Source organism: Nicotiana tomentosiformis, chromosome 2 (genome assembly GCF_000390325.3).
Source record: "Nicotiana tomentosiformis chromosome 2, ASM39032v3, whole genome shotgun sequence".
Classification (NCBI taxonomy): Eukaryota; Viridiplantae; Streptophyta; class Magnoliopsida; order Solanales; family Solanaceae; genus Nicotiana; species Nicotiana tomentosiformis.
The window spans coordinates 120,717,820-120,789,908 of NC_090813.1; the positions used below are offsets into that span (position 1 = coordinate 120,717,820).

The 72,089-nt window shown below is 39.7% G+C and overlaps 5 protein-coding genes across 7 annotated transcripts; 2 read left to right on the plus strand and 3 right to left on the minus strand.

The window, feature by feature from the left end:
* Positions 1 to 9,246: 9,246 nt before the first annotated feature.
* LOC138905503 (uncharacterized) lies at positions 9,247 to 12,493 on the minus strand. The gene is made up of 3 exons (XM_070194026.1): positions 11,933 to 12,493; positions 11,029 to 11,560; positions 9,247 to 9,287 (listed from the first exon to the last, which is right to left on the minus strand). Exons 1-3 carry the CDS (start codon positions 12,491 to 12,493, stop codon positions 9,247 to 9,249), a joined length of 1,134 nt encoding a protein of 377 aa, XP_070050127.1.
* An 823-nt stretch (positions 12,494 to 13,316) lies between these two features.
* Positions 13,317 to 18,135, minus strand: LOC138905504 (uncharacterized). Its single transcript, XM_070194027.1, has 6 exons — positions 17,309 to 18,135; positions 17,061 to 17,173; positions 15,689 to 16,301; positions 14,684 to 15,559; positions 14,222 to 14,366; positions 13,317 to 13,427 (listed from the first exon to the last, which is right to left on the minus strand). The coding sequence occupies exons 1-6, from the start codon at positions 18,133 to 18,135 to the stop codon at positions 13,317 to 13,319; spliced, it is 2,685 nt and encodes an 894-aa protein (XP_070050128.1).
* A 1,218-nt stretch (positions 18,136 to 19,353) lies between these two features.
* Positions 19,354 to 20,793, minus strand: LOC138905505 (uncharacterized). The gene has a single exon (XM_070194028.1). The coding sequence runs from the start codon at positions 20,791 to 20,793 to the stop codon at positions 19,354 to 19,356; it is 1,440 nt and encodes a 479-aa protein (XP_070050129.1).
* Positions 20,794 to 24,015: 3,222 nt separating this feature from the next.
* On the plus strand, positions 24,016 to 24,654 carry LOC138905507 (uncharacterized). Its single transcript, XM_070194029.1, has one exon. It carries the CDS (start codon positions 24,016 to 24,018, stop codon positions 24,652 to 24,654), a length of 639 nt encoding a protein of 212 aa, XP_070050130.1.
* Positions 24,655 to 48,133: 23,479 nt separating this feature from the next.
* On the plus strand, positions 48,134 to 53,785 carry LOC104098555 (ABC transporter I family member 11, chloroplastic). 3 transcript variants are annotated; one of them, XM_070196033.1, is made up of 10 exons: positions 48,134 to 48,307; positions 48,399 to 48,440; positions 49,131 to 49,210; positions 49,531 to 49,582; positions 49,697 to 49,830; positions 50,176 to 50,290; positions 50,407 to 50,493; positions 50,644 to 50,692; positions 51,875 to 51,959; positions 53,210 to 53,785. In XM_070196033.1, exons 1-10 carry the CDS (start codon positions 48,194 to 48,196, stop codon positions 53,286 to 53,288), a joined length of 837 nt encoding a protein of 278 aa, XP_070052134.1. In that variant the 5' UTR covers positions 48,134 to 48,193; the 3' UTR covers positions 53,289 to 53,785. The 3 variants fall into 3 exon arrangements, with proteins under 3 accessions (XP_070052134.1, XP_070052136.1, XP_033512624.2); XM_070196035.1 differs by having other exon boundaries at positions 49,137 to 49,210; XM_033656733.2 differs by having other exon boundaries at positions 48,229 to 48,307; positions 49,048 to 49,210.
* Positions 53,786 to 72,089: the final 18,304 nt, after the last annotated feature.

Here is a 72,089-nt window from a genome sequence, read left to right on the forward strand (position 1 = left end):
GTGACGGGCGTGTGGGCGTGCACCATAGAAATTGTGACATAATTATTTTTGTGGAATTTTATAGTTAAATGATTTTGGCATTTTCCATGCGGTTTTATGAGTTAAAGAAATTGAGCCGAAAAACATATTAAAAATCATGTTGAGGCTATGTGCAAGTATTACTGGGACCTACAGAGATCATATTGCTGTGAATTATTTGTTTAAATTGAAAATTCATACTCAGTCATATTCATTTCATTGTATATCATATCTCAGTCTCTGTTGTTATTTATTGATGCATCATACCATCATTTTTAAGCTATTCTCATGATATTGTGAGCCCATGAGAGAGAGACTGGAGAGATTGATGACTGAGGGAAGTCGATGGCCTGATTGTGAGGATATTTTGGGATCGGGCTGCACGCCGCAGCATGCCATGTTGGTTTTATATATATTATTACTATTATATGGATCGGGGCTGTCCGTGCAGATTCTGATATGATATTATAGCACGTGAGTTGTTCGTGCAGATTATAGCGCTTGGGCTGTAGGAGCCCCTCCGGAGTATGTACATATCCCCAGTGAGCGCAGGTACCTACTGAGTGCGAGTGCCGAGTGATGAGTGACTGGGAGGCATGGGTGATTGTAAGGTATGCCCGATGGGCTGTTTACGAGTGATTATGTGGTAAGCCCCAGGGGCTATATACGAGTGATTATGAGGTCTGTCCGAGGGGCTGTTTATGATTTTATTACTGAGTTGTATCGCATTGGCATGCACACATGACATACAAGCATAGAGATGTATTTTTCTCATACTGTATAACATCACATCATTCATGATTTCTCACACATTTTGACAGATGGGCATAGTGATGCATTTGTTTTACACGGGTTATATGGAAATAAAATGAAACATTTCATTTATTATTGAAAAGATTTTTGGGAGAAATTATTGTTTTCAAACTTATTCATATTTTTGGCTGACTTCTTACGACTCAGCTCTATGGTACGATCTGGAAACAAAAGAAAGGTAATATTTCCTAAATGCCCTATAGCCTCTCTATTATAAGTGTGGTGCGCAACACACCCATAAGTGAGATTCTACTAGGCACGACTTTGTAGACTTCCTAGGACACGACCTGCTCTGAAACCACTTTGTCACGCCCCAAACCTGGGGAGGCGTGGCTGGCACCGGTGTCATGCTGGCCCGAGCGAACCACTCTGTAACTCATGATCGTTCGGCCAAAACTAGAACATACATAGGTCGAGTAAACTGAACTCATTCCTTTTGTAACTATCATGGGCTCACATGGCCACCACTCATAATGTACAAGTGTAAGTGAAAAAACACTGTATCAATGAATAATCTTTCTTAAAACATGAATACATATGGGCCATCAAGGCCTCTGACATACTTTACAAAATGAACCTCTGTCTACAAAGCCTCTAAGATTATTTAACATCAAATGGAACAGGGTACCGGCCTACCCATAAGTCTGTAGCAAAACTCTGACACGATGACTCATAGACTCGGCTGCACTCCGAATGAGGTGGAGTTTTAAGGATTTCATCATTCCTTCCTCACTCAAGATCCGAGTTTGGATTGAATTTATGTTTTCTTATACTTTAGTTTCATTTGTGAAGAACTTCTCTATGTATATGGAGTAGATCCTTTTGGGTTTTGATGTATTTGGTGTATTGATGATTATTTGTTGATTATAACTCTATTTTTGTGTATTTGAATCATTTTTGGAATATTTAATTGTTGCATCTATACTCACTTGTTCTTGTAATCGAAAGAGGCATAACTTGTGATATCTTTGCACTATATTGTTGGTTGAGTCATAGATTCTTCTAAGTAATTGAAAGAGGCTAGTTGAATCATTGATTAAATCTAGTTAGGAGAATAATCGAAAGAGGTTTTTCCTAAAGACCGATCCACTACGCATTCTTGTATATCTTCATAGAGTTTAAATTGGTTCATATTGTGAGGTTGAAACTTAATTGAGACTGGAGTTTCTACTAAATATTTGTACTGATAATTAAGTAAATTCGAGATACTCACTTGAATATTAGAAGTGAATTATCTAGAGTTAAATTTCAGACAATTATCTTGCACTTGTTCCGTCAAAAACCCTATTTTCTTCCATTGATAACTCCCTTGCTTACTTTTGTTGCGATTGTCATTAGTCAATAGTTATAGATTTTAGATTACTAATTATATAAATCCCAACCGTTGATTCTCCTGGATAGCAATCTAGATACAAACTACGATAATACTGTTTAAATCCAATCCTTGTGGACACGATAATTATACTATACTATCTTTGACTAGCGAGCATAATTTAAGTGTGTGTTTTGCACTCGTTAAATTTTGGCATCGTTGTCGGGGATTGGATATCAATAGTGTTTGAAATAGTTTGTAGTGCTAATTCAGGAAGTAGATTTTTATTTTTTTATTTTTAGTTTTGTTATGTTAACTTCTCTTCAAGATTTTTTTTGTTGAAGAAATCTTGAAGAGCATATTCTTGATAGAGTCCAACCAGCCTAAGAAAACGGTTGAAGAGTTAGCAACTGAACATTATCAGCGGTCTGCTATGTGTTTTAAATGCGGTGGAAATCATCTATGGGTTGATTGTCAAGCAGGTAGGTATTCTTCTTATTGTTCATCTTTTGAACACTCTCACTTTGTCTCTAGTCTGTACAGGTATGTGGATTCATATGGGTATAATTCTGACTTTGGTTGGGATGAATACCCTTATTATGACTGGAATGAAAGCGAAGTGAGACAACCACCTCAAGAAGAGAATGGTAGTTTAGAAGAGCTTATGTATAAGTTCATAAATAAGGTGAAAAAGAGATTTACACAAGACGATGAAGCCATTAACAACATAACAGTGCAAGTGAGTCAAATAATAAATACACTTTCAGAAAGCTCATTGCATTGTGATGGTTAATATATTGACGAGATACCCGGTGAGAATGAGCCTACCCAAGATGATGAACATCTACATAGGAAGTTGTCCACTCTGCTAGAGGACTCTGTTTCAATCAAAATGATTGAAAATGAGGCTTTGGTTGATTATGAAGCAATACAAGAAGAGTTCAAACCCCCATTCACCTATCCACAATTGTAATTTTTAGTAGAAGAAAATGAGGAACAAATGGCCTTGGACTTACTAGAGGAGTACTCACATGACCTTTCTTCTTCAATTTCTTATTCTAACCTTGAACGTGTGGATTTTATATTTGGGGATTTATAGGAATATGCAGGGATTGATCTTTTGAATGAATGCATAAACAAGTTGAGGATAATCCTACAAGAACAATCCACCACTCAAAATAAAGCCAAGAAAGAAAGAAAAGAGCGGGTCTTTCAAATACTCCTAAAGGACTTTGGCCTGATGAGCTCCATAAAGAATCCCAAGGAGCGAAAACGAAAAATCAATTCAGAATTAGGGGTGGTGTAACGACCCGACTTGTCGTTTTAAGAATTAACGCCTCGTTCAATGACTTAAGGTCTCGAGCAGCTTCGTAATATGTATTATGGCCCGCGGGTGTGGTCGAGTTTGATTTTTAGAAGATTTGGAATTAAATTAAAAGAACAATTCTTATTTAGAAGCTTAAATGGAAAGAGTTGACTGAAGAGTTGACTTTCAGCAAACGACCCCGGAATGGAATTTCGATGATGGAAATAGCTTCGTATGATGATTTTGGGCTTAGGCGTATGTTCGGATTTGGATTTAGAAGTCCGTAGGACAATTCGACGCATTTTGGCGAAAGTTGGAAAATAGAAGATTTTTGGGAATAACTCCATTACGTCATTTATGACTTGTGTGCAAAATTTGAAGTCATTCTGGATTGATTTGATATGTTTCGGCATAAAATATAGAAGTTGGAAGATTTGAAAAATTATAATTTGATTCGATGTGCGATTCATAATTTCGGCGTTGTTTGACGTGGTTTGAAGCCTTGACTAAGTTCGTATTGTATTTTGGGACATGTTGGTATATTTGGTTAAAGTCCCGAGGGCCTCAGGTGGATTTCGAAAGGTTAACGGAGAAATGAGGACTTGAAGCAAACTGCTGGGAAATGGTAGCAGCTGGTGGAATCGTTTCTACGATGCCAGGGCCGCAAAAGCGACCTCGCAGAAGCTAGGCATTCACCGCAGAAGTAAAGATGGAAGGGCATGGCAGTGGCCGCAGGAAATTCCCGCACCTGCGGAAGCGCAAAAGCGGAGAGGAGTCCGCAGGTGCGATGGGGTTGTTGGCAGTGGTCTGTCGCAGAGGCGAGAAGGGTCTCACAAAAGCGGCTTCATAGAAGCGCAAATTGTGTCCGCAGAAGCGGTTCTGGACAGAATCATAAGGACCAAAAATGGTCATTTCGTCATTTTCGATTTTGGATTTTTGGAGCTCGGATTTGGGCAATTTTGGAGGGATTCTTCACAAGCTTGGTTGGGGTAAGTGTTCTATATCCTAAAGTGATTATATTTCATGAATCTATGGTTATATTCATCGTTTAATTCGAGTTTAATAGAGGAAATGAGAAATTTGGTAAAAAACTCTTCAAAAATAGAAATTTAAGATTTGGAGGACGATTTGTTATTGGAATTCGATAAAATTGGTATGGTTGAACTCTTATTGGAATGGGTGTTCGTATTTCATGAAAAATTGTGTCGAGTTCCGAGAGGCGGGCCCCGCGTTGACTTTTGTTGAACTTTTAGAATAAATTTATAAGTCGACGTATTATTATCCCGAATTATTTCCGATGAATTTTAATGAAGTTATACAATTAATTTGGATAGTGATGTGTGGCTATAATTCATGATTTAGCACATTATTAGTGTCACACCTCCTTTTTCCCGAACGGATGGGGGATAGGGGAGTTTTTCCAATTAAAGTGACATTAAACGAAATGGGATTATTTATTTATTTCAGAGTCGCCACTTGGAATAATTTATGGTGTCCCAAGTCACCGGTTTATTCTAAATCCCAAATCGAGGAAATTGACTCTTATTTATGGTCTGCGAACACAGAATACCGAGTAAGGAATTCTATTAACCCGAGAGAAGGTGTGAGGCACTCCCGGATTCCGTGGTTTTAGCAAGGTCGCTCAACTATTATTAATTGGCCTAATTATCTGATTTATTACATGTTTGAACCTATTGTGTATTTTAGCTTCTAACCGCTTTTAATTATTTATGGAGTTTATTTGAACAAGTCGCGATGTCGCGCACTCATTGATTTTTGTACACATTGCGAATCGCGCCACGTGAAACGCACTTGCGACCTACAATGTGTTGATTTTATTATTAACATTTGAAGTTATGGTCGAGTCACGTGAAACGCACACTCGAATTGGGGTTTATGTATCATGACTAAGCCACGGGAACCGTACCCATAGTCACAATGATTTATTTATGAATCGCGCCTAAAGCAAGCTACGATGTTCATAAGTTGTTTATTTAAACTACCATGAGATTATTGGTGAAGCTATTGAATTATGGGTAACAAATTCACATGGAAAATATACAAACCTGTATCCAACCCCAAATTATTTAACCATGTATAGTTAACTAACTAACAAAATCAAAGATCAGCTATATGAAACCATGGACAACTAACATTAACAGAACTATACTAACAGAATGTGGAAGATTTTCTGAAATAAGGCCACAATAACAAATTAAAATAAACTAAAGCTACTGCTCATGCTTTCTATCACAAGAACCAAACGAAATATCATACAAATTAGCAAAATAAAAGGTGTAATAACGAGAGAGTGGACCTTTAAGCCAAATAATTTTTCATGACTTGATCTAGTAGACAACTCCAAGTGAGATTTACAGTAGAGTAAAGCCGACAAAACTTGAGCGGCGAACAACAAAAATAGCTTGGACGCCTTTGATCGGAAACTCAAACGGCAACCTCGGGGGCAGCGGTTATGGTTGTTTGTTAGTGATTTCCATAGTGTTTTGTGGGAGTAAAGGTGCTGTATTTTTAAGGGCTATTTGCAGCAGGTTTTTTGCTGCCTTTTGGACTTATTTTCACTGGAGTTTGGGGAGGAATTTGTAGTTTTGTTTGATGAAATTGTGAGGAAGAAGAAGAAAGCTTCCTCTTTTGCCCGTCCCCTCTCGTGTTCCTCCTTTTTAGCAGGCTGCGGCTGTTTTTCTTGCTGAGCTCTTAATGTTAGGGCGGGGAGGGTCTCCTCTGATATGTGTGTCTGTTTGGTGGTATTGAAGAGTAGGTATTTATCTTTAGGTAGGGAGAAGGGGCTTAGGGTTAAGGGATTGGGCTTGGATTTAGGAAATTGGGTTGGGTCCATGTCTTGTTGGGTTTTAATTTTGGGCTAAGAAGACTAAAATAATATAATATATTTATAAAAATCACTCTTAATAAACTACTAAAATAAAATTAAATATTAAAAGTAAAACTATATTTTTGTATTTTTAAATATTATAATAAAGTAAAAAAATAGAGAAAATAGGCCAAAGTCATGGTAAAATTAAAATACTATAAACATAAATATACTAACTGACCTTAAACTAAAAATGAAAATATTTTTTGAGTTTTTAAATTGTAATTTGAAGTAAAAATTGATTGAAACTCTATAAAAATTAAAGTTAAGTTAAATAAATATTTTAAACACTAAAATAGCTCAAAAACGTGCCGGATCAAAAATTACGTGCTTACAGCTGCCCCTCTTTGCTTGGAAACACGAAGAGTTTTCGGAGCAAAGAACAATAAGCAACGTAATTGATTTATGACCCGATGCTTATTTAAAACGAAACAAAGACGGATAAAAAATTGTGACCGAGCCCTGGTATCTGAAATACCTACATATCCTTGGCTTTAAAGGAATCAGGTCACGTGTAGTTCAGAGGTGAATGCAGTGCTGGAGTATGTGGAGAGGATGACAGAGTCGAGTGAGGTGCCGTTCCGTCGAGGTTCCAGTCCGCGGCCTGTTATTACATCAAAATCAAAAAATGAAAAAGACTAACTAAGCATGTCAGCTATGAGTTACAAGATTCCTATCTATAAGTCTTCTGAAGCTTGATCTTGAGTCTTGAATGGTTCTTCATGCGGACTTTTGACTTAAACCTTGATGTTTGCTAGCTGCAGGTGCTAGGTCTCTCTTCTTCAGCTTTTCGGATCAAGACGGGACATGCAAAGCTTGTGACTTCAGCCATGTCTTGAGCAGTTCACATCTTTCATCGGCTTCTGTATTTTGGATTCACCCTTTTCCTTTTATTCTAGATTGAAACTTCTTCCTTTGGTTATCTCGGACTGTCAGCTCGCATTCTCGAGGCGAACTTTTGCTACTTCTAACTTGGATTGGATTCTTAAGTGACTTCCCTCGTTCTCCAGGTGGGCGCCTGATGACTTTAAACTGAAATGAATTCCCTCGTTCTCCAGGTGGGCGCCTAATGACCTAAAAACTTGAAATATATTCCCTCATTCTCCAGGTGGGCGCCTAATGACCTAAAAACTTGAAATATATTCCCTCATTCTCCAGGTGGGCGCCTAATGACTTAAAAAACTTTGAAATAAATTCCCTCATTCTCCAGGTGGGCGCCTGATGACCTAAAAACTTGAAATATATTCCCTCATTCTCCAGGTGGGCGCCTGATGACTTAAAAACTTGAAATAAATTCTCTCGTTCTCCAGGTGGGCACCTGATGACCTAAAAACTTGAAATATATTCCCTCATTCTCCAGGTGGGCGCCTGATGACTTAAAAAACTTTGAAATAAATTCCCTCATTCTCCAGGTGGGCACCTGATGACCTAAAAACTTGAAATATATTCCCTCATTCTCCAGGTGGGCGCCTGATGACTTAAAAACTTGAAATAAATTCCCTCGTTCTCCAGGTGGGCGCCTGATGACCTAAAAACTTGAAATATATTCCCTCATTCTCCAGGTGGGCGCCTGATGACTTAAAAAACTTTGAAATAAATTCCCTCATTCTCCAGGTGGGCACCTGATGACCTAAAAACTTGAAATATATTCCCTCATTCTCCAGGTGGGCGCCTGATGACTTAAAAACTTAAAATAAATTCCCTCGTTCTCCAGGTGGGCGCCTGATGACCTAAAAACTTGAAATATATTCCCTCATTCTCCAGGTGGGCGCCTGATGACTTAAAAAACTTTGAAATAAATTCCCTCATTCTCCAGGTGGGCGCCTGATGACCTAAAAACTTGAAATATATTCCCTCATTCTCCAGGTGGGTGCCTGATGACTTAAAAACTTGAAATAAATTCCCTCGTTCTCCAGGTGGGCGCCTGATGACCTAAAAACTTGAAATATATTCCCTCATTCTCCAGGTGGGCGCCTGATGACTTAAAAAACTTTGAAATAAATTCCCTCATTCTCCAGGTGGGCACCTGATGACTTAAAAACTTGAAATATATTCCCTCATTCTCCAGGTGGGCGCCTGATGACTTAAAAACTTGAAATAAATTCCCTCGTTCTCCAGGTGGGCGCCTGATGACCTAAAAACTTGAAATATATTCCCTCATTCTCCAGGTGGGCGCCTGATGACTTAAAAAACTTTGAAATAAATTCCCTCATTCTCCAGGTGGGCGCCTGATGACCTAAAAACTTGAAATATATTCCCTCATTCTCCCGGTGGGCGCCTGATGATTTAAAAACTTGAAATAAATTCCCTCGTTCTCCAGGTGGGCGCCTGATGACCTAAAAACTTGAAATATATTCCCTCATTCTCCAGGTGGGCGCCTGATGACCTAAAAACTTTGAAATAAATTCCCTCATTCTCCAGGTGGGCGCCTGATGACCTAAAAACTTGAAATATATTCCCTCATTCTCCAGGTGGGCGCCTGATGACTTTAAACTGAAATGAATTCCCTCATTCTCCAGGTGGGCGCCTGATGACTTAGAAACTTGAAATAAATTTCCTCATTCTCCAGGTGGGCACCTGATGTTGACTTAAAGCTAAAATGAATTCCCTCATTCTCCAGGTGGGCGCCTGATGCTGACTTAAAACTTGAAATAAATTCCCTCATTTTCGAGGTGGGTGCCTGCTGACTTAGAAACTGAAATGAATTCCCTCATTCTCCAGGTGGGTGCCTGCAATTATGACAACACAGACAAAACAGAGAAAAGTTTTTGCCCCAGTTTGTACCAGGAACATTCATTGATTGTTAGTTGCATCCCATTATCCAGGAGGGTCCTGAAAAGTTGAAATTAACTCCCATTGTCCAGGAGGGTCCCGGAAACTTAAAACTGAACTTATCTGGAACATGCTTTCTCATGGAGGATTCTTGGCAAAGCAAACAAGATTTCTTTCCCCTGCTTGAAACAAAGAAAATTTTGTCAGTTTGAAACTGTGGCGGTTAGTTTGTGGCATCCTTGCTGAAGGTGTCTGCTTCTGTCACTATCCCGCTTCACAAAGAATTGTTTGACCTTTCAATCGGACCTCGAACACAAAACCTCTGAATGACTTGAATCCCTTTCACTCAACTCGCCGTATGGTACTTTCATTCTGACAACTGTCGAACCTTTGCATTTCCTACAAATTCACGAATCACTTGACCACCTGAACTTCAGTTACCCCCGCACTGCTAATTCTACATCATGTCACTTGGGATGTGCCTGGCCGAATTTCGCTTAGTGCAAATAAAAAGTTGGTAGTGGGCTTTGAAGTCCTTTCTTGCTTGCTTAACAACAGACTAATTTGACTGAGACTTAGAAGAATAGACCCAAAAGAAACGAAGCGAAGTGACTTCGAGAATTAGGAATAAAACAAAAGAAAGAAAAAAAAAAGCGATGACTATTTGAAGAAAAATGGAAAAGAGACTTATCTGAATGAAGCAACTGGCTCCAATGATCATGACATGCATTTCGGACTGATCAGCCTAATCCATCCAACTAATCACATTTCAGTTCATGCCATGTCTTCATACTTCAAAACCGGGTTTTCCATAATTCAATTTCTTTGTAAAGTCATGAACCTGATTCAGCTTGTAATGCCCCGAGGGGTTTTCACCAGCAAACCTCTCTCATTTGCTCCTCTCTCAACTCATTGTCGCCTTACAGTGCCCGTAAGGGTTTTCACCAATAAGACTCTCTCATTTGAATTTTCTCTCGACTCACCATCTCCCTATGGTGCCCGTGAGGGTTTTCACCAATAAGACTCTCTCATTTGAATTTTCTCTTGACTCACCATCGCCCTATGGTGCCCGTGAGGGTTTTCACCAATAAGACTCTCTCATTTATTCATTTTTCCTTGTGCCCATGAACCAAGGTGTTACCCGTGATGTAAATCGCACCTCCATCTCATTTGGCTTGGCATCCTCAAAGTTGATCAGAAGGTCTTTCTTTGGACTGTAGTGTAGTTTGGACAGGGTTAGAAAGAAAGGGTAGCATGCGGGCTCAAAATAATTCAAGATGAAGGGGTTCAAAATTACAACTTTTGGAATTAGATCTTTTTACAAAACTAAAACTTCTGCCCCAGTTTCTTCGAATTTGGGGAATTTTGGACTTTTATTTTGAGGGGACCGAACCGTGTAAGGTTGCCTACGTATCCTTAAAAGGAATCAGGTCGAACGTAGTTCAAACATAAGAGTTTTGCTTTTGTTACTTTGCTCTTCTTTTTCTCCTCTCTTTTCTTTTTTTTCTTTCTTTGCTTTTCTCTTTTCTTTCTTTTTTTCTTCTTTTTTTCTTCTTTTTTTTTCTTGATTTTTTTTTTCTCTTCTTCTTCTTTTCTCTCTTTTTTCTTTTATATTTCTAACACTGCTTTTGATTCCAAAAGAGGGGTATGAAAGAAAATAAATAAGGCTCAAAAAGGGTAACAAATGATAAAAGTGTTTGGGATAGCAGAATAAAATGCCTTCGTCATTCCAACTTTGAACGTGTCTAGTACAAAATGCGATTGAAGATAAGCAAAGAAATCATACATAATATCTCTTGACTGCATCAGAATTAATAGCCATATCCACACATTTACCTTCTATGTCTGTTAAATACAAAGCACCATTGGGCAACACCTTTGTCACAATGAAAGGCCCCTTCCAGTTTGGGGCGAACTTGCCTTTAGCTTCAGCCTGATGTGGAAGGATGCGTTTCAATACCAGCTGACCCACTTCAAATTTTCGGGGCCGAACCTTCTTGTTGTATGCTCTTGCCATTCTTTTCTGATACAATTGACCATGACATACTGCTGCCAATCTTTTTTCATCAATCAAACTCAATTGCTCTAGCCGGGTTTTGACCCACTCATCATTATCAATTTCAGTTTCAACAACGACCCGCAGGGATGGAATCTCAACTTCCGCAGGTATCACTGCCTCGGTTCCATATACCAGCAAATAGGGGGTTGCACCTATTGAAGTGCGGACAGTAGTGCGATAACCTAGCAAAGCAAACGGTAACTTTTCATGCCATTGCCTCGAACCTTGTACCATTTTACGAAGTATCTTCTTTATGTTCTTGTTAGCAGCCTCAACAGCTCCGTTTGCCTTAGGACGATATGGAGTGGAGTTTCGATGCGTAACCTTGAACTGTTGGCATACCTCTTTCATCAAATGACTGTTGAGGTTAGCAGCATTATCTGTGATGATTACCTTGGGAATTCCGAACCGGCAAATGATGTTTGAATGAACAAAATCTACCACTGCCTTCTTGGTCACGGACTTAAAAGTTACAGCTTCGACCCACTTGGTAAAGTAATCAATGGCCACCAAAATAAACCTATGCCCGTTTGACGCTGCCGGCTCAATCGGTCCAATGACATCCATGCCCCAAGCAACAAAGGGCCAAGGTGCCGACATTGTGTGCAGCTCAGATGGCGGGGAATGAATCAAATCACCGTGCACCTGGCATTGATGACATTTGCGAACAAAGCTGATGCAATCACGTTCCATGGTGAGCCAATAATAACCTGCTCGAAGAATCTTCTTCGCCAAGACGTACCCATTCATGTGTGGGCCGCAAACCCCAGAATGCACTTCGGCCATGATAGTCGAGGCTTGTTTAGCATCTATACACCTTAGTAATCCTAGATCTGGAGTTCTCTTGTACAATATTCCCCCACTTAAGAAAAATCCACTAGCCAGACGTCGAATGGTTCTCTTTTGATCGCCTGTGGCATGTGCCGGATATACCCCTGATTTGATGTATTCCTTGACATCATGGAACCAAGGCTCACCATCAAGTTCCTCCTCAACCACATTGCAATAGGCATGCTGATCACGGATTTGGATTCGCAGAGGGTCAACATAAATCTCATCCGGATGGTGTAACATTGATGCCAGAGTAGCCAAGGCATCGGCAATCTCATTATGAATCCTGGGAATATGCCTGAATTCTACCGACCTGAATCGTTGACAAAGATCATGCAGACATTGTCGATACGGTATGAGCTTCAAATCACGGGTCTCCCATTCTCCCTGAATCTGGTGAAACAGCAAATCTGAGTCTCCCAAAACCAATATTTCTTGAACTCCCATATCTATAGCTAGCCTCAAACCCAGAATGCATGCCTCATATTCAGCCATGTTGTTAGTGCAATAAAATCGAAGTCGAGCTGTTACAGGGTAGTGATGCCTTGTTTCAGAAATGAGTACAGCACCTATTCCGACACCTTTCATGTTAGCAGCTCCATCAAAGAAGAGTTTCCAACCTGGCTTTTCATCATGATCAGCCCCGTCAACATACATCACTTCTTCATCAGGAAAATAAGTCTTCAGTGGCTCATATACTTCATCCACCGGATTCTCGGCCAAGTGATCGGCTAGGGCTTGGGCTTTCATCGCGGTTCGAGTCACATAGATGGTGTCAAATTCTGTGAGTAAAATCTGCCACTTTGCCAACCTCCCTGTGGGCATAGGCTTCTGAAAGATATACCTTAGAGGATCCATGCGAGAAATGAGGTAAGTAGTGTAGGATGACAGATAATGCTTCAACTTTTGCGCCACCCAAGTCAGGGCGCAACATGTCCTTTCAAGAAGAGTATACTTAACCTCATAAGGAGTGAACTTCTTGCTGAGGTAATAAATGGCTTGCTCTTTCTTGCCTGTGATGTCGTGTTGACCCAACACACAACCAAAAGAATTATCCGTGACTGTCAAATAGAGGATTAAAGGTCTCCCAGGTTCTGGCGGGACCAACACAGGGGGGTTCAGCAGGTAATTCTTGATCTTATCAAATGCTTCCTGACACTCATCGGTCCACTTAACCGCAGCATTTTTCTTTAGTAACTTAAATATGGGCTCACAAGTCATCGTGAGTTGAGCAATAAACCTGCTGATGTAGTTTAACCTCCCGAGCAGGCTCATCACCTCAGTTTTATTCTTTGGTGGTGGTAGTTCTTGGATGGCCTTAATCTTTGACGGATCCAACTCGATGCCACGTCGACTGACTATGAATCCCAACAGTTTCCCCGACGGAACACCAAATGCACATTTCGCCGGATTGAGCTTGAGGTTGTACCTGCGGAGCCTTTGGAAAAACTTTCTCAAATCCCCAACATGGTCGGACTGCTTCTTTGACTTTATGATCACATCATCTACATAAACCTCAATTTCCTTGTGTATCATGTCATGAAATATAGTAGTCATTGCCCTCATGTAAGTTGCCCCAGCATTCTTTAAACCGAATGGCATTACCCGGTAGCAATACGTCCCCCATGGCGTGATGAATGCTGTCTTTTCTGCGTCTTCCTCGTCCATCAGGATCTGATGATATCCCGCATAACAATCCACGAAAGACCCGATCTCGTGCTTGGCACAATTATCAATCAGAATGTGGATATTCGGCAATGGAAAGTTATCTTTTGGACTTGCCTTGTTGAGATCACGATAATCAACACACACCCTCGTCTTACCATCCTTCTTTGGTACTGGTACCACATTAGCTAACCAAGTGGGATACTGAGTGACCCGAATGACCTTTGCCTCCAGTTGCTTTGTGATTTCTTCTTTAATCTTCACACTCATATCAGTCTTGAACTTTCTTAACTTTTGCTTGACAGGAGGGAATGTAGGGTCGGTTGGCAATTTATGAGCTACCAAATCAGTACTCAAGCCCGGCATGTCGTCATACGACCATGCAAAGACATCTTTGTATGCAAATAGTGTTTTGATTATTTCTTCCTTGATTTGCGGTTCCAGATGCACACTTATCTTGGTTTCTCTGACATTATTTTGATCCCCTAAATTGATTGCTTCGGTTTCATTCAAATTAGGCTTGGGTTTTTCTTCGAAGTGTTTTAGTTCTCTACTGACTTCCTCAAATACCGCCTCTTCATCGTATTCTGTTTCATCATCACCCTCTACTTCTTGGATCGTTGTTTCAGAATTAGATTGGCTTTTAAGATTTGGCTGAAAATTCCTCATGCATGTCATGTCATTGAAACCAGCATAAAAGGAACTGTACAGAAAGCAAAAACAAAAATGAAACGCTGTCAGGATTAATGGAAAACGGGAAATTGTATTTCATTGAAAATAAAAGGATAGGAGGGTTTGTACATCAAAACAAGCAAAAAATAAAAATCTGGATTACAACCCTGGAATAACCCAGATAGCAGAAAGGAAAACAAAGCAAACTACCAAAACTCCTTCCGGGCGGGGAGAGGAGTAGCTTTCCAATTGCTAAGCTTCACATTTGGCCCAACGAGCTGCACATCGGCATTACTGGAACCTTCCCCGATTTCTACCATATTAACCTCATCAAACAAACTCTGGAACCTCTTGATCAACTCTTCATCAAAGTCGACCACAGGTTTTGGGACCGCTGATATTGGGCGTTTTGCGACCCTTGGCTTGACAAAAGACTTGGAGATATGTGGAACAGGCTTAGGAAGTGACCATGCCTTTCCTTTCAAACTTTTAGCCTTTTTAACATCCTTCCCTGTGAGTGTGAATCCCAAACCAAATGTACCAAAACTTTCACGTGGGCACACCGGATGCACAATACCCTGCAGAGATGAACCCAGACCTTTGCCTGGCAGAAAACCATTCTTCAACATTTCATTTGCTACCATGACAGACGCGGATGGTATCTTTGGACCTAGGATGCATTCTCCTTCGGGAATTTTCCCGACAGACACTGTTTCGAACATTTGGTAAACCCAAGGCCCTTTATCATCTTCAACTTCAATAAATGGAACGATTGTGTCATTGTAAGCAGATAAGTTCTCATCACTGTGCACAACTATTTCCTGTTTATCCCATTCGAACTTTACCATTTGATGCAGAGAAGACGGGATTGCCTTGGCAGCGTGGATCCAGGGCCTGCCCAATAACAAGTTATAAGAGGCAGTCACATCTAGCACTTGGAACTCCATAGTGAACTCAACCGGCCCTATTGACAAATTTAGCATTATATCACCGACAGAATCTTTCCCTCCTCCATCGAAGCCTCGAACGCATACATTATTAATGTGGATCCTTTCGGTGCCAATCTTCAACTTTTGCAAAGTGGACAGAGGGCAAATATTCGCACTAGAACCGTTATCCACCAGTACCCTTGAGACAGCAAAATCTTCGCACTTCACTGTGAGATAAAGAGCTCGATTGTGTTCTGTACCCTCTATAGGGAGTTCATCATCTGAGAAAGTGATCCTGTTCGCTTCGAAAATCTTGTTAGCAATCTTTTCCAAGTGGTTCACCGTGATCTTATCAGGAACATGGGCCTCGTTCAAAATCTTCATCAGGGCTTTGCGGTGTTCATCTGAATGTATCAACAAAGACAGAAGAGAGATCTGAGCTGGTGTTTTCCTCAACTGTTCTACAATGGAATAGTCTTGCATTTTCATCTTTTTCAGGAATTCCTCAGCCTCTTCTTCGGTGATCGGCTTTTTTACTGGGATGTGGCCGTCCTTGGATGGCTTGGTTTTCCTCAGTTCTTCTGGGGCAAAACATCTCCCAGAACGAGTTAGTCCTCCGGTTTCATTGATTTCTTCTTCTACTTCTTTCCCTTTGTATGTTATTACCACCTGTTTGTAATTCCATGGGACGGCCTTTGTGTCAACCATCGGTAACTGGGTTACTGGCTTAATGATAACGGGGGTAACACGAGCCCCTTCCACGATTATGACAGGCTTGCCCGGGACCCCTGGCACGACCACCTTTTGCCTCTCCTGGTTCGCTTCAACATCAACCGGAGGCCCTTTCACAACCAATACAGAAGGCTTCACGTTGAGCGCGCTTGGCTTCTCCGACACCCCTTTGATTGCCAAGGACATTGCTTTTGCAGAATCTAGAGCTTTGACTGGATTACTTTCGCTATCCCGGATCATCATGACAGACTTGGAAGAGTTTTTGGGCTCCCCATCCTTATGAACTATCTCGATCATATGTGTCTCTGCATGGGCCGGCAAAGGATTTTGGTTGATGTTTGGCGCCTCCGGGCTCTGGACCACAATTTGATTTGTATCAATAAGCTCTTGGATCGCCCTCTTCAAATGCCAGCACTTCTCCGTGTCGTGCCCCGGAGCATCAGAACAATATGCACATTTAAGGGAGTAATCAAGGTTCCTTGGAGGCGGATTTGGTATCTTGGGCTCAATCGGCCTCAAAACGTCCAACTGCCTCAACCTCTGAAACAAACTGGTATAGGACTCTCCAAGAGGGGTGAAGGTTTCTTTCCGTTGTTGCCTCTCTTTTCTGTAATCTGGCTTCGGTCGAAAACTTGGACCAGTAGGGTTTTGGTATGGTTGTGGGGGTGTATAAAGATTTTGTGGAGTTGGACCACGCCATTGCGGGTAAGGAGGGGGTTGAGCATATGACTGTGCGTGGTGAACATGGTATTGGGGTAGCTCGACAGAATATCGAGGGTCTTGTGGCGGGAGATAGTGCTGAGATGGATTATATGGAGCTTGGGTGTAGGCTTGAGGTTGGGGTCGAGTTTGGGTGTACTGGTGAGGCGGACCCCTTGGGCCACGCCATGATCCAGAGACAAACATAGCGACATCTTCTTTCTTCTTTTTGCCTAACAGGCTTCCGGTGCCACTTTGAATTGCCTGTGTGGTCGCTTTTATGGCAGAGTAGCTCATGATCTTGCTTGACTTGAGTCCCTCTTCCACCATTCCTCCCATCTTTACCACATCGTTGAAGGACTTACCTATGGCTGAGATCAAATGGCCAAAGTAAGTGGGCTCTAGGGCTTGAAGAAAGTACTCGACCATCTCATCTTCCTCCATTGGAGGGTAGACTCGTGCAGCTTGTTCTCTCCATCTGAAACCATATTCCCTAAAGCTTTCATTGGGCCTCTTCTCTACCTTGGTCAAAGATAGGCGATCCGGGACAATGTCTATATTGTACTGAAAGTGCCGAGCAAAGGCCTGAGCCAAGTCATCCCATGTGTACCACCTGCTAGTGTCTTGGCGGGTGTACCATTCTAAAGCTGCCCCACTCAGACTCTGACTGAAATATGCCATTAATAATTCATCTTTCCCACCGGCGCCTCTCATATTGCTGCAGAAGCCTCTCAAATGGGCCACGGGATCTCCATGTCCATCGTACGGGTCAAACTTGGGCATCTTGAACCCAGCGGGCAGTTGAACATCCGGAAATAAGCATAAATCCTTGTAAGCCACACTTACTTGGCTTCCTATCCCTTGCATGTTCTTCAAAGATTGCTCTAGGCTCTTCACTTTCCTGAACATCTCGTCCTGCTCCACATTCCGGGATGGTTTCTCAGTTTCGACAAGAGGTTCAAAGCGAGGGGCATGGGAATAAGGATCCGCGACTTTGAAAGTTGGTTCTGGAACATAATATTGGGTATCTGGAGCTTGGAACGCGGGTTCGCTAGAAGATCTGTGAAGGGTAGCTTGCGGAGGGGCTACGAAAACAGGAGCGGATGTCGGAGCAGGGTATGCAGTTGTTTTGGCTGGTGGAGCATGAAAGGTTTGGGACGAGGTGCCAGGGTAGTGGTGATAAGGGGTAAAGCCTGGTGCGTGCTGAGGGGAAAGGTCAATGGTAATGGGATCTTGGGCTTGTGATAGTGGTGGAATGAAAGCGGGATTTTCCGAGTAGTTAGCGGGGAATGAAGGTGGGGGATGCCCCCTGACCCAGGCTTGATACATTTCTGCCATTTGATGCTTCAACCTGTAGACCTCTTCTTTCAATTCAGACTCCGATTCTACAACCTCCCTTGGCGGGTCGACAACACCCGTGTCCAATTCTTTGCTAGTCATGACTGCCTTACACTTTGATCTGGTGTTATAAGGGTGACTTGCCAGGATGCCAACAAACTAACCACCTAAAACAAAACCTGTCTCTGTTCACACACAAAAACTTGGTCAGTTTTAAAAGCAATTTACAGATAGGTAATCGCACATTGGATATGCAATGCACCTGAGCAGTTAACGTTCCTAAATGCTTTGCGACGGTTCGTATGTTTCATCCCGGCTTTTCCAAATTCTCCAAATCCTGACTTTTCCCTCTCACCTCCTGCTATGTTTCGCTCTTTTAGTTCTTATTCTTTCCTCTCTCTTTTTTAGTTTGGCCCCTTTTTTCTTTTAAGAATATGATCGAATCCTATGGGGATTGCCTACGTATCATGACGCCGCATGAATCAGATCATTACGTAGTTCAGAGCAATAGACGCGAAATAATTTATTTCATTAATAAAAGACAATCTTTTTGGATTTTCTATTACAAGGACTAAAGTAGAGATGACTGCAAAAAAGGAAAATCTACAGACTCGGCATAAAGTAATAGACAACTTTGACAAAGGCGAACAAGACTCAATGAAAGTAAAACACAGACTACTAAAGGAAATCAAAAATACATAAGAGCATCCACTGGTACTCCGGAGGCTTGCGGGACATCAGCCGGTCTCCGCATAGGCCTGCAGGCAATATCCTCTTGGAGGCGGTCTAGGTCAACCATCACTTGTCGGACGAATGTCATTACAGAAGCAAAAAACATAGACTTGGTCATGTCTTCACATTCATGGCATTTCATTACAACATAATCAGCTATCTCTTTAATCCTCATTCTGATGACACCCTTTTCTTGCAGCAAACGTCCAATCTGCTGGGCCCGAGCCTCTAATACTTGTGTATCTGTGTTGCTTTGGTCTTGTAACTGCTTCAGGCTTTCTTGTAGTTGGTAAATCAGTGCATAGCAATGCTCTCTTTCTGTCCTGAAATCCTTTGTTTGCTTAATCATTTCATTTTCCAGAGCAACCAACTTTTCCTGCAAAATCGCTACTTCTTTGTCATATTTCTGCTTCAACTGGCGGGCTAATCTAGCGTGTTCTTCCGCACCTTTGGCCAGCTTTGCTTGAGCATTGAACAAATCCCCCTCGACCTTTGTCAAGTCAAAACCGTAATCATGCACTTTCCGCCTCAGGTTGGTTATAATTTTCTCATCTCTCTCACTTCTTGCTGGTGTCTCGGCGGCTATCTTCATTCTCTGAATTTGGGCTCGAAGGGCTTCATTTTCCTTGGCCAACCTCTTCTTTTCCCCTGATCTTCAGCTGCCTGCAAACTACCATCAAATTTGATTTTTTCAATTTGCCCTTCGAGCTTGCTTATGGTGGTCCGGTACTCCCTTTCTTTGGCTAACCAAGCCCACTGCTCCTGCGATGCGTCAACAAATTCTTGGATATGAGGTCTTTTAGTTGGTCGTTCGGGTTCACCACTCGTCGCGACTCTCTTTCCATACCAGGAAACATAACTAGGTAAGACCTCACCTTTAGACAAATCACGTACTCGGGTATTTGCCCCCAAATACTGGCATTCGCTCCAAATTTTACGAACCACTTCTTCGGGAAATTGGGCATCAGGACGGATTTCGACCACATAAGTGCTAAGATCTTCATCTCTAGGAACTGTCTGGCATCTTCCAAGCTGTCTCAAAACCCGGTACGAAGCATAGGGTTGGATGCTTCGGAGACCCATTAGCAAGAAGTAGGGACCAGTGGCGGGCATATAAACAATCTCATCAACGGGAAGCCAACCCAATATCCATTCTACCTGATCTGCGGTCGTAGATTGAAGGCGGGTAATCCAATCTTTGACCCCTTTCGGCATCTCGAATCCTGTTACTCGTGCACTAAACTCTTCAATGCAGTTTTTTCCCGTAGACCCATAGTTCATGTATCGAGGACGATGACAGAGGTGTTCGATCATCCATACTTGCAACAACAGGTTGCATCCCTCGAAAAAGCTGGCTCCGGCCTTACAGAACGTGAGGGCTCGGAATATATCTGATACGATCATGGGTGCGAGAGTACTCTTGACCTGAGTAGTCAGAACGTGGACAACCCCGTCTATCCGCAAATCAATGTGCCCGTCCTCCCTTGGAAACACCAAAAGTCCTAAAAATGCCACCATGAAGGCAAAACATCTATGGGTCTCCCATTTTGATCGGTTTCCTTTACTGCAGAGTCCATTTTCAGGGTCTTCGAATCCCCCTAGATGCCCGTATCGCTGATATAGAAAATGAAAGGTGGAAATTCCCCGTGCTAGACTTCCCGTCTTGATTTGTCTGCTTATCTTTAATAAGTCCAGAAACTTGTGGGGAGTAACAGTCCTTGGAGATACCAGGTACTTGTGTCTCAGTCCTTCCGTGCTCCCAGTATAACCCGCTATTTCTTCCAAAGTGGGCGTAAGCTCAAAATCTGAGAAGTGTAAAACATTATGAGCGGGGTCCCAGAATGCCACTAATGCCTCTATCAGGTCCCTTCTAGGTTGAATTTTCAATAGTCCAGTGAGCGCCCCTAGGTATTGGTTGACCATATCTCGTCCTTGTTTTCCCAAATCCTCCCACCACATGTGGAGTGCCAGTGGAATCTGATCCATAACCTTCACAGGTAAGTTCTGAACGGTGCTCATTCTGCACATTTTAAATTAGGGTGACTAGATTAAAATTTTGTACAAAACTGACCATGAAAAGATTACTATCATTATAATTTTTGAAAAATATAACCGAAAACAAATCACGGCCACTTTTGCAAATACGGCCTTTCAACGCTTCGGAGGAGAAGATTTTAGGGTTGTGTTTGCGAAGTGGTCAATTTTTATTCTTATTATTATTATTTTTTAAGAGAAAATATTTTTGGAATTTGATTATTCTGTTTTTTTTTTAATTTTTGAAAAAGCAAGACTTCTAAAGAAAAAAGAAAATATTTCTTTTTTTTTGAATTTTGATTTTATAATTATTTTTTCGGAATTTCGAAAGAAAAAACTTCTAAAAAAAAGGAAAAGGAAAATATTTTTGGATTTTAATTTCATTTGTCTTCTTTTTCTAATGAAAGACTCCTACAGATAAAATATATACTTGTTTTGGTTTAAAATTATTTTTTTTTTAAATCTTTTATTTGTTTGGGATTTTCTTTAAAAAAAAAGACTCCTAAAAGAAGGAATTAAAGGAAATATTTTTTGAATTTTTAAAAATGGGGTCTCAAAGAAAGACTTTCTAAATAAGGAAATAAAGGAAAATATTTTTAGATTTTTGAAAATTGGGGGCCGGAACCGATGAGGTTTGCCTACGTATCTCACATCCGGTGAGAATCAGGCCCGCGTAGTTCGGTCATTTTGACGCGCAGAAAAATATGATTTGTTTTGAAATGATTCTCTCTTTATTTTTGAAATTTCGACAGAGTAACGGGATTTTTGAATACTGAAATTATTAAAACCAGGTGTTTTTCTGTCTTACCTCACTCTTGGTTTTTCTCTTGTTTTTTTTTTTTTTTTTTTGGATTTTTTTTTCTTACTCGCGAAGCCGGTCAACATACAAGCCAAACAAATTAATGCACAAGTAGCACGTAAAGAATGCATCAGGATGGTCTTTTAATTTTGGGTACACCTGTCCTAGACGGACCCAACCCTTGTGATGAGTCCCCTAAGTCAAATGCACGTGATGCAAGCAAACGTACCTACTAGGGATCCGGCATGAGGCTGTGTTATTCTAAGTTTAAATCCTGGGTGTATTGTTCTAGACCTGGCTTACTCGAGCGGACAACTCGAGCCGGGGGGGGCAACGTACCGGTAACCAAAAGGCCATCCGCCTTTGTAACTGATCCGATCCTCGTTCTAAATTAGGATATGACACTAACAGAAAAGAAGTCACGCCAGCGTGCACTTCCCAGAAGATTTAGAAGACTTAGAGAGAGGAAAGGTTTCGTAGCAGTTTATATACAATTCATACAATATCAAAGCGGTAAAAAAAATGGCATTTAGCACATTAGGCTCAAGCACGTAAAAATAAGACAATCATGAAAGCCAATCATAACAGCTATTCTAAGCTCGAATTCTGAACCCTGAACCAGAGATTCTGGGTTCGATCCCCAGCAGAGTCGCCAGAGCTGTCACACCTCCTTTTTCCCGAACGGATGGGGGATAGGGGAGTTTTTCCAATTAAAGTGACATTAAACGAAATGGGATTATTTATTTATTTCAGAGTCGCCACTTGGAATAATTTATGATGTCCCAAGTCACCGGTTTATTCTAAATCCCAAATCGAGGAAATTGACTCTTATTTATGGTCTGCGAACACAGAAGACCGAGTAAGGAATTCTATTAACCCGAGAGAAGGTGTGAGGCACTCTCGGATTCCGTGGTTTTAGCAAGGTCGCTCAACTATTATTAATTGGCCTAATTATCTGATTTATTACATGTTTGAACCTATTGTGCATTTTAGCTTCTAACCGCTTTTAATTATTTATGGAGTTTATTTGAACAAGTCGCGATGTCGTGCACTCATTGGTTTTTGTACACATTGCGAATCGCGCCACGTGAAACGCACTTGCGACCTACAATGTGTTGATTTTATTATTAACATTTGAAGTTATGGTCGAGTCACGTGAAACGCACACTCGAATTGGGATTTATGTATCATGACTAAGCCACGGGAACCGTACCCATAGTCATAATGATTTATTTATGAATCGCGCCTAAAGCAAGCTACGATGTTCATAAGTTGTTTATTTAAACTACCATGAGATTATTGGTGAAGCTACTGAATTATGGGTAACAAATTCACATGGAAAATATACAAACCTGTATCCAACCCCAAATTATTTAACCATGTATAGTTAACTAACTAACAAAATCAAAGATCAGCTATATGAAACCATGGACAACTAACATTAACAGAACTATACTAACAGAATGTGGAAGCTTTTCTGAAATAAGGCCACAATAACAAATTAAAATAAACTAAAGCTACTGCTCATGCTTTCTATCACAAGAACCAAACGAAATATCATACAAATTAGCAAAATAAAAGGTGTAATAACGAGAGAGTGGACCTTTAAGCCAAATAATTTTCCATGACTTGATCTAGTAGACAACTCCAAGTGAGATTTACAGTAGAGTAAAGCCGACAAAACTTGAGCGGCGAACAACAAAAATAGCTTGGACGCCTTTGACCGGAAACTCAAACGGCAACCTCGGGGGCAGCGGTTATGGTTGTTTGTTAGTGATTTCCATAGTGTTTTGTGGGAGTAAAGGTGCTGTATTTTTAAGGGCTATTTGCAGCAGGTTTTTTGCTGCCTTTTGGACTTATTGTGAGACAAGATAATGGGTTTGCTGAACTTAAGGGAATGCTGGAGAACAACAACAGAATGTTGCAACAACTGATTGGGTCCACTGGAAAAATGCAAGAGTGAGTGGACTCACATGAATCAGCGATAAAGGGTATTGAGATTCAATTAGGACATATTTCTATGGCTCTAAATAATCGTCCCCAAGGGACGTTACCTGCGGACACACAAGTCAATCCAAAAGATCAGGGCCCAAAATAGCTTATGGCAGTGAGTATACGAAATGGTAGAGACCTAGATCCGGAGCAAGAGATTGCTCGCAAAAGCTGACCTACTGAAACACTTATGCCAGTACCCATTGAGATAGATGATTCAACAGGATTAACGGAAGTGATGGTACAACATGCACAAAAGAGCATAAGCAAAGAAAAAGAGGTTGCGAAGAAGACTGAGGTAGCACAAGAAACGATAGTAGAAGCAGGAAAAAACTCAAATCACAGGAAAAAAGCGACCTCCAGCACCATTACCGCAGAGATTGGCCAAATATCAGAAGGACGAGCAATATAAGAAATTCATGAAGATGTTGAAACAAATAAAGGTGAACATTTCACTGATTGATGCGTTGCGGGAAATTCCTGGGTATGCCAAAATGATGAAAGATTTAATGTCTCGCAAATTCGACCTCCAAGACCTGTCCACTGTTATATTGACACAGACCTGTAGTGCAGTCATGACGAGACCCATAGCTAAGAAGTTGTCAGACCCAGGGAGTTTCACAATCCCATGCACGATATGCAGTTATGCTTTTGCTAAAGCATTATGTGATTTGGGGGCAAACATAAACTTGATGCCCTTGTCTATCTACAATAGGTTAGGCATTGGAAGAGCTAGACCCACGTCCATGTTACTACAGCTAGCCGACCGGACAGTGAAGAGGCCCTCTGGTATCCTTGATGATGCATTAGTACAGGTTGGGAAGTTTGTGTTCCCAGCAAATTGTTTTATTCTAGACTGCCGGGTTGACGAAGAGATTCCCATAATTTTAGGAAGACCATTCTTGGCCACTGGGAGAGCTTTAATTGACTATGAAACTGGAGAGCTCAAAATGAGACTAAATGATGAAGAAATAACATTCAACGTGCAGAAATCTATGCGACGACCAAGTGAATTTGCTAACTGGTCTCTAATAGAAGCCGTGGATGTAATTTTGGAGGAGTAAGATGAGACATTGAACGCTAAAGACCCTCTAGCAGCCTGTCTCATGAACTTAAATGAAGTAAATGGAGAGGATTTGGCAGAGTGTGTGCTGGCTCTTGAAGGACAAGGGTTTTGGAAAAGAGATCTCGAATTTGAGCCTCTGCACTTAGAAGAAAGAAAAATTCCTCCAGCTAAGCCATCGATAGAAGAGCCACCAAAGTTGGAACTGAAGCCGTTACTACCTCACCTCAGGTATGATTTCTTGGGACCTAACTCAACTTTACCTGCTATTATATCATCTGGTTTTTTAGATGTGCAGAAAGAACAGTTTTTGCAGGTATTGAGGGAGTGCAAAACTGCAATTGGTTGGACCATTGCAGACATTAAGGGTATCAGCACAGCCTTCTGTATGCATAATATTCTACTGGAAGATGGACACAAACCTTCCAGAGAACATCAAAGAAGGCTGAACCCCAACATGAAGGAAGTTGTGAAAAAGGAGGTGATAAAGTGGTTAGATGCGGGGATCATTTTCCCCATCTCCGACAGCAACTGGATCAGCCCAGTCCAATGTGTGCCTAAGAAAGGTGGGATGACTGCAGTGCAAAATGAGAATAATGAGTTGATATCAACAAGAACAGTCACGTGATGGCGAATTTGTATGGACTACAGAAGATTGAACAAAGCCACCCGAAAAGACCACTTTCCATTACCGTTCATTGATCAAATGCTAGATAGATTGGCTAGGAAGTCCCACTTTTGCTTTCTGGATGGATAATCGGGGTATAATCAAATCTCCATTGCCCCGAAAGATAGAGAGAAAACTTCATTCACCTGTCCATATGGCATCTACGCCTTCCGGAGGATGTCATTCGGCCTATGCAATGCACCCGCCACATTTCAAAGGTGCATGATGGCCATCTTCACTGATATGGTAGAGGACATCATGGAGGTCTTTATGGATGATTTCTCGGTGGTGGGAGACTTATTCGATGATTGCCTAAAGAATTTGAAAAGAGTACTGAAAAGATGTGTGGAGACTAATCTGGTGCACAACTGGGAAAAGTGCCATTTCATGGTATAGGAAGGTATAGTCTTGGGGCACCTATTGTCGAGTAAGGGCATTGAGGTAGATCGTGCAAAGGTTAATGTGATAGAAAAGTTTCCACCACCCACTTCTGTCAAAGCAATAAGAAGTTTCCTTGGCCACGCCGGGTTCTATAAACGGTATATAAAAGATTTTTCCAAAATTGATTACCCCTTGTGTAAATTGCTTGAAAAGGATCACCCTTTTGTGTTTTCTAATGACTGCAGGGTAGCTTTTGAGGAATTGAAGAAGAGGTTAGTGACAACACCTATCATAGTTGCACCTGACTGGGAGCAACCATTTGAGCTGATGTGTGACGCAAGCGACTATGATGTGGGAGCAGTGCTCGGGCAGCACAAAGACAAAGTCATGCATCCAATATATTACGCAAGTAGAACTTTGAGTGGTGCCCAACTAAATTACACAGTGACCGAGAAGGAGATGCTAGCAGTGGTGTTCGCATTTGACAAATTCAGGTCATACCTAATAGGCTCGAAGGTAATTGTTTATACTGACCATGCTGCTCTCAGGTACCTAATTGATAAGAAGGAGTCAAAGCCGCACCTGATTTGATGGGTGCTACTGCTGTAAGAATTTGACTTGGAAATCTGTGACCAAAAGGGAACGGAGAACCAAGTGGCTGATAACTTGTCTAGGCTGGAAGGAGTCGAAAAGAAGGTTGAGGTGGAAGAGATTGTGGAGACTTTCCCGGATGAACAACTACTAGCCACGAGTCTTAAGGTAGAGCCATGGTATGTAGATATTGCAAACTACCTGGCAAGCGGTATTGTTCCCTATGGCCTTTCCTCTGTTCAAAAGAAAAAGTTCTTTCGTGACTGTCGCATGTATTATTAGGATTAGCCTTATCTGTTCAGGATTTGTGTTGATAACATGATCCAGAGATGTATCCCCGAGATAGACTAATCTTCTATTTTGTAGGCTTGTCACGTGTCACCATATGGTGGCCATTTCGGGGGAGTAAGGACAGCTGCGAAAGTGCTGGAGTCGGGCTTCTACTGGTCGACATTGTTCAAAGATACACACTTATGGGTGAAGGGTTGTGATGAATGCCAACGAACCGGGAATATTTCCCGCCGACGTGAGATGCCTATGAACCCAATTCAGGAGGTAGAAGTGTTTGATATATGGGGAATCGATTTCATGGGGCCTTTCGTCAGCTCATATGGAAACAAGTACATACTCGTAGCTGTGGACTACGTGTCAAAATGGGTGGAGGCTGCAGCGCTCCCTACAAATGATGCAAAGGGGGTAATTGGTTTTTTGAGAAAGAATATATTCACCCGATTTGGCACTCCAAGGGCAATAATCAGTGACGGAGGCACTCACTTCTATAATCGATCCTTCGCAAAGTTGTTAGAAAAGTATGATGTACGCCAAAAGGTTGCCACCCCATATCATCCACAAACGAGTGGGCAAGTTAAGTTTCGAACCAAGAGATAAAGAGCATTTTGACAAAGACTGAATGCTACAAGAACGGATTAGGCGAGAAAGTTAGATGATGCACTCTGGGCATATCGTACCGCTTTCAAAACTTCGATTGGCATGTCGCCGTATAAATTGGTGTTCGGGAAGGCATGTCACTTACTAGTGGAGTTGGAACATAGAGCTTTATGGGCATTGAGGCAGCTAAATCTCGATATAGAAGTTGCGGGTACAAGTAGAGTCACAGAGTTGCACGAGCTTGATGAGTTTCGCTACCACACTTTTGAGAGCACAAGACTATACAAGGAGAGAATGAAAATGATGCATGATAAAAATATTCTTGAGCGAATTTTTAAACCCGGAGATATGGTATTGCTATACAATTCAAGATTAAGGTTATTTCCGGGCAAATTAAAGTCAAGATGGTCAGGACCATTTCATGGGGTAGAGATTCACCCCACTGGTGCAATAGAGATTATTGCAGAAAATGACTCTCGAACGTTTAGAGTCAATGGGCACATGTTAAAACATTATTTGGGCATGGATGATGCGAAAGTAGTGTCGATGACTCATCTATTCGAGCCACCAAGGTTGAGCGAGCCTTAAGTACAATTACTTGCGTCATGGCGCGACATTCCACGACGTTAACTAAGGCGTTCGTTGGGAGACAACCCAATCCGTAGTTGATTTTTAGTATAGTTAGAATTTTCTTTTCGTTTTTAGGTACTAACAAGTTGCAGGTGATTTGGGGCAAGTCGATCAAGACATTAATCGTCGCCTGAAGGAAAACTGGCGGGGGAGCTCGCCTCGCGAGGGTTGAGGCGAGGTGAAGCTAGCGAAATAGCTCGCCTCGCATGGGTTTGGGCGAGCTGCAGCTAGCATTACATCTCACGTCACGAGGGCTAGGGCGAGGTAAGTTACACGCGTCGCCAGGTAAGGATTTTTCTGCTTATTTTAATTTTTCCCCCTAATTCCTATTACCACCTCCCTCACTTAAAATCCCAAAGCTAAACAAAATAAAAACCTAACCTAAACAAAACACACAACACTGCTCACAAAATTTCCTCAACCTCACACACTCACCAGCACACAAACGCACAACACCTGTTATTTCCTTCACTTGCACCAACAATTCACAGGCAGATCCTTCCTCTTAAAGCTTCTAAGGTATGATTCTTATATCTTTCCTTTGCAATTTTGAGTTGGGTAAAGGTATGCAATTAGACACGAAATTTAGGGGTTGTTCTTCATTGTAGTATTGTGTTTGTATGTCCCAACCCCATGAACCCCATAGGAATGGTGTTGCTATTGTGTGAACAAGTGGTAGTAAGAAAGTCCCAAGCTGATTTGGGAGGGTGAGGCAATCCCTCATTCCTACAAGCACTCCCATGGAACTAGTGCATGCTAAGTGTTTGCTATAATGCCTCAATAACATTCCTTGTCCCCATTGGAGCCCGAGTCTCCGGTATTAATAGACTAGTGTTATGTAGTCGTGCACCACGTTAAAATCTTAAGCGTGGGGTGGCTCACTGGTAGCCCGATGCTTCAAAATTGGAGGAAGCACCCATGTGTTGTTGTTTGATTCTCATGTTAAGAAAATACGAGGTGAAGTCTGAGTAATCTCGAAAATTTGGGTAAGACCATGTGTGTCATATCGTAATGCAGTTTTAACTGATTAATGATTACTTGTGTAGGAACGAATATGCCTTCGAGAAAAGACACCGGCAAAGGAAAGGCTACTTTCACTTCTCCGGCAAAAGCAAAGGCGACCTCCGCACCTCCCCCAAAGAAGAGAAAAGGGGGAGAAGCTACCTCCAGTCAAGGTAAAGGAGCACAAGCTATGGAAGCTATAGTAGCCATGCGTCCACAACCCCAAGGCCAATGAGATTTTGGCATCAAAAGCATACCCCCTCATACTAAGGATTGGTACAGGCGTTGTAGGCCTAAACATGTACATCCGGAAGCCGTTATCTATGAGCGCCGACTGCAAGCAAAGTACCAGGCTATTTGAAGGGGCATCCGTGATTTGGGGTTGAGCTATGTCTTCAAGAACACAGGGGATATTAATCTCAATCTAGTGCGGGAATTCTATGCAGGGTTTGATCCATAGGATACTGAACAGCTGGTGTCGATTCGTGGACGGTTGATAAACTTTTCAGCCACGGCCATAAGTAACTTTTTAGGTGCTCCGGATGTTCCTGTGGAGCCATTGGACTACTTCATTCTCCGTCCTACATATAGAGAGCTGAGACACACGTTATATGGTGTCAATTCTATGGCAACGTGGATCCGTGATAAGAAAACAAATCAGCACATGAAGTTCCCCAAAAAGAAGATGAGGGCGAATGCTCAAGTTTTGTTGAAACTGATTAATGCACAACTCCTACCTTGCAATCATGACACACTCATTAGCCGTGAGAGGACGTGTGTGCTATATTTCCTCATGACGGGTCAGAGCGTAAATGTGGGTCATTTGATCCGCTACCAGATGTCTCTAGTAAGAACGAGTAAGAAGATTGATCGAATGCCTTTTGCAAATATGTTGACTCAGTTCTTAATACATGAAGAGGTTGAGGAGGAGCCAGCATTGGACCACATCATTGAACAGCCCCTATGACAAACGGACATTACTAGCATCCGGGTGAAGGAAGAGACTGCCATGCCATCATTGACAGGTGCCAGGCACAATGCTCATGATGATAGTTTTATGGCCCATCTATATGGGATGATGGATTTGCAGCTGTGGATAGGGGGACGGCCGGCCACTATAGCGGAGAGGGACATAGTGGAGGAGCGGTTCCCGCTCAATGCTCATGCTCAGCAACAGGTTGGGCTAGGTGATGGATACAGACTCCCAGATGATGAGGATGTCAACACACTTGAGCAGTCCGAGGCTGAGCCAGAGCAGTCAGATGATGAGGATAATGAGGAGGAGGAAGCACAAGATGAAGATTGGGCGGCCTCAGAGATGAGGGCGACGATGCAGCATGACCAGGGAGTTTTTCCTTACACCCTACTCATTTTTCTTGTTTTGTTATTTTGTGCATGCACTGAGGACAATGCATGATCTAAGTGTGGGGTGGAGACTTGTAAATATTAGTTTTGCTTAGTTATTTGTTTTTTTTAGTAAATGTCGTCTTTGTTTTAGTTATTAGTTTAGTTAATTATTTTAGTTATTAGTTTAGTTAATTATTTTAGTTATTAGTTTAGTTAATTGTTTTAGTTATCTGTTTTTAGTTATTTGTTGTTAGTTAGAAAAAAAATAGAAAAATTGGACTCTTCCCGACGATGGATCTCCTAGACAGTTTTCTTGAGGAAATTAAGTCTAAAGAAAAAAAAACCAAAAAGATATATTTTGTAGGTAGTGTGGTAATTTCCCCTTGGTTTTTCTTTGGACCGCGGTTCTTTTCCAAGGGTTTTATTTGAACCGGGTGTAGTTAGTTTTAATTTTTAGGAGTAAAAAAATCACTGGGCTATGAATTGAATTGCAACGATATCTCGTAACTTTGTATGCCTTGAGAATAGTTAGTACTTTGGTTGTGACGCTTAGGCTCAGTTGTTGACTCTAGTACAAGTATCGTAAATCGTAGATTCTTAAATTTGCTTGACTGCTTTGACTGGAGTGTCGTGATAAAACCAATCCTGAGTGAGTTATGTGTCATGTCGGTGTGAGGTTTGTATGTATTCAGTGCGTTGCATTTGATGTTTAGAACTTGCCCCGTGTTTGTGCAAAGCGAAATGGTAGTCTTGTTCAGTCTGGAAAGTGATATAGATATTTCTTTGTTGACCTAGATATATAGAGTTTACCCGCCTGAATGTCATATAACGTAGTTAACCCCTTTGAGCCTATAATCATGTTTCGTACCCCTTTGTTTTAATAGACCATATAATTGAACCTTGTCACCTCTCATGAGCACTTGAATTGTGATGAATTATGAAAAAAGTTAAAGTGTGGGGTGGTGAGTTGGATTTTGAGTGGAACAATTGAAATAAAGAGAAAGGTGCACTGTTTTGAAAATAAAAGATGTCAATAAAAGCCACTTGAAGAGAAAGAAAAGGAAAAAAAAAGAGAGAAAAATGATAATAGTGTATTGTATGAAAAATAATTCTTGATGATGGTGGCTAGTGATATACTTGTGCTTAAAGAAATATGAGGTAATATAAGTTGAAGTGAAGGTGAAATGTTGGGTTTAACATAAGTATGAGTAGTTGTATTAAAGTATATGTATTAAAGTGCTTAAGGGAGGTGTAGTCACTCATATCCAAATATATCTTACCCGAACCGCAGCCTACATTACAACCAATGTAAGTCCTACTTGATCTTAGACTGAATGAACTCAATTAATAGAGTATTACACTACGGTCAAGCCTATGGTGCATCATTTGTGGCACATGAATGTTATTTCTGAGAGCGGGTGAATTTTTCCTATCTTGAGTTTCTACGTTCTTAAAATTCATTGTGTGTGGAACTAAGCTCTTTGTTGGGTGAGGGCACGTGATTCATAAAGGAAAGGTAATATCATTGACCTCCATGTTAGAGTAAGTAAGTGAATTGTGAATAAGGCATGGTATTTGTGAGTCAAATCTTGAGGTGAGGATGTTACACCTTTGTGCTTAGACTATTTTAAAGATTTTTGGTGTGATGAGTTAAAGGAATTACTTAAAAAGATTGCGTCTATAGGTGTAGTTTGATTGCTCGAGGACGAGCAATGTTTAAGTGTGGAGTATTGATATGTGTCTATAATTCCGTATTTTAGGACATTATTTGCCTTGCATTTTATATGCGTTAATGATAAACTACACTTTAATTGCGCGTAATGGAGTCTATTTTATTATTGACAAGAGTGGGTTGCTATAGTGGTAAGCACCCTCCACTTCTAACCAAGAGGTTGTGAGTTCGAGTCACCCCAAGAACAAGGTGGGGAGTTCTTGGAGGGAGGGAGCCGAGGGTCTATCGGAAACAACTCCTCTACCCCATGGTAGGGGTAAGGTCTGCGTACACACTACACTCCCCAGACCCTACTAGTGGGATTATACTGGGTTGTTGTTGTTGGAGTCTATTTTATGTGTAGGTGAATTGGAGATGAAACTAGAGCAAAAGGAATACTTAAAGTCTAAAGTGTGCTCGAAAAAAGTTGAAAAGAAGAAAGAAAGAAAGAAGTGAGCAGCCTACAAATGAGAAAGCTGGCGAAGCCAGGCCTAAAGTAGGAGTTAGAGCAGGCTGGACGAGCCTTTTAGCTCGCGTTGGAGCAGGCTAGATGAGGGGTAACGCGAGATTCACCAGGCATTGAAGCTGTCGATGCCACGTCTGGGGCGAGCTTCAGCTCGCGTGAAGCCTCGTGAGGCCAGGTCTGAAGCACGCACATTCCGAGCTTTGAAGACTTATTTCATCTCCTGGTTTGACTAGGGCTTGGCCTACGCATTTAGGTCTTTTCCTACACATTTAAATAGACCTAAAAATACCACTTTTGAGGAATCTTGGCAACCAGAGGCAAGGATAGCTCGTGGAACAACCGTTGGGAGCTAGACTCATCAATTTCTACATCCCATTTATCCTTACTTTGTAATTAAATTATGCAAAATATTTTGGATATTGTTACTATGAGTATGAGTAGCTAAACTCCTAATCTAAGATTTTGATGGAACCTATTGAATGATGATTTTCTTGTTACGTTAATATAGATTTGTTGTAGTATTTTCTCTATTTGTTCAACTATAATATTATTGTGGTTGATTGAAGGGCCCTCAATTGGCTGTGCCTATTTAGTATGTATTACTTGGGAGAGAGTGCATATTTAGGTAGTTGTTGAACAACATCACTCCTAACGTATATAAGGGATCAATACGAAGGGTTTAAAGGTGAGATTAGGGATAACGAAACCTTGGTACGATCCGAGTGAGCCGTACTTAATGCCAACTAGCGTAATTCGGGAGAATATGTCTAGTAAATTGTGGTAATTACTCGGGAGAGAGTTACGACAGTCATAGTGCTCATGATCGATAGAGAAGACTTAGGCAAATTTATAGAAAACGTAGCGGAAAAAATTCTGACAATAGGGAAAATCATAACCTTAGATCATTCCAATTCTTGTCTACAACACGTTAGTAGTTAGTTATTAATTGCTGCATTTTCATTACATAATATTTAGTTAGTAAACATCCAAATTGTTACTTAAATATTTTTGAAGATTGATTGCGTGAGTTCATACGAGTCTAGTAGCTGTGTTTGATAGGTTAATTCCCTGTGGGATTCGACTCCGGACTTATTAGCCAGAATATATTTGCAACGACCGCTTAGTCCTTTTTATAAGGCATAGTTGGGTGTGATCAGAACTCTACAGGGGAAAACCATGTATACTCCTTGAGCAGATTTCTAGTAGCAGGGTCCACCCCAGCTACAAATATACTAGACTTATCCAAGTTTACTATCAATCTTGTAGCAGATGAGAAGTGGTTTAAAGTTTCTAGCACTCTTCTAACAGAAGATAGATGACCCTTACAGAAAATTATCAAATCATCCGCAAAGATCAAATGAGTTAATCTCAATTTATTACACATAGGATGGAATCTAAAATCTGGCAATTCACTCATCTTACTCAAAGTTCTTGAGAGGTACTCCATAACCAATACAAATAGAAGAGGATACATAGGATCCCCTTATCTTAATCCTCTCTTTCCCTCAAAGTATCCATGCCCCCACAACATTCACTTTATAGAAAAGTTGGGTGTTAATATACAAGCCATAATTAGTTGCACAAATTTAGGTGGAAAGCCAAATCCCAGCAAAGCTTCCTCCACAAACTCCCATATGACCATATCATACGCCTTTCTTAGGTCAATTTTCATCACACATCTTGGTGAAGTTTTCCTGTTATAATGCCTCGGAATATCATGACAAATCAGCACATTTTGCATCATAGTCCTCCCTTGCACAAATGCCACTTGGTTTTCAGCCACTATATTTGGGATAATCTCCTTCAATCTATTACATATGATCTTAGTAATGCACTTATATACCACATTACAACAAGATATAGGCCTGTATTGACTCGCATTTAATGGGGTTTCAACATTAGGAATTAGAGCAATCATTGTGGCATTCACTTGTTGTAACAATTGCCCATTGGAAAAGAATTCCAGGATAGCTTCAGTTATATCATAACCTATTATCTCCCATGCAACTTTGAAGAATCCACTCCTATAACCATCTGGCCCCAGACTTTTGTTGATATCAATACTTAACATAACTTTCTTTACCTTTATTGATGTATATGGCTGCAACGATTTTATCTGGTGCCCCTCTGTTAATATCTGACCATGTTGCAAAATGCTTCTGACTGCTCTGGATCTTGGTCCTCCTCCATATGCCAGCAAGTCCTTATAGAACTTAACAAAGACATCAGCAATTACCTCCGGTTCATTCTTCACATTAGCATGATCATCCTGTATCTGAGTAATGACCTATTGTAACCTTTTTTGCTTGATGATTGAATGAAAGTATTTAGTATTATCATCTCCCAGTTTCAACCATGTTACTTTACTCCTTTACTTCAAGAAACACTCTGCCAAAAAAGATCTCTCTTTATACTGTGTGCTGGAGTATTAAATCTGAAGGATTTAGTTGTAGTTTCCTTTGGATTTCCAGTAATTCCTCTCTAGTTTCATCAGCTTCATCAACAATATTCTTGAAACCTTGTGCATTCAATTCTCTCAGTCTCCTCTTCAGTAATTTAAGTTTTCTAACAATTTGAAACATTTTGTGTCCCTCTACTTGAACACCCCAAACTGTCCCCACCAGCTCAAGGAAGTTTGAGTGAGTAGACCATACATTACATTACTGGAAAGGTTTTCTATGACTTCTTGGAGGCTGCCTCAAAGTAACTCTAAGTGGACAATGGTCACTCACTCCCTCAGGCAAAAACGTGGCCACACACTCTGGCATGTTGTCTATCCAGTCTCCGTTTATAAAAGCCCAATCAATCTTGGAATAAATTATATCTTCCCCTGCTTATCATTCCATGTACACCTATGTCCATGACTAGGTAATTCTAGCAATCCACACAATTTTATACACGTGTGAAAATCAACAATCTCAGCCATGGTTACTGGGTTACCTCCAATTTTGTCCCCTGGAGTTAATACAAAATGATAATCTCCTAGGATAATCCATGGAGTATTACTAACTGCATGAACTCTCCTTATATATTCCCATAGTTCTTTCCTGTCATCTCTAGTGTTAAAAGCATAGATGAAAGTAACTTGAAACTGCAATTGCATTGGTAGATATATAACTTGACAAGTGAGAGCTTGTGACGATCCCACTCCTACCAATACCTAGTATATATCTGGTTTCCATGCCACTAAAATCCTTCCATTATAATGGGAAGACAAATTTGTAGCATATTGCCAGCCTACAAACAAGTTCTTTACAACCTATTCCACTCGATGTGCTTTCACCTTTATTTCAAGCAGTCCTACCAATCCTACACGAGTCTCATTGCAGAGGAGCTTGACCTCCTTCTACTTACTAGAGCTTGACAGTAAGTTAACCATGACCCGAAGGGGGTTGTAAAGCCCCTCCCTCATTTTTAACTCCACTAGCTTGATTATGCCCGGACATACTTGATGAGGTACTTGCTTGCATCCCAATTCCATGATGCATGTTGCTATTTTCCTCCCCTCTTTCCTTGCCCAAAACCTGAAATGAATTTATAATAGATACATGTTTCTGTTGCACTTGTGTTGCTTTATTAACTCTATGTGGAGTAATCCATTCCTCAGCTTGATCCCTACTCCCCTTAACTATATGTTTGCATCCTTCTTTTTAGGAGATATTGTCACTTCCCCAACTTCTTTATTCATCCCCTTCTCCTTTGTTTGAATTCCAACCTTATCTCATTGCTTAACAAGTTGTGGTTAAGTTTTTTCCTCTTGTTTGTTCTTCTTGTTCCTTATACAGTCTTCACTCTTATGGCCATATTTCTTACAGACTTGACACAACGTAGGTTTCCAATCATATTCAACTCTCTATCATAACTCCCCATTCATTTCTAAACAAAATGTTATCAGGGAGGGTGGTTGTCACGACCCAAATTTCCTCTCCGTATAATATCGTGACGGTACCTAGTCTCTACGACTAGGTAAGCCTAACATTTGCGGAATAATAAAATGAAAACATAATTTTAACACTTAACCGTTCAAAAATACACAGCAAATCCCAAAACCCAGAACATCGTGAATCACAACCTATAGAAGGAAAAGTCTAGTGTCTCTATACATCAGAATTCTAACAAGGAAAAATACATAAGATAATGGACATGAGAAAGAGTAGAAGGGGACTCCGAGGTCTGCAGACGTGACAGATATACCATGAAGTCTCTAAAACTGTCCCGACTCACTGATAGTGCAGCTGATAAGGTGCACCTAGATCTGCACACGAAAAACATGTGTAGAGAGTAGCATGAGTACACCACAATCGGTACCCAGTAAGTGCCAAGCCTAACCTCGATCGAGTAGTGACACGGTCAGGTCAGGGCCCAACTGGTAAATATATAATAAAATAATATAGAGTGTAATACCGTAATAAAATAAAGGCTAAAATTTAACAACAATGAAATCATAGAAGATAACAACTCAGTACACAGAAACACAACAGGGGATCTCCCGAGATACCGTCTCGTAGTCCCAAACGTAAATGAGCAGGGGGATCTCCCGGAATACCGTTCCGTAGTCCCAAAGTAAATTTGCAAGGGGATCTCCCGGAATACCGTTCCGTAGTCCCAAAGTAATTGTGCAGGGGAATCTCCTGGAATACCGTTCTGTAGTCCCAAAGTAAATGTGCAGGGGAATCTCCCGGAATACCGTTCCGTATTCCCAAAGTAATTGTGCAGGGTAATCTCCCGGAATACCATTCTGTAGTCCCAAAGTAAATGTGCAGGGAAATCTCTCGGAATACCGTTCCATAGTCCCAAAGTAAATGTGCAGGGGGATCTCCCGAAATACCGTTCCGTAGTCCCAAAGTAAATATGCAGCGCAAATAATAGAAATACAACTACATCACAAAATTCTTACAATTTAGACTAAGTACCAGTCAGGGAAGAAGCAGGAAATTCACTAAGCATGCTGCACATAATTCGCATAAACGATTAAGACACGTAGACATGTTGTATTAGGCTAAACATGATAGCTGCACATATTGGAATAACTCAATTAAGAATGAAAATAGATTAGTGTTCATTAAAATGGTATAACTCAAAATAACAGGAAAACATGTTGCTGCTCGGCAAGAAAATCGAGTTTTACCACAACTAGCCCGTGTACGTACTCGTCACCTCACGTACACGGCGCTCACATAGCACAATAGTTCCAAATCTTAAGGGGATTTCCCCCACGCAAAGTTAGGCAAGCCACTTACCTCGAACCAAGCTCAATCAATCAGTCACAATGCCTTTCCCACGAATATCCGGCTCCGAATGGCCCAAATCTAGCCAAAAGCAATTACATATCATAAATACAACAATAATAGACTCATCTAATTAACGAAATCAACATTTTAACGAAAATTCTGAAATTAACTCAAAATCGCATGTGGGTCCCACATCTCGGAACCCGACAAAAGTTACAGAATATGAACGCCCATCCAACTACGAGTCCAACCATACAAATTTTACCAAAATACGATATCAACTTGAGCCTCAAATCTTCAATTAAAGTCTATGAAGATTTTTACCATATTCAACCCAATCTTTACCCATTTGAACCTAACAATCTTTCCACAACCTTATTGGTATGTATACATAATACTCTTACACCCAAGAATCATACTATTAATCACCCATCTTTACCCCAAACCCGAAATTGAAGAATTGAGGAAAGAAATTCTCACCTCTTTGAAGCCCTAGCAAGATCCTTGTGAAATCTTCAAACCTTGAACAAGAAATTGATGGATAAATGACTAAGTCTTCACTTTCTCTCTCTAAAATTCTCTCACCTCTCTCTAAAATATCAGATGAAACCCTTCAAAATGACCCCAATAGTGTTTTATAAGAATAAGGTTGGGTTTATAAAATCAGAAAAATAAAGCTCCGGAACAGGTTATGCAGTCGCATATGTGACCGTATAATGGTTATGCGGACCACATATCGGTCGCATAATCGGTATCCAAAACTGGCAAACATCTGTCTGTGTATGCGGTCACTATGCGGCCCGCATACCTGTTCTGCGGTCGCATAGTGACCGCATAACAGTTATGCTGTTGCATAGTCGACCGCAGATTTCATCCAAACTGGCCCTGTTCTGCCTCACTTCTGCGGCCATTATGCGGCTCGCAGAGTGATTATGCGGTCGCATAATGGACCGCAGAAACGCGTTTTTCTGCCAAAAAATTTCCTTTACTTCTCGGTACATTGTTCAACCCAAAAGGTCTGAGCCGCAACCTTTGTACTAATTGATCTACCTCGACGCCACAAAAACTTAATTTCCTTAGCAAAACTTTTCGGGTTACTACACACACGTCAACATCTGGTCAACCTTTTCAACTGAATTTCGAAACCTTGGAACTAGGTGTTCCAAATCATTCAAAAACCTCACCGGACCCGAACCAATTACCCTCGGCAAGTCACATAACAAATGTAAAGCATAAATTGAGCAGTAAATGGGAAAACGGGGTTATAATACTCAAAATGACCGGCCGGGTCATTATATTCTCCCCCTCTTAAACAAACGTTCATCCTCGAACGAGTTTAGAATAATACTTGGAGTCTAAAATAAGTGTGGGTATTTACTCCGCATATCCTGCTCATTCCCCCAAGTAGCTTCTCTGACTGGCTGGCCTTTCCACTGCACCTTCACTAATGTTATGTTCTTGGACCTCAGCTTTCGAACCTGCCGGTCTAAAATAGCCATCGGCTCCACATCATAAGTCAAATTACCGTCTAGTTGCACTGTACTGAAATACAGAATATGAGTCGGATCTCCGACATACTTTCGGAGCATGGATACATGGAACGCTGGATGAACACCTGATAGACTAGGTGGAAAAGCAAGTTCATAAGCCATCTCTCCAATTTTCTTAAGTATCTCAAAAGTCATAATATACCGAGGGCTCAACTTGCCCTTCCTCCCGAACCTCATAACGCCCTTCATAGGCGAAACCCGGAGCAAGACTCGCTCTCCAATCATGAATGCCACATCGCAAACCTTCCGATCTGCATAACTCTTTTTTCTGGACTGGGCTGTGTGAAGTCTATCCTGAATTACCTTCACCCTTTCCCAGGCATCTTGAACCAAGTCCGTACCCAATAATCTGACCTCGCCGGGCTCGAACCAACCCACTGGGAACCAAGAGCTAGCTGCTCGGAAGAATAGGTAGTAATCACAAGAATGAAATGAGCCGACTTGGTCAGCCTATCCACAATCACCCAAACTGCATCAAACTTTCGCTGAGTCCGTGGGAGTCCAACAACGAAATCCATGGTGATCCACTCCCATTTCCACTCCGGAATCTCTAGCTTCTGAAGCAATCCACCTGGTCGCTGATGCTCATATTTTACCTACTGGCAATTCAGACATCGCGCCACATACTCTACTATGTTCTTCTTCATTCTCCTCCACCAGTAATGTTGTTTCAAGTCCTGATACATCTTTGCGGCACCCCGGATGAATAGAATACCGCGAACTGTGAGCCTCCTGGAGAATCAACTCACGCAAACCATCTACATTAGGCACACATAGCCTGCCTTGCATCCTCAATACACCATCATCTCCAATAGTGACCTCCTTAGCATCACCGTGCTGGACCGTGTCCTTAAGGACAAGTAGATGAGGGTCATCATACTAACGCCCCCTGATACAATCATAAAGAGAAGACCGAGAGATCACACAAGCTAATACTCGACTCAACTCAGAAATATCCAATCTCACAAACTGGCTTGCTAAGGCTTGAACATCCAACGCCAATGGCCTCTCTGCTGCTGGTAGATATGCTAAACTTCCCAAACTCTCTGCCCGGTGACTCAAAGCATCAGCCACCACATTGGCCTTCCCAAGGTGGTACAAAATAGTGATATCATAATCCTTAAGTAGCTCCAACCACCTCCGCTGACATAAGTTAAGATCTTTCTACTTAAACAGATGTTGCAAACTCCGATGATCGGTGTAAATCTCACAAGGAACACCATACAAATAATGCCGCCATATCTTCAAGGCATGAACAATAGCTACTAACTCAAGGTCGTGGACAGGATAGTTCTTTTCATGCACCTCTAGCTGTCTGGACATGTAGGCAATCATCCTACCATCCTACATCAACACCGCGCCGAGACCAATCCACGATGTATCACAATATACAGTATAAGACCCCGAACCTGTAGGTAATACCAATACTGGGGATGTAGTCAAAGCTGTCTTGAGCTTCTGAAAGCTCTCCTCACATTCCTCTGTCCACCTGAACGGAGCACCCTTCTGGGTCAGCCTGGTCATATGTGCTGGAATAGATGAGAATCCCTCTACAAAGCAACGGTAATACCCTACCAAACCAAGAAAACTCCGGATCTCTGTAGCTGAGAACGGCCTAGGCCAACTCTGCACTGCTTCAATCTTCTTCAGATCCACCTGGATCCCCTCACTCGATACTATATGACCCAAGAATGCCACTGAGTCTAGCCAAAACTCACACTTTGAAAATTTTGCATATAACTTCTTTTCTCTCAAGGTTTGAAGTGCAGTCCTCAGGTGCTGCTCATGATCCTCCCGACTCCGGGAGTATACCAGAATTTCGTCAATAAACACAATGGCGAACGAGTCAAGATAAGGTCGGAACACAATGTGCATCAAGTGCATAAAAGTTGTTGGGGCATTGGTCAACCCAAAAGACATAACAAGAAACTCATAGTGACCATATCTGGTCCTGAAAGCAGTCTTCGGGATATCCGGCTCCCGAATCTTCAACTGATGATAACCTGAACGTAAGTCAATCTTGGAAAATACTCTGGCACTCTGTAACTGATCAAATAAGTCATCAATACGAGGCAATGGATACTTGTTCTTCACTGTGACTTTGTTCAACTAGCGGTAATCAATACACATACGCATAGAACCATCCTTCTTCTTCACAAATAAGACAGGAGCACCCTAAGGTGACACACTGGGCCGAATGAAGCCTTTATCAAGTAATTCTTGTAACTGCTCTTTCAACTTCTTCAATTCAGGAGGAGCCATACGATATGGAGGAATAGAGATGGGCTGAGTGCCCGGCAACAAATCAATGCTAAAATTAATATCTCTGTCAGGCGGCATGCCCGGAAGATCAGCTGGAAACACATCTGGAAAGTCCCTCACTACTGGAACTGACTCAACTATAGGGTTATCAATACTGACATCTCTCACATAAACTAGATACACGTCACACCCCTTCTCAACCATTCGTTGAGATTTAAGAAAAGAAATAACTCTACTGGGAGTATACTCTAAGGTACCTCGCCACTCTAATCGCGGTGAACCTGGCATAGCCAGCATCACGGTTTTAGTGTGACAATCAAGAATAGCATAATGGGGCGACAACCAGTCCATGCTCAAAATAATATCAAAGTCTAACATGCTGAGTAATAATAAATCGGCTCTGGTATCAAAACCACTAAGAGCAATCAAACACGACCGATACACGCGGTCCACAACAAGAAAATCTCCCAAAGGAGTAGATATATAAATAGGGAAACTCAAAGAATCCCGAAATACGCCCAAATACAGGGAAAAAATAAGAGGACAGATAAGAATATGTAGAGCTTGGGTCAAATAATACCGACGCATCTCTATGCCAGACCGGAACAATACCTGTAATGACAGAATCAGAAGCAACTGCCTCTGTACGAGTAGAAAGTGCATAATATCTGGCCTGGCCTCCCCCTCTAGGGCGACCTCTACCTCCTCGACCTCCACCTCGAGCTGGTTGAGCAGATGGGGTGGCAGCTGGTGCTGTAATTATAGACTGAGGACCCGGTGGAGCACGTTGTGGTTGAAAAGTCTGTGGAGGTGCACCCTTCTTAATCCTGGGGCAATCCCTCACCATGTGGCGAGTGTCGCCACACTCAAAATAAGCTCTGGGAGGGCGTGGCTGCTGTGACTGGCTCGGGCCAGGTCTGCTGGACTGGCTGCTAGGAACACCCCATGCATGAGGCACACTAGATACTGGCGGTGATAAGGCTCTTGTGGTCTAGAAGGAGCTGGAACACCGCTGGAGGCTGGAAGAGCTGAATGAACGGGGCGGCTCACATAACCCCCACCATGGCAAGCTGCTGGGGCACGAGCTCCCGAATAATAACCAGCCTCTCGAGACCTCTTGGCCTCCCTGTCCTCTCTATCCTGGGCAAACATGCCCTCGAATATCCTGGCAATACCCACAGCTTGCTGATAAGAAATATCCATCTCCAATTCTATGTCCATACTACTCCGGATGCTGGGATAAAGACCCTCAATAAACCGCCGAACCCTCTCTCTAACTGTGGAAACTAAGGCCGGTGCATGTCAGGCCAAATCATTGAAGCGAATTTCATACTCTGACACAGTCATAGCCCCCTGGCACAGCTGCTCAAACTCTGCGCGCATGAGTCCCTGAGGCTCTAAGGGACATACTCTCTCAAAAATATGTCCGAGAACTGAGTCCATGTAAGTGAAGCTGCCTCAGTCGGACTACTCAACTCATAAGCACGCCACCACTGATAGGCTGCTCCTCTAATCTGGAATATGGTAAAAGAAACCCCGTTCGTCTGCGCTATGCCTATAGTACGGAGAATACGATGGCACTCCTCTAGAAAACCCTTAGCATCATTTGTAGCCAATCCGTTGAAGGTAGGTGGGTGGTACTTCTTGTACCTCTCAAGTTTGAGCTGTTCCGCCTCAGAAGTTGCTGCCCTAACCTCGGGCTGAGCTTGAGCTACCGGCTGCATTGGTACAATCTCTGTAACCTGGTCGACCTGAGCCCGCTGCTCTGGAGTACCGGCGACGGGAGTCTGTGCTCCTCCCCCGGCCTGAGATGTGGTAGGAGCAAGTGGAATCAATCCAACCTGAGCTAAGGTGCTGAACATGCTCAGAAACTGGGCTAGAGTCTCCTGGAAGGCTGGTGCAGGAACAGGTATCTCAGGTATCTGCCCTCAAGCTTGAGCTACTGGGGGCTCCTCTGTAGCAGCTTGTGCGGGTGCTCTGGCTGCACCACGTGGACGTCCTCAGCCTCTACCCCGTCCCCAGCCTCTTGCGGCTCTAGCAGGGGGTGCGAGTGCCTGTTCATCAGATTCGCTTGTACGTGTCCTCACCATCTGTGAGAGAATAGAATACAGAAATTTAGAATCTCTGAAGTCAAAAATTTTAGCATGACAAGGAATCAAAGTAGTGAAATTTTCCTAACAGTTTCATAGCCTCCCGAAGATAAGTACAGACGTCTCCATACCGATCCGCGAGATTCTAATAAACCGTCTTGTGACTCACGATACCAATGAACCTAGAGCTCTGATACCAACTTGTCACGACCCAAATTTCCCCTTTGTATAATATCGTGATGGCACCTAGTCTCTATGACTAGGTAAGACTAACATTTGCGGAATAATGAAATGAAAACATAATTTTAACACTTAACCATTCAAAAATACACAGCAACTCCCAAAACCCGGAACATCGTGAATCACAACCTACAGAAGGAAAAGTCTAGTGTCTCTATACATCAGATTTCTAACAAGGAAAAATACAGAAGATAATGGACATGTGAAAGAGTAGAAGGGGACTCCGAGGTCTGCGGACGCGGCAAATATACCTTGAAGTCTCCAAAGCTGTCCCGGCTCACTGATAGTGCGGTTGATAAGGTGAACCTAGATCTGTACACGAAAAACATGTGCAGAGAGTAGCATGAGTACACCACAATCGGTACCCAGTAAGTGCCAAGCCTAACCTCGGTCGAGTAGTGACGCGGTCAGGTCAGGGCCCAACTGGTAAATATATAATAAAATAATATAGAGTGTAATACCGTAATAAAATAAAGGCTGAAATTTAACAACAATGAAATCATAGAAGGTAACAACTCAGTACACAGAAACACAACAGGGGATCTCTCGAGATACCGTCTCATAGTCCCAAACGTAAATGAGCAGGGGGATCTCCCGGAATACCGTTCCGTAGTCCCAAAGTAAATGTTCAGGGGGATCTCCCGGAATACCATTCCGTAGTCCCAAAGTAAATGTGCAGGGGAATCTCCCGGAATACCGTTCTGTAGTCCCAAAGTAAATGTGCAGGAGAATCTCCCGGAATACCGTTTTGTAGTCCCAAAGTAAATGTGCACGGAAATCTCCCGGAATACCGTTCTGTACTCCCAAAGTAAATGTGCAGGGGGATCTCCCGAAATATCTTTCCGTAGTCCCAAAGTAAATATGCAGCGCAAATAATAGAAATACAACTACATCACGAAATTCTTACAATTTAGACTAAGTACCAGTCAGGGAAGAAGCAGAAAATTCACTAAGCATGCTGCACATAATTCACATAAATGATTAAGACACGTAGACATGTTGTATTAGACTAAACATGATAGCTGCACATATTGGAATAACTCAATTAAGAATTAAAATAGATTAGTGTTCATTAAAATGGCATAACTCAAAATAACAGGAAAACATGTTGCTGCTCAACAAGAAAATTGGGTTTTACCATAACTAGCCCGTGTACGTACTCGTCACCTCACGTACACGGCGCTCACATAGCACAATAGTCCCAAATTTTAATGGGATTTCCCCCACGCAAAGTTAGGCAAGCCACTTACCTCGAACCAAGCTCAATCAATCGGTCACAATGCCTTTCCCATGAATATCCGGCTCCGAATGGCCCAAATCTAGCCAAAAGCAATTACATATCATAAATACAACAATAATAGACTCATCTAATTAACAAAATCAACATTTTAATGAAAATTCTGAAATTAACTCAAAATCGCTCGTGGGCCCCACATCTCGGAACCCGACAATAGTTACAAAATATGAACGCCCATCCAACTACGAGTCCAACTATTCAAATTTTATCAAAATCCGACATCAACTTGAGCCTCAAATCTTCAATTAAAGTCTATGAGGATTTCTACCATTTTCAACCCAATCTTTACCCATTTGAACCTAACAATCTTTCCACAACCTTATTGGTATGTATACATAATACTCTTACACCCAAGAATCATACTATTAATCACCCATCTTTAATCCAAACTCGAAATTGAAGAATTGAGGAATGAAATTCTCACCTCTTTGAAGCCTTGGCAAGATCCTTGTGAAATCTTCAAACCTTGAACAAGAAATTGATGGATAAATGACTAAGTCTTCACTTTCTTTCTCTAAAATTCTCTCACCTCTCTCTAAAATATCAGATGAAACCCTTCAAAATGACCCCCACTAGTGTTTTATACGAGTAGGGTCGGGTTTATAAAATCAGAAAAATAAAGCTCCGAAACAGGTTATGCGGTCGCATATGCGACCGCATAATGGTTATGCGGACCACATATCGGTCGCATAATTGGTATCCAAAACTGGCAAACATCTGTCTGTGTATGCGGTTACTATGCGGTCCGCATACCTGTTCTGCGGTCGCATAGTGACCGCATAACAGTTATGCGGTCGCATAGTCGACCGCAGATTTATCCAAACTGGCCCTCTTCTGCCTCACTTCTGCGGCCATTATGTAGCTCGCAGAGTGATTATGCGGTCGCATAATGGACCGCAGAAATACGTTTTTCTGTTAAAAATTTTTCTTTACTTCTCGGTGCATTGTTCAACCCAAAAAGTCCGAGCCGCAGCCTTTTTACTAATTGATCTACCTCGATGCCACAAAAACTTAATTTTCTTAGGAAAACCTTCCGGGTCACTACACATACGTCAACATCTGGTCAACCTTTTCAACTGAATTTCGAAACCTTGGAACTAGGTGTTCCAAATCATTCAAAAACCTCACCGGACCCGAACCAATTACCCTCGGCAAGTCACATAACAAATGTAAAATATAAATTAAGTAGTAAATGGGGAAATGAGATTATAATACTCAAAACGACCGGCCGGGTCGTTACAGTGGTATCGACTTCCACTTCCACCAATAACCTGGCAAAATTTAGACCAACCTTCTTCTCGGTGTTCTTATCCACCATTAGAGGTTTGCCTACCAGATTACCAAGCTTTCTTAGATCCTTTGGACTCCAATACTTAAAATTAAGCCCGGGTAGCTTGATCCAAATTGGAACCATGAATAATTCAGCTTGATCCAAATTGGAACCATGAATAATTCTTCTCTAGTGAACTCCATGTCCGACGATCAAGCTTTAACAATAAGCGGCTTGTTATCAAAATGATATATCCCACCTTGAATTACCTCATTCTTCCCTTCAGCACTGTCGAATCGAACTAAAATTATACCATTCTTAAGCATTACTATTTTGTTTATCCCATATTTTGCCCACAATCTCTGAATAAACCCATTTAAAACAACAAACGGTGTATGAGCTCCTAGAACATAATATACTACGACATTTTTCCAAAATTCTATCTCAGAGCTAATATCATCATAGTCGATTTCCCCAATGGGGTTCTTACCATGAGTATTAGGTTGACAATACTCCAATTAGAACCCAACATTTTCTATACTGCTTTCCCTTGATTGTTTTGCTCTGCTTCTCGGCTCGCTATCCCAATCGACTCCAATTGCTCAGTTTGTTCCACCTCATCTGCCCAGGACTGCTTGCGATTCTCCTTTGAATGTTGAATCACCTCCATCCATTCCTTTAGCTTTTCTGCATCCGACTGCTTCAGTGTAATTGCAGTCCGATTCACACTTTGAGTCAAATTAGGTCTTCTATCGTCTCATACTTTCCATAACACTCTGTTGTTTTCCTATACGTCCTCGTTGAGTAGCTATAGACTCCTCTGCCATTTTTGCTTTCCAAGAGGGTACCCGAGCTCTCTTACCCATGGCAGGCGCAAGTTAGATAAACGTGTGCCGAGAGCGAAGCGAATACCTCATCTTAGTATTATTTTCCAAATTATCCCTTACTGATTTAAGCATTTTCTTTTCTTTTTTGTTTCTTGCTTCTACCATTCTTTTAAAATCAGATGCATGAATCATATTGTAATTTTTCAAAATTTTTTTTTGACTTTTCTTGTTTTTGATTTTTTCTTTGTGTAATGTCTTGTGGCTTTCGAATTATCTTTTTCTTTTTTTACACTAAAGCAAATTATCTACATCCTTCTTTTGATTATCAATTATCTTCCTACAAACAATCATTTTTAATTTCTTATGTTATTCCTTTAAAAATGCAAGGCAAGTCTTCTACTATTATGAAGGCGTTGTACGATAGAATTAGAGAAGAAATTGTTGAGAAATGTTATCATGTGTGAGTGATTTTGCTTATTATTTCATGGTGGATTATCAATATATAGTAACTTTTGAAATAGACTTCTAATTCATACTGAATGCTATATTTTGATTATTCAAATCATCATGTAAACAATAAGTAATTATACTAGATAATATATTTTTTTTGTTATAACTATATATGTTATATTGATCTAAATCTTTAATATATATGTTTACTTTCTGTTTTATATTTTAATTATAAATAAAATAAAAAAATAATAAAAGTCTCTTACAATAAATATTTGAATTTATTTTTCTCTTTAAAATAAATATAAGACTTTGGTACTATCTTTTTTGGTAATTTGACACTAAAAAATATTTTTTAGAAAGATTAACCAAACACAATTTGCTTACCAAATATTATAAAAAGTACTTCTTAAATGAATTAGCGAAATATAAATTATTATTTTTTCAGAAATACTTTTAAAAAAAAGCACTTGTAAAAAAAATAATTTTTAAAATAAATTGTTTTTTACAAACTCTTCAAACATTATACTTGAGTACTTCAAATAATGGCTAAAATTTCGATTATATTTTAAATAGCGGCTATTTGAGCACTTCTCACTAGATTATATTTGGTTCCATAGCTCCAGAAATCAGAAGAAAGATGGGAAGCTTTCCACTTCCCTCGCCGTCGTCGTCTCTACTGATTTCCAGCTCCTCTTCCATTTCGGGAAGACCATCATCCACAATTTTTTATCCTCGCAGGCGCTTTAGGCAAGTCTTGTTCCTTCTTTTTTCGTTTTTCTCCGATTCTTGCCATATAATTTTACATTTGGGAAGTTTAACTTTCTCATTTCTATTTCAGAAAGGCGCAAGCACTCTCCGTTTCCTGCGATTACTCTTGTTTCGAAGTAAAGCTCTCTTCTTTTATTTCTTTTCCTGAATGATAAATTTTGTATTATTTGCTCCTATATCTTTTCATAATCTTAGGATAATTAATTCCTGCAGAGTTCTTTAACATTGTTTTGCTTCCCCATATTTGGGATTTAGATGTATAGCAGGCTTCCTTTTCTTTGTTGTGGTGGCGGCAAAAAATGTTATGTTACTTAGGTGGGTGGACCTTATTCTGTAGCATATACACGATTTAAACCAACAAGTCATTCAGCAACTTTTTATTGAATTCCCAATGATATTTCTTTTTTCTTTTAATGATATATCTTTTTAAGTATCCTATAATCCTAGTGGTGTACTTTTCACTTTTATTTTAATTTTGTATAATGTCAGCCTGAGATGATTTTAAACGGAGAAATATGGTTAGTGAGGATTGATATAACCAATCCGAACTTGTTTTGGATTGAGACGTAGTAGTAATTGTTGTTTGTAGACTCCTAGAGGTTTATAAGTATTAGAAACACGGTATTCCAAATAACTCTCCTGCCATCTTAATTAACAAGGGATGAAGCCTGCTGAACTTGAATTCATTTTTCTCTTTTTTATTGATCTTTTTTGGTTGTCCAGATATTAGTTAACATATTGCGGTTGTATTGTGGAGGTGCTAATAATAGATGTTCGACCCTTTTCCTTTTTATGGATTTTTGGAGATAAAGGACGTGTCTTATCGACCTCCAGGGACCAAGATCAACCTATTGAGTCAAGTCAATCTTTCAATTCCTGAGAAAAGGTACAGTCTGTGTTGCTATAATTCAAATGCAATACCTTCATTACTGTCATAAATTTCCTTTGTCATCTTGTCAGATCCTGGTTTAGAGCTAATGAGGGATTATTTCGTCTATTTCTTGATTGGATGGAAGCACGCATGAGATCCGAAATCCAGCATCTCATAAAATTTTCAAATGTTTTAGCTGTTCAATAAGATTTGTAAAAACATATGAAGCTGTCTATGGAACAATGTCGCTGCTAATCAACTAGGATCTCAAATACTGATATGCATTTTAAAGAGGCTCTGTGTGGAAGAGAGGATCTGACATGGGTTTTTTGTAGTTTTGGCTTGATATTTGGACGAAGTGGCAGTGGAAAAACTACTTTATTGCAGGTCTTCCTTTTGATTTTGTCTTTTCTATTCAAATTCATTTTAGCCTTTCTCTTGTCCAACCAATGAAAGGTACTTTGTTCAGGCTGCTTTTTATCTTTGACCTTCTCCATGCAGCTGCTTGCAGGGTTAAGCAAACCAACGTCAGGTTCCATATATGTGCAGCGATATAGTGATGATGGTGAAAAGATGAAGTCTCCTGAACCTTTACAACCCGAAAGAGTTGGCATTGTTTTCCAGTTTCCTGAGAGGTACTCATTTTTTGGTTGGTGGTGTTTCATGCTCTGTCAGGATGTTCTTTGTGATACAATGCGATTTTCATGAATAGGTTCATATTGAACATAATGCATTTTCATTTGCTGTTTTTATTGAGAAAACAACAAAACCGCTCCAGGTAGCAATGCAATTATTTAAACTCTATTTTGTTACTCTTCAATTCTGGTATTGGGTACTTAAGTATATAGATTTATCTATTTACATCCATATTGGTAAAGTGAGTATTGCATGGTTAGGTAGGTACATAAAGTTTAAGCAGTTCTTTTTGTTTCCAATAGCAGTTTATTCAACTTGATTTTGTTTGTTTCACTGTCTTACAGATACTTTGTTGCTGACACAGTTCTTGATGAAGTTACATTTGGGTGGCCAAGACAAAAGGGTGGCCTCCAATTAAGAGAGCTTCTTGCATCGAGACTTCAAAAGGCCATTACCTCGGTACATATTCCTTTAGTGCGATTTAAACTGTCTTTTAAATTTGTCTTCCAAAGGAGAAAAGCTCGTCCGCGTTTCAGCAAATTATGACAGGCTTTTTTGTGGTTGACAACTCCTAGGTTGGTCTAACAGGAATGTCTTTGGACAAGGATCCCCACTCATTAAGCGGTGGCTACAAACGTCGGCTTGCCCTTGCTATTCAGTTAGTAAGGATTTCTCATTATGAAAAACTGGAAGTACTTGTATTCCGTTTATGTGCATTTATGTGAACATGCATATGCCCATTTGTGTGACAAAATATTGTTGATATCTTGGGTGATCATCTGTCTATTAATATAATATTTCTCTTTACACAGGTTCAAACACCAAATTTATTAATATTGGATGAGCCTCTTGCTGGTCTCGGTATGAAGAAGCTCACCGCTGTGATCTATTTCATTTTGTTCTTTGGACTAGTATTTTTCTTCCCATTTGTATGTTTTTCCCTGATCGGGTATTATCCATTAGTTGGTGATTCTCCTACGTATGTATGCTTGGGTAACGAAAGTGCTGGTTTAACGGAACATGAATAGTTGAGATTTCTAGGTTAAATTTGAAAGGAAATAGTAGGAATTGAGATGCCTGCACAAGGATTTTACATTTGATATTTTCGAAGAACAGTCTTTCGTCCCACCATGGTTGTTAAAGTCTGGATCTTCGTATTCTGTAATCTCAGTAATCCGAACTCACAAAAGTTCTAACTTTTTATAAATTGTCTAAAGCACCAAGATTTTAAATTCTTACTAGTAAATAGTAATTAGCTTTAGTAATCTAAAGAAAAGAATCATGTATATGTTACTTACTTTTACTTTATGAAGAACGTAGAAATTATGTTAAATCTTTCTGTCATAGAACATTAAGGTTCTATTTTCATTTGCATTCTCTAATTCTCCAAAAACTAATGGCAACCAGGTGGTATCTCTACATCTGTTTTAGAGGAGCTCTTCTTTGGCTTCACTGAAAAGCATTTTTTTCTCTTAAGTAGAAGCTTAGAATTCCTTGTTGGGTTATGTGTTCTTATTCTCCAAATGGTAACATCGATGTAAAGAAAGATTGTTGTTTTAAAACACTCTTGCCACTATCTGCATACCAGCTCTCATATTTGCTTTTGCTAATATGATTGCCAGAGGTAATCTGGAAATTTATTGTATTAATTATTTGGTATGGGTGGTGCAAGTGGAGTTCAAGAGCTTGCCAGATTGGATCGTACCTCAGTACGGGTTGCATGTTGGATAAAATGGTATGAAGCTTGCTTGTGGTGCAGAGCAGGAGGATTGTTTTATGGAGTGATGCTATTTCCATAGAGATCGGAAAACTTAATTGTACTGGTCTCTTTTGTTTGATGTGATTTGCTAGCATCGTCATGTTCTTGCTTAATGAATTACTTGCTTTTAACTATAAATAACTTCTGTTTGGATTGCTGTAGACCTTGGAAGTTATTAAACGGATACCTTATTTTCGTATTTTGGACCCAACTTTAAATTATATTCCTATTTGAGTAGCTAACCCCAGTGTCTGAAAAAGTGTATATTTTATGAGGGATATCAGATTGGAAGGCTCGTGCAGATGTGGCGAAATTGTTAAAGAATCTAAAGAAGGAGCTAACTTTACTTGTTGTCAGCCATGACCTCAAGTAAGTTCTTGATTTGGTCCATTTGATGTTTTTGTTTACATACGTTATTTTATTGGAAATGTATCACCATGCTGGATGTCTAACATTGTTCACTCGAGGTTGGCATTGATATCAAGAAAATTAGTTGACATTTTCTGGTGAAGCCGTGGATGAAGTCATTTATCCATACATATTAACTCTGGAACTCCCTGTCCCTTTTTGCTCCTTGATAACCGAGAAATCCATTGTTTCGCTTCGAAATCTTTCTTCTACTCCTAATGATTGTCATATGAATTTTTTTTTTTTTGTCAGCTCTTTAGCTCTTGCTTAGCTCTTTTTTGTTCATAGCTGACTGTCTTTTATGTACTCTCTTTTATATTTCTTGCATCTTCTGGATGCCATAAATAAAATTCCACTCACTTCATCAAAAATCTTTCTTCTACACTTCTCCACTTAAAATATCAGACTTGTTTGCCAATCAACATTCGAACTCGTGATTTGCACCTACCACACATCCTGCATCTACTACCTTTGCCACTCTGTGTGCCACTTTTGGTTGTGCCATAATGATTATATCAAGTGTCATGATAAAGAAATTTTCACTTAACTTTTAGTCTCTTCATTTCAAATTGCGTATCTTGTTTCCTTGTAGCATTTTTATATATGAGCGATGACTTCATATTTTATTGATAATATATTTTAGAGTTCATATAAGAATTTGTTTGTATGACAAGCAGCCAAACAACAGATTAATTCGTCAGATGTTGAAAGCGGAAGAGTAGAGTATCAAATTTTTAAGTGTTTGCAATAAGAGGTGAAATCTTATCAAAGATAAAAAGGAAAACCGATACAATCAATTTGAAATAGAAGGGAAAGACAATATAAGGACACACTTTTACACTTAGCACAATCACCTATTTCCGAGTTAAAGATCAATCAATCTATTGTGCCTCAATCCGTAACTAGTTGGCCTGCTATAGTTTTCACTACTCTCCTTGAAGGATACCAAAAACTAGGGGTGGCCACTATTTTTCATAGGTGAGGTAGAATTGCATTCAACTCTCAACTCGAGCATATTCACACAAGGGTATTTAATTGGAAGACGATAAATCATCATTTTGTTTCTGGTACTCCTTTTCCCCCCCTAGCAATCCATCGTGGTTCTTGATTAATTGTTAACTACACATAGCTGGCGGTGAAATTCTGTATGTTCCTATTTTATTTGAAAATTTAGTTCCTTCTCTAATAGCTGCATTGATGGTGATCTACAGGGAGTTGGCATCTTTGGTCGATCAATCTTGGAGGATGGAAATGGGAGGAGTACTTAAAAGAGAGCCACTACCCATTTAATACTCGGGGATTTATTATGTTCCCAGCCATTAGTTTCTGATGCAATGGATTAGGTATTAGCACAGCTATTAGGCCTCTTTATTGTCGCGCTCTTTCAGTCAAGGCTGATCCTAGTTAGACTGGGAAAACAATAAGAATTGAGTAGTAGTAAATGAAGCTCAAAAGATAAAAACGGCATGGTGAGTTACCATTGAAACAAGAGTGAAACTTTGATCTTTCACTTTAATTAGAGGTGTCAAAGCAGGTTGGGTTAAAGTCCCAAGCCGCCCAAAGTTTGCTTGGGTCAAGATGGGTTGGTTTAGAAAGGGCTGAGAAGCGTGTCATAACCCAATCTGCCCAAGTAGACCAAATATATTTGTCATAGCTCACTATGCAACCAAAGTCCTGTTTTTAATTCAAACCATGCAGATCTTAAATATAATGTATGTGTATTTTAGATGAACAGAAGAAGACTTCGGATTATTCAAATCATATGCTCATATGCAACTTTCTGTGTTTCTATGTTATTAAGTGAGGTTGCTCTATTGGCAACAACTCTTAGTTTCAACGAAAGAGGTTGGGAGTAGGGGTGTCAATGGTTCGGTTCGGCCGGTTATTTTATAAAATTTATGTCATATTAATTTTTCGGTTATTCTATTATATATAACCAAAATTAGACCTTTTGAAACTGTTCCAATCATGTCGGTTTCTCTTCGGTATCAGTACGGTTTGGTTAATTTTTTGTATTTTTTTTAAATGTCATGTAAAAGTCATTAGTAGAAGTAGAATGCAATAACATACGTACTTTTATAAGACTTGGTAAAATTTTCTAGACATTTTTACAATTTAAAAGGTGATGAATTAAGAAAACATGAAAGATAGCTACAATATAGATTCATCAGCTATTCTACTACAACATAAAAGAAACTAAGTAAATACGAAAGATATTAACTAAGTTGAGACTCAAGAATAAAGTCTATAGAAGATTAAATATTCAAAAAGAAAATTTGAATCATACGAAACGAAACATATTCAATACATTATAATTTGCTATTCATAATTGCTATAATACCTTGTGTCTTGCTAGTGAATATGCTGGAAATAATTTAGTTTCAATAGAAGTAGCATAATTTGGGAATTATGATTTTGAGTTTAATTACTTGTTGGCTCGTAATTGTTTCATAATTCCAAGGCCCAAGAAAAAATTTAATACTTTTTTATTTTTAAACGTAATATATAAATATATTTTTCATATTATAAATTTATTCGATATGGTTCGGTATTTTTTCGGTTTATTTTCATAAAATAAAAAACCTACCCTAATTATCGGTACGGTTATAGATTTATATAAAAACTTACGGTTTTATTTAAAAACAAAACAAAAAACCGGTTCGGTACGGTTTAGTCAGTTTTTATATACGACAAAGGGCCAAATATACCCCTATACTTTCGAAAATGATCTAAGAATACCCCTCCTTATACTATTGGGTTATCTATACCCCTGCAGTCATACTTTGGGTATAAATATACCCTTCATTTAAACTGAGGGCCACGTGTCATCGTCATGTTGGCCAATTCAAAATACCTCCTAATTAATTAAAAAGACCCATTACCCATACCCGAAAAATAATTTTTTAAAGCAATTTTTTTTTTGTAAAAACTGGAAAAATACTGAATTTTTTTAACTAAAAACTGAAAAAACGAAAATATTATTTTTTTTAGTTTTTACAAAAAAACTGCTTTAATAGAAACTGAAAAATATTTTCTAAAACAATGTTTTTGTAAAAACTGAAAAGTAATTTTCTAAAGCAATATTTTTATAAAACCCGGAAAAAACTGAATGTTTATTTACTAAAAACTGAAAAAATCAAAAATATTTTTTTCCAGTTTTTAGAAAAATATTGCTTTAAAAAATAAACTGAAAAATAGTTTCTAAAGCAATTTTTTTTGTAAAAACTAAAAAACAAAAACTGAAAAGCAATTTTCTAAAGCAATATTTTTGTAAAAACTTAAAAAACAAATATTTTCTTTTTTTTCAGTTTTTAGTTAAAAAAAATTCAGTCTTTTCCAGTTTTTAATTGCTTTAGAAAATTATTTTTCAGTTTTTTTTTCCAGTTTTTACAAAACCATTATTTTAGAAAATATTTTTCAGTTTTTTTTTAAAGCAGTGTTTTTTGTAAAAACTAGAATTTATTTTTTGTTTTTTTTCAGTTTTTAGTAAAAAAAAAATATATATACAGTTTTTACAAAAAAAATTGCTTTAAAAATTATTTTTGGGGTATGGGTAATGTATTTTTTTAATTAATTAGGAGATATTTAGAATTGACCAACAGGACGATGACATGTGTCCCTCCGTTTAAATGAGGGGTATATTTGAACCCAAAGTATGACTGGAGGGGTATAGATAACCTAATAGTATAACGAGGGGTATTCTTAGACTATTTTCGAAAGTATAGGGGTATATTTGGACCTTATCCATTGACAGCCCTAGTTGGGAGTTCGAGTCACTCATGGGGTAAAGTGGAAAAGGACCATTGGTCGGTTCGGTTCGATTTTGTAGAAGTTCAGTTCGGTTTATTCGGTTTTCGGTTTGTAACGAGCGCAAAACACACACTTAAATTGTGCTCGCTAGTCAAAGATAGTATATTATAATTATCGTGTCCACAAGTATATGATTTAAACAACATTATCGTAGTTTGTAGTTAGATTGCTATCCAGGAGGATCAACAGTTGAGATTTATATAATTAATAATCTAAAATCTACAACTATTGACTAATGACAATCGCAACAAAAGTAAACAAGGGAGTTATCAATAGAAGAAAATAGGGTTTTTGACGGAATAAGTGCAAGATAATTGTCTAGGATTTAACTCTAGATAATTCACTTCTAATGTTCAAGTGAGTCTCTCGAATTCACTTAATTATCAGTACAAATGTTTAGTAAAAACTCCTCTCTCGATTAAGTTTCAACCTCACAATATGAACCAATTTAAGCTTTGTGAAGATATGCAAGAATGAGTAGTGGATCGGTCTTTAGGAAAATCTCTTTCGATTGTTTTCCTAACTAGATTTAATCAATGATTTAACTAGTCTCTTTCGATTACTTAGAAGAATCTATGACTCAACCAACAATATAGTGCAAAGATATCACAAGTTATGCCTCTTTCGATTACAAGAACAAGTGAATATAGATGTAACAATTAAATCTTTCAAAAACGATTCAAATACATAAAATTAGAGTTATAATCCATAAACAATCATCAATACACCAAATTCATTAAATCCCAAAAGGATCTACTCCATAGACATGGAGAAGTTCTTCACAAATGAAACTAAAGTATAAGAAAACATAAATTCAATCCAAACCCGAATCTTGAGTGAGGAAGGAATGATGAAATCCTTGTGCTTGTGTTATTTCAATTCCTCCTTAGCCTCTTTAGGTCAAAAATCTGTCAAAAGTCCCGAAAATGATGTTTTCCCGTGTATTTAAGTCATCCCCCAATAAACCCCGGACGAAAATACTCTTTTTAGCGGAAATGGGACGATACTCTAATATTTTTGCACTACCGCGCCGCATGTCGCGCCTCATTATGCGACGCGCTTGTGATAATTTCCAGAACACTTCGCAAAATGGATTATGGGCACAATTTGCATTGCCGTGCCGCCCTATGCGGCGCGGCAGTGAAGTTTTCGTAGAGTAATTATTTTTTTTCCAGTTTTTTGACATCCGGACTTGATACTCGACCCCCGAACGCGATCCCGATTTAATCCCTTGGGCTTCTACTCAGATTTCAAAGCTCCAAATAGCTTGAATTTGCTCCGTAAAATCTAAATAACTCGAAATTACTCCTACACGGCATAAAATACATAATTAGTGCAAAACACTACTAATTAAAGCTCAACATAAGTAAAGTGCAGTGAATTAGAGTGCAATAAGCGACTAAAATACGGGATTATAGCCAACCATCAACACCCCACACTTAAACCATTGCTCGTCCTCGAGCAATCAAACTACACTTTACATAAACACGGCCTTTTTAAGCAACTCTCCTAACTCATCACACCAAGAAATATAGAATAGATTAAGCACTAACATCCTCACCTCAAGATTTGACTCAAAAGCACCACGCATTTTTCACAACCCGCTCACTTACTCTAACACAGAGGTCAACGACATTACCTTTCCTTCGTGAATCAAGTGCCCTCACATAACAATATAGAGTAGTTCCACACACAATAAAATTTAAGAACACATAGGAACTCAAGATAGAAAGAATTAACTCACTCTTAGAAATGAAATTCATACACCACAAAGAATGTACCATAAGCTTGCTCGTAGTGTACTACTCTACTAATTGAGCTTATTCAGTCAAGGATCAAGTAGGACTTTATTTGGTTGTAATGTAGGCTGCAGGACGGGTAGGATACATTTGGATATATTGAGTACACCTCTCTAAGCACTTTAATACATATAATTCGCCGTTTAAAATCCCACACTTTTGTCAAACCATAACTCCACCCTTACATCAATATATGTTAACTCCCCACTTCTTTAAGCACACATACATCAAAAGTTACCACTATCAATGAATATTTGCACAACAATGCAACTATATTGTTTTTCAATTCACGTGGCTCTTATTTTTTTTAAAAATAGTGCACCTTTCTCCTTATTTCATTAGTTCCACTCAAAAGCCAACCAACACCCCACACTTTAACTTTTACAAAGTTTATAACAATTTCAAGTGCTCGCGAGAGGTAAAATGGGCAAGACTTGTAATGTGATTGCTAAAAAAACAGGATTACAGGCTCAAAGGGGTTAACTAAGATACATAACAATTAGGTGGGTACAACATATAACTAGCTCAACAAAGAAACACCTATATCACTTCTAAGACTGAATAAAACTACTATTTCGCTTTGCAAACACGCAGGACAAGTTCTAGACATGAAATACAATGCACAGAATACACGAAACCACACACACACATGGCACATAACTCACTCAGGATCAGATTCATCATGACACTCTAGTCAAAGTAGTTAAGCAAAATTAAGATCATACAATTTAAGGTACTTATACAAAAGTCAAAAACTAAGTCTAAGAATCACAACTAAAGCACTTACTATTCTCAAGGCATAATACAGTCAAGAGATATTGCTTCCATTTCAAATTACCACACAAGGTTTCCTACTCCTAAAAAAAACAAAAAAACTAACTACACCCGATTCAAACAAAACCTTTGGAAAAGAATCGCGGCACAAAGAAAAACCAAGGGGGAATTATTATACTACCTAAAGAAAATAATTTTTGTTTTCGACTTTAAAAATTTCAATCAAAAGAAACGAAAACACACACAAAAAATAAAAACAAACAGTTATTTACATATTTACATCCCCACCCCACACTTTAAATTGTGGCATGTCCCCATGACACACAAATAAAAAGTAAGAGGTAAAGAAAACTCCCCTGGACTTTTTTTCGTTTTTGAGAACTTCTTAACTCCACCTTCCACGACCCAAATCTCCTTCCATAGGATGTCGTGATGGCACCTAGTCTTAGGGAGTAGGTAAGCCTAACATTTACTGAAATAATAACAATATTAAATAACAACTGACAATTTCAAAATATGAATCGCTATACAATACTTACAATCCCAAAACCGGTAGTACAAGTCATAAGCTCTACTGGGTTACTAGAAAGCCTATAAATACAACTGTTTTGAAATAGAGATAAAACAATGCAAGTACAATATCAGAAGGTGACTCTGAAACCTGCGAACGCAACAACAGGTTTACCTTGAGTCTCCACGGCAAGATCCGTACTGCTAGCGATCGGTCAACCGACTCCACATTACCTGGCTATGCACAAAAATGTACAGAAGTGTAGTATGAGTACGCCACAGTCGGTACCCAGTAAGTATCAAGACTAACCTTAGTGGAGTAGTGACGAGGTGCAGTCAAGACACTCACTAGTCAATTAACCTGTGACATACTAAAATAATCAAAAACAAATAGCAATAATAGCAACAATAATCCACTAGTGCTATAAACAGTAAGGCAGCAAGAACACCATAATCATTACTCAGACGAATAAGAAACACAAGAACAACCCATTAAACAAGTTTTTCACATATAATCTCTTCAAATAAATACCCTCCAAATATATTTCTTCCAATAAGTATCCTTCAAATATAAAACTCTTCCAAATAAATATATCATATCATAATCATAAAATACGGTTCTCGACCCCCTTTCATATTCTCACAACAACTCGTGCCCATATTTCTAATCACAACCGCACGAATAACTCTCGTGCCAAATATTTCAATACATAAAATCCTCATGATTAATTTATTTTCAATAAAGTAAGGTTTCAATTTTTTAAACCAAGTAAGAATTCAACAAAGAAATGAGTTTATTTTAGAAATAGTTTGAGTAAAAAAAAATGATATTTTAATTTAAATAAAACATCAGATAATCTATTGCTTCAGATGTAAAACTTATTAATTTAAACCATAATAGCAATTTCTTTTATTTAAAACAACTCAATCATCAAAAATCGGTAACAATCATGAATATAAATCTTCAGAGTCTCGTACTAAAAAGGCCAAGCCAACACAATACAACAAGGAATACAAACACATAGTAAAATAAAATAATACATCACTGCAGATCACAAGGATTGACATAATACGGAAATACAAAATAACCAAAGACAAGTGCAACCATAGAGAGTTGTCAACAAAGGGAACTACCGAGATACCGTCTCGTAGTCCCAAAAGTAAATGCTCAACAGGGGATCTCCCGAGGTACCGCCTCGTAGTACCAAAAGTAAATATGCAAGATAGGGGGATCTCCCGAGGTACCGCCTCGTAGTCCCAAAGTAAATATACAAGACAGGGGGATTTCCCGAGGTACCGCCTCGTAGTTCCAAAGTAAATATGCAACAAACAACAATGCCCCCAGGCTATCACAAATCGTCACAATTCACTTATCGACATAGCCGACCTAGTCTCGCCACGTGCACAATAATAAGGTAAATGGCCGCCTTGTGTCGCCGCACGTACATAATAATATTCCCACCTTGTCACGCTTCATGTGCATAAATCAATAGTAATAATAGCACGGTAGAAACCTCGTGCAAACACCCGAACAAAACATCCCAACAATATAACGTGCCAATATCACATTTCATAAATTGTACCTCAAGTGCTCAAATATTACAACATATAACAGATTTGCACATCAAGTGCTCAAATATTACAATTTATCACAGATTTCACATCAAGTGCTCAAATATTACAATTTATCACAGATTGCACATCAAGTGCTCAAATATTACAACTCGCCACAAAATTCAACAATACATTATTTTCCAGAATAAGGAGCCCATGGTTTGACCATAATGTGCACAAAATCTTAACAAATATATCCGGAAGTGAACAACTCAACACAATAATATTTCACATAAAAATCAAGGTGACAATCACACCAAATCATTATATAAAAATAATTCCAACAAAACAAGGATTTAGGCAAGACAATTAAAGGATTTAATAAGTGCCAATAATTTTCAATTTTATACATAAGGGCGTCTAAGAATTTTAACCAATGTAATTTGCACATATAAACCAAGTACGTACTCGTCACCTCGCGTACATGGTTTTTAATTACACAAATTGCACATAAGACTCAATGCCTAAGGGGTAATTCTCCCACTCAAGGTTAGGCAAGATACTTACCTTTTTGAAGTTATGCCGATATTCTAAAATCACCTTCTTGATTGAATTGACCTCCGGACCGCTCAAATCTAACCAAATTAATTGTATAACTTCATTAAAATTCATTGGAAACAATTCCGGATAATAATACGCCGACTTAAAATTTATTCCAAAAAGTCAACAAAAGTCAACTCGGGGCTCGCCTCTCGAAAACCGACATAATTTTTCACGAAATTCGAACACCCATTCCGATGCGAGTTCAACCATACTAATTTTATCGAATTCCAATAACAAATCGTCCTCCAAATCTTAAATTTCCATTTTTGAAGAGTTTTTTACGAAATTTCTCATTTCCTCCATTAAACTTGAATTAAACAATGAATATAACAATAGATTCATGAAATATAATCACTTTAGGATATAGAACACATACCCAACCAAGCTTGTGAAGAATCCCTCCAAAATCGCTCAAATCCGAGCTCCAAAAATCCAAAATCAAAAATGACGAAATGACCATTTTTGGTCTTTGTGATTCTGTCCAGAACCGCTTCGGTGGACACAATTTGCGCTTCTGCGAAGCCGCTTTTGCGAGGCCCTTCTCTCTTCTGCGCCAGACCACTGCCAACAACCCCATCGCACCTGCGGACTCCTCTCTGCTTTTATGCTTCGGCATGTGCGGGAATTTCTTCGCACCTGCGGCCACTTCCATGCCCTTCCATATTCGCTTCTGCGGTGAATGCCTCGCTTCTGCGAGGTCGCTTCTGCAGCCCTGACATCGCAGAAGCGATTCCACCAGCTGCTGCCATTTTCCAGCAGTTTCCTTCAAGTCCTCATTGCTCCGTTAACCTTTCGAAATCCACCCGAGGCCCTCGAGACTTTAACCAAATATACCAACATGTCCCAAAATATAATACGAACTTAGTCGAGGCTTCAAACACGTCAAACAATGCCGAAATTATGAATCGCGCATCAAATCGAATTATAAGTTTTCAAATCTTCCAACTTCTATATTTTGCGCCAAAATGTATCAAATCAATCCGGAATGACTTTAAATTTTGCACACAAGTCATAAATGACGTAATGGAGCTATTCCCATTTCCGGAATCGAAATCCGACCTCGTTATCAAAATTTCAACCTTCGGTCGGTCTTTCCAAAAATCTTCTATTTTCCAACTTTTGCCAAAATGCGTCGAATTGTCCTACGGACTTCCAAATCCATATCCAAACATACGCCTGAGTCCGAAATCATCATATAAAGCTATTGCCATCATCAAAATTCCATTCCGGGGTCGTTTGCTCAAAAGTCAACTCTCCGGTCAACTCTTTCTATTTAAGCTTCTAAATAAGAATTGTTCTTTTAATTTAATTCCAAATCTTCTGAAAATCAAACTCGACCATATCCGCGGGTCATAATACATATTACGAAACTGCTCGAGACCTTAAGTCACTGAACAAGATGTTAATTCTTAAAACGACAAGTCAAGTCGTTACATTCTCCACCTCTTAAACATATGTTCGTCCTCGAACGTGCCAAGAACCTTTCTGATGACATTAAATTACTGAGTGCATTGTTTCACACATAATCACGGGTGATTCTACGTCATCGTAAATTTAACAGGGGTCCGACAACATCATCTATGTGGATATTATTTCTTTTATTCACACTTATAAGCCTTTAAGCCAATTCCTTAACACTCCAAATAAATTTCGAATTTCTGACATCAACATACGGTACTAGTCTCAACCGGCTGTAGCAATTCGTGTCTACGCACACATCATATGTATGTCCATAACCACATCTCTGGTCGTAATAGTTGTTTATAATTAATTTCCAACATTTTCAATTATTCTCATATTCACCAAAATCTCATTTTAACTTTTTGTAACACTGACAACAATACGCGAGGCATGAATACTTCATAATTATTTACCCGAATTAATGAGTCACACTTAACGCCACCTGGGCACCCACCTTATAGGCTAAATATGCACAGAAAAATATACAAGAATTATCAAATAAGCCTAACAGGCATGACTCCCTATTTATACTATGATACAAATTTAATTTCACAAAGGGAGAATTTAAACTCATAAAAATTTTCACCACAAGGACCTCGTCCTTATATAACTTCCACCATGGCTTGTAGCCCAGTTTAAATATTTCACATCATATATAAAAAAATGCGAGAATCTCGTCCTCAATTCCGAATCACAAGTATTTTGCACATTGTGCCAACTAAAATTTTCAATTTCTTTTCTTTCTTCTTTTCAATATATTTCGTAAACAGTTTTCACAACACATAATGAACCCTCATCCCGGTAAGGCATATAATTCATAAAATTGAATTCAATTATCCCAAAATCACTTCAAAATCCAATGTAGGGAGTAAGAAAAGTCACTTTTGGACTCATAGCCCACAATAATGTGCAAAACAAAAATGATACATGCGGGCTAACACCATAAAATATCCCAACAGGGATAAACATATAAGTGGTTCACAAAATTATGAAGCTCACCCATAAGTGGAGCATAATAGGAGGACTCGCCTTGATATCCAGATTTGAATCGAATTAAGGAGAATTATCCTTTTATAACAAATCGGGATCTTACCTGTAACGATGCCATTTGGTGTAGCGGCCTCAACCAATTTGTAGCAATTATAGCAACGGGTCGGGCCTCCACCTCTTAGGTGCCCTCTACCCATCTGTCCTCCACCCCTAACTGGCTATGCACGTGGAGTATTAACTGGAATAAAGCTTGCAGCTTGAGTGTTCTGATGAAATCCACCCAAGTCTGGGATAATTTCTCTTGATGTGTCTAGTATCACCACTCTAATAACAACCCCTTTGCGGGCACGACTGCTCATACTGAGTCTCTGCCGGATAACTGAAATAACCACTGTAAGAATCCCATGCCGGTGGTGCACTAAAAGTATTAACTGAAGCACTACGAGTATTCTGAATTGCGGACTGGGCTGACCGACTGTCCGAGCCTCCGCCATGATGAGTCATAGTTGCAAAGTAGAATCCACTGAATTCTCCAAAATTCCGAGATCTCTTGGCCTCTTTAGACTTATTTTCTTCATTTCAAACACATTCCAACATCCTAGCAATCTCTACTACTTGTTGAAATGGAATGTCAGTCTGCAACTCTCGAGCCATACATATTTTCAAAAATCATAATCGAGCCCTTCAATAAATCTGCGGACTCACTCTCTAACTTTAGGAACCAAGATAGCAGCATGACGATCTAACTCACTGAACCTGATGACATATTCTGACACCTTCATGGTGCCTTGATACAACCGTTCAAACTCAGTGCGCCACGCATCCCGTAGAGTCTGGGAAACAAACTCTTTCAAAACATCTCCGAAAAATACAGTCCAAGTTAGTGGTGTTGCATAGACTGGTCTATCCTCTTCATAAACTTGCCACCATTGATACGCTACTCCTGACAGCTGAAATGTAGTAAAGGAAATTTCACTCACTTCTACAATAGCATTCTCGGTAGCTGTGCCACTAAAAGTAGGTGGACTATACTTCTTTAATCTCTTAAGTCTTTTTGTTCTTCTTCTGACGTCTCTGGCCTGACCTCAGGCTGAACTGGAATAACAGGTTGTACCGGTACTATACCCGGAACCTGACCAATATGCATGCTGCTCTGGAGTATGGGCGGTAGGAGTCTGAGCTCCTCCCCCAATCTGTGAAATATTTGGTGCAATGGAGATCAATCCTGCTCGAGTTAATATACCAAACATGTTCAGTAACTATGCTAAAGTCTCCTAAAGTCCGGGGGTAACAGCAGGCGCCTCCGGTACCTGTCCCCCAACCGAGGCTATTAATAGCTCCTCAACTGTTGCTCTAGTAGGTGACCTAGCTGCGGCACGTGCTCCCCTTCGGCCTCTGCCTCTGGCGTTACCTGCTCCGGGAGCAACGTCATTGGTAACTGCAGCTCGTGTCCTCACCATCTGTGAGAGAATAGAATGGTAAAACTCAAACTCCGAGATCAATAAACTCGAACGATAGGAATGAAGGAAATGAAATTGTCCTAATAGTCACGTAGCCTCTCGAAGATAAGTACAGACGTCTCCGTACTGATCTACAAGACTCTACTAAACTCGCTTATGACTCGTAGCACCTATGAACCTAGGGCTTTGATACCAACTTGTCACGACCCAAATCTCTCTCCATAGGATGTCGTGATGGCACCTAGTCTTAGGGACTAGGTAAGCCTAATATTTACTGAAATAATAACAATATTAAATAACAACTGACAATTTCAAAATATGAATCTCTATACAATACTTACAATCTCAAAATCGGTAGTACAAGTCATAAGCTCTACTGAGTTACTAGAAAGCCTATAAATACAATTGTTTTGAAATAGGGATAAAACAGTGCAAGTATAATATCAGAAGGTGACTCCGAAGCCTGCGAACGCAGCAACAGGTTTACCTTGAGTCTCCACGGCAAGATCCGTACTGCTAGCGATCGGTCAACCGACTCCACATTACCTGGCTATGCACAAAAATGTGCAGAAGTGTAGTATGAGTACACCACAGACGGTACCCAGTAAGTATCAAGACTAACCTCATTGGAGTAGTGACGAGATAAAGTCAAGATATTCACTAGTCAATTAACCTGTGCCATACTAAAATAATCAAAAAACAAATAACAGTGATAGCAACAATAATCCACTAGTGCTATAAACAGTAAGGCAACAAGAACACCATAATCATTACTCAAACGAATAAGAGAAACACAAGAACAACCAATTAAACAAGTCTTTCACATATAATCTCTTCAAATAAATACCCTCCAAATATATTTCTTCCAATAAGTATCCTTCGAATATAAAACTCTTCCAAATAAATATCTCATATCATAATCATAAAATACGGTTCTCGACCCCCTTTCATATTCTCACGGCAACTCGTGCCCATTTCTCTAATCAGAACCGCACAAACAACTCTCATGTCAAATATTTCAATGCATAAGATCTGGACGATTAATTTATTTTCAATAAAGTAAGGTTATAATTTTTTAAACTAAGTAAGAATTCAACAAAGAAATGAGTTTATTTTAGAAATAGTTTTAGTAAAGAAAAATGAAATTTTAATTTAAATAAAATATCAGATAATCTATTGCTTCACATGTAAAACTAATTAATTTAAAACATAATAGCAACTTCTTTTATTTAAAACAACTCAGTCATCAGAAATCGGTAAAAATCAGGAATATAAATTTTCAGAGTCTCGTACTAAAAAGCCCAAGCCAACACAATACAACAAGGAATACAAACACATAGTAAAATCAAATAACACATCACGGTAGATCACAAGGATTGACCTAACACGGAAATACAAAATAACCAAAGACAAGTGTAACCATAGAGAGATGTCAACAAAGGGCACTCCTGAGATACCGTCTCGTAGTCCCAAAAGTAAATGCTCAACAGGCGATCTCTCGAGGTACCGTCTCGTAGTCCCAATGTAAATATGCAATAAACAACAATGCCCCTAGTCTATCACAAATCATCACAATTCAATTCCCAATATAGCCCACCTTGTCTCGCCACATGCGCAATAATAATGTAAATGCCTGTCTTGTCTCGCCGCACGCGCATAATTATATTCCCACCTTGTCTCGCCACATATGAAACCCCCCCTATATATATATATATATATATATATATATATATATATATATATATATATATATATCCTGCCTTGTCACGCCGCATGTGCATAAATCAATAGTAATAATAGCACGGTAGAAACCTCGTGCAAACACCCGAACAAAACTTCCCAACAATATAACGTGCCAATATCACATCTCATAAATTGCACCTCAAGTGCTCAAATATTACAACATATCACAGATTTGCACATCAAGTGCTCAAATATTATAATTTATCACAGATTTCACATCAAGTGCTCAAATATTACAATTTATCCATGGCTCGACCATAATGTGCACAAAATCTTAACAAATATATATCTAGAAGTGAACAACTCAACAAAATAATATTTCACATAAAAATCAAGGTGACAATCATACCAAATTATCATATAAAAACAAATCCATCAAACCAAGGATTTAGGCAAGACAATTAAAGGATTTAATAAGTGCCAATAATTTCCAATTTAATACATAAGGGCGTCTAAGGATTTTAACAAATGTAATTTGCACATATAAACCAAGCACGTACTCGTCACCTCGTGTACATAGTTTTCAATTACACAAATTGCACATAAGACTCAATGCCTAGGGGGAATTCTCCCACTCAAGGTTAGGCAAAATACTAACCTTTTTGAAGTTATGCCGATATTTCAAAATCGCCTTCTTGCTTGAATTGACCTCTGGACCGCTCAAATCTATCTGATCATACCTAACTATGACTTATAAAAAGGACTTAGCGGTCGTTGTAAATATATTCCGACTAATAAGTCTGGAGTCGAATCCCACAAGGAATTAACCTATCAAACACAGCTACTAGACTCGCACAAATTCATGCAATCAAGCTTCAGAAATATTTAAGTAACAATTTGGGTTTTTATTAACTAAATGTTACGTAATGAAAATGCAATAATTAATAACTAACTACGAACGGTTTGTAAACAAGAATTGGAATGATCTAAGGTTGCGATTTCCCCTATTGTCGGAATCTTTTCCGCTACATTTTTTACAAATTTGCCTAAGTCTTATCTATCGACCATGAGCACTCTAACTGTCGTAACTCTCTCCCGAGTAATTATAACAATTTACTAGACATATTCCCGATTTACGCTAGCTGGCATTAAGTACAACTCACTCAGATCGCACCAAGGTTTTGTTATCCCTAATCCCACCTTTAAACCTCCGTATTGATCCCTCATATACGTTTAGGAGTGATGTTGTTCAACAACTACCTAAATATGCACTCTCTCCCGAGTAATACATACTAAATAAGCACAGCTAATTGAGGGCCCTTCAATCAACCACAAGACTTATATAGTTGAACAAATAGAGAAAATACTACGACAAATTTATATTAACGTAACAAGAAAATCATCCTTCAATAGGTTCCATCAAAACCTTAGACTATGAATTTAGCTACTTATGATCAAAGTAACCATATCCAAAGTATGTTGCATAATTAAAGTACAAGATAAAGATAAAGTGATGTAGAAATTGTTGACTCTAACTCCCGGCGGTTGTTTTATGAGCTATCCTTGCCTCCGGTTGCAAAAGGTCCTTCCAAGTGGTGTTTTTAGGTCTATTTATATGTGTAGGAAAAGACCTAAACGTGTAGGCCAAGTACTAGTCAAACCCGAAAACGAATTAAGTCTTCAAAACTCGGATTGGACCAGGCCCCAGGCCTGGCATCGCCAGCCTAACGCCTGATGAACCTGGCTCCAGGCCTGGCGTCGCCAGCCTAACACCTGGTTCTCCTTGGCCTTTGCCTTGCGTCGCCAGCCTAATGCCAGCTTCAAGCCTGGCGTCGCCAGGTTCTCTCATTTATTGCTCCCGCACACGCTTTCGTCTTGTAGGTCTCCTTTTTCTCCTACTTTCATCTATAATTCACCTATACATAAAATGAACCCTATTACTCGCAAATAAGGTGTACTTTATCATTAAAGCGTATAAAAATGTAAGGCTAATAATTTTCTAAACCATGAATATAGTCACACATCAATACCCCACACTTAAATATTGCTCATCCTCGAGCAATCAAACTACACTCATAGACACACCCTTTTAAGCAATTCCCTTAAATCATTATACCAAGAATCTTTAAAATAGTTTAAGCACAAAGGTGTGACATCCTCGCCTCAAGATTCAACTCACAAATACCATGCCTTATTCACAATTCACTTACTTAATCTACATGGAAGTCAACAACATTACCTTTCCTTTATGAATCATGTTCCCTCACCCAATCAAAGAGCTTAGTTCCACAAACAATGAATTTTAAGAACATAGGAACTCCAGATAGACAAAATTCACTCGCTCTTAGAAATAACATACATATGCCACAAATGATTCACCATTGGCTTGCCCGTAGTGTAATACTATACTAATCGAGTTCATTCAATCTAAGATCAAGTAGGACTTTCATTGGTTGTAATGTAGGTTACGGGTCGGGTAGGATACATTTGGATATGAGTGACTACACCTCCCTAAAGTACTTTAATACATATACTTTAATACATAGTCCATACTTATGTCAAACCCAACATTCCACCTTTACTTCAATTTATATTACCCCATATTTCTTTAAGCACACGTATATCACTAGCTACCATCATCAATACTTATTTTCATACAATATACTATTGTCATTCATTTTTTTTAATGCACCTTTCTCCTTATTTCAATTGTTCCACTCAAAAGCCAACCCACCATCCACACTTTGACATTTTCATAATTCCTCACAATTCAAGTGCTCATAAGAGGTGACAAGGTTCAAATATATGGTCGATTAAAACAAAAGGGGTATGACTTATAATGTGGTTGCCAAAGAAATAGGATTATAGGCTCAGCGGGGTTAACTACGATACATAACATTTAGGTGGGTAAACTTTATATATCTGGCTTAACAAAGAAACGCCCATATCACTTCCTAGATTGAACAATACTACTATTTCGCTTCGCGCACACAAGAGGCAAGTACTAGACATCAAATGCAATGCATAGAATACATACAAAACCTCACACAGACATGGCACATAATTCACTCAGGATTGGTTTCATCGCGACACTCCAGTCCAAGCAGTTAAGAAAAATTAAGAATCTACGATTTCAGGTACTTATACTAGAGTCAAAAACTGAGCCTAAGTGTTACAATCATAGTACTAACTATTCTCAAGGCATAACAAACCTAAGAGATATTGCTACACTTAAAGGCATAGCTCCATGATTCCTACTCCTAAAAATTAAAACTAACTATACCCGGTTCAACTAAAAATCCTTGGAAAAGAACCGCGGTCCAAAGAAAAACCAAGGGGGAATTACTACACTACTTACACAAAAATATTCTTTTTTTTTGTATTTTATTTAAAAAAACTATCTAGGAGATCCATCGTCGGGAAGAGTCCAATTTTTCTGTTTGTTTTTCTAAAACACATAGCCAAATCATATACTAATACTAAAACACATACTAAAACAAAGCAAATAAATACTAATTAACTAAAATTAATATGTACAACTCCTCACCCCACACTTAGATCATGCATTATCCTCAGTGCATGCATAAAATAACAAAACACGAAAAATGAGTAGGGTGTAAAGAAACTCCCTGATCAAGAAGCGTCTTCATCCTATGATGCTCTCCACTCTTCATCATGTTCGTCCTCCTCCTCCTCATCATCTACCTCACTATCTTATTGCTCTGGATCAGCCTCAGACTGGTCCGGTGTGTTGATATCCTCATCATCGGGGAGTCTGTATCCATCTCCTAACCCAACCAGCTGCTGGGCATGAGCATTGAGCGGGTACCAGTGCTCCAATTTAGCCCTCTCCTCAGATGTGGCCGGGTGACCTCCTATCCTTAGCTACAAATCCATCATTCCATAGAGATGGGCCATAAAACTATCATCTCGAGCATTGCGCTCGGTACTTGTCAAAGATGTCATGGCAGTCTCTTCTTTCAGCCGGAGACTAGTAATGTCCGTTTGTCATAGGGGCTGATCGATGGTGTGGTCAAACTCTGGCTCCTCCTCAACCTCCTCGTGTCTTAAGTACTGAGTTAGAAAATTGGCAAATTGCATTCGATCGACCTTTTGTTCTGACTACAGACATCTGGTAGTGGATCAGATGACCTACATTTACCCTTTGACCTGTCATGAGGAAGTAGAGCGCACAGGCCCTATCACGGATAATAAGCGTGTCATGATTGCACGGTAGGAGCCGTGCATTTATCAGTTTAAGCCATACTTGAGCCTCCTCCCTCATCTTCTTCTTGGGGAACCTCTTGTGCCGATTAGTTTTCTTATCCTGGACTCATGCTGTTGTAGAATTGACACCACAAAGCATGTGTCTCAACTCTCTATATGTAGGCCGGCGAATGAAGTAGTCCAATGGCTCCACAGGAACATCCGGAGCACCTAAAGAGTTACATATGGTTGTGGCTGAAAAATCTATCAATCGCCCACGAATCGGCACCAGCTGTTCAGTAATCTGCGGATCAAACCCTGCATAGAATTCTCGGACTAAGTTGAGATTAATGTCCACTTTGTTCTTGAATACATAGCTCAATCCCATATCCTGAATGCCCCACCAAATTTCCTGATATTTTGCTTTCAAGCTGTGTTCGTGGATAGCTGCTTCCGAGTGTACATGTTTAGGCCTACAGCGCCTGTACCAATCCTTAGTATGCGGTGGTATGCTATTGATGCCAAACTCCCGTTGGCCTTGTGGTTGTTTACGCATGGCTACTATAGCTTCCACAGCTTGTACTCCACTTAGATTGGAGGTAGCTTCTCCCCCTTTTCTCTTCTTTGGGGGAGGTGCGGATGTCGCCTTTGCTTTAGCCGGCGTAGTGGAAGTAGCCTTTCCTTTGCCTGTGTCTTTTCTGGGAGGCATCTTCATTCCTACACAAATAAGCAGTAGTCAGATAAAACTGCATTACATACTACACACATAATCTTGCCCAACATTCCGAGGTTACTCAGACTTCATCTCGTATTTTCTTAATATTAGAATCAAAGAACAACACATGGGCTACCCGTGAGCCACCCCACACTTAAGATTTTAACGTGGTGCACGAATTCATAACACTAGTCTATTAATCCCAGAAACTCGGACTCCAATGGGGACAAGGAATTCCATTAAGGAATTATATCAAACACTTAACACGCACTAGTTCCATGGGAGTTCTTATGGAAATGAGGGATTGCCTCATCCTCTCAAATCGTCTTGGGGGTTCCATACTACCACATGTTTTCACAATCGCAGCACCATTCCTATGGGGTTCATGGGGTTGGGGGCACACAAACTCAATACTATAATGAAGAACAACCACCAATTTTTGTGTGTAATTGTATACCTGTACCCAACTCGAAATTACAAAGGAAAGAGATCAAATCATACCTTTGAAGATTTTAAGAGAGGGAGC

What these genes read in the sequence shown, in the direction of transcription:
- LOC138905503 (XM_070194026.1), bottom strand. Translation starts at nt 12,493, where the DNA reads ATGGCTGAATATGAGGCATGCATTCTGGGTTTGAGGCTAGCTATAGAT. An exon ending in TGGCCGAAGTGCATTCTGGG is followed by an intron (nt 11,561 to 11,932) that starts GTTTGCGGCCCA and finishes GGAATTCCCAAG; the next exon opens with GTAATCATCACAGATAATGC. An exon ending in ACATCAGGCTGAAGCTAAAG is followed by an intron (nt 9,288 to 11,028) that starts GCAAGTTCGCCC and finishes TGTTTCAAGCAG; the next exon opens with GGGAAAGAAATCTTGTTTGC.
- LOC138905504 (XM_070194027.1), bottom strand. Translation starts at nt 18,135, where the DNA reads ATGACTAGCAAAGAATTGGACACGGGTGTTGTCGACCCGCCAAGGGAG. An exon ending in ACCCGCCAAGACACTAGCAG is followed by an intron (nt 17,174 to 17,308) that starts GTGGTACACATG and finishes ATATGGTTTCAG; the next exon opens with ATGGAGAGAACAAGCTGCAC. An exon ending in GATGAAGAGTTGATCAAGAG is followed by an intron (nt 14,367 to 14,683) that starts GTTCCAGAGTTT and finishes CTTTCTGTACAG; the next exon opens with TTCCTTTTATGCTGGTTTCA.
- LOC138905505 (XM_070194028.1), bottom strand. Translation starts at nt 20,793, where the DNA reads ATGTGCAGAATGAGCACCGTTCAGAACTTACCTGTGAAGGTTATGGAT.
- LOC138905507 (XM_070194029.1), top strand. Translation starts at nt 24,016, where the DNA reads ATGTTGAAACAAATAAAGGTGAACATTTCACTGATTGATGCGTTGCGG.
- LOC104098555 (XM_070196033.1), top strand. Translation starts at nt 48,194, where the DNA reads ATGGGAAGCTTTCCACTTCCCTCGCCGTCGTCGTCTCTACTGATTTCC. An exon ending in TTCAAAAGGCCATTACCTCG is followed by an intron (nt 50,291 to 50,406) that starts GTACATATTCCT and finishes GACAACTCCTAG; the next exon opens with GTTGGTCTAACAGGAATGTC. An exon ending in TGAGCCTCTTGCTGGTCTCG is followed by an intron (nt 50,693 to 51,874) that starts GTATGAAGAAGC and finishes GAGGGATATCAG; the next exon opens with ATTGGAAGGCTCGTGCAGAT.